This window comes from Chanodichthys erythropterus, chromosome 10 (genome assembly GCF_024489055.1).
Source record: "Chanodichthys erythropterus isolate Z2021 chromosome 10, ASM2448905v1, whole genome shotgun sequence".
Lineage (NCBI taxonomy): Eukaryota > Metazoa > Chordata > Actinopteri > Cypriniformes > Xenocyprididae > Chanodichthys > Chanodichthys erythropterus.
The window spans coordinates 35,721,688-35,793,776 of NC_090230.1; the positions used below are offsets into that span (position 1 = coordinate 35,721,688).

General features: G+C 36.4%; 4 protein-coding genes across 4 annotated transcripts; 1 reads left to right on the forward strand and 3 right to left on the reverse strand.

Annotated features, from left to right (window-relative positions):
- Window positions 1–13,337: 13,337 nt before the first annotated feature.
- On the reverse strand, window positions 13,338–19,927 carry kctd9b (potassium channel tetramerization domain containing 9b). The gene is made up of 12 exons (XM_067399065.1): window positions 19,786–19,927; window positions 19,571–19,692; window positions 19,133–19,176; window positions 18,949–19,048; window positions 18,491–18,546; window positions 18,271–18,399; window positions 16,189–16,256; window positions 16,006–16,101; window positions 15,768–15,917; window positions 14,424–14,529; window positions 14,207–14,340; window positions 13,338–14,128 (listed from the first exon to the last, which is right to left on the reverse strand). The coding sequence occupies exons 1-12, from the start codon at window positions 19,831–19,833 to the stop codon at window positions 14,012–14,014; spliced, it is 1,170 nt and encodes a 389-aa protein (XP_067255166.1). The 5' UTR covers window positions 19,834–19,927; the 3' UTR covers window positions 13,338–14,011.
- Window positions 19,928–20,919: 992 nt separating this feature from the next.
- actr1b (actin related protein 1B) lies at window positions 20,920–29,673 on the reverse strand. The gene is made up of 11 exons (XM_067397546.1): window positions 29,495–29,673; window positions 28,563–28,627; window positions 27,710–27,785; window positions 26,777–26,902; window positions 26,024–26,148; window positions 25,722–25,938; window positions 25,515–25,607; window positions 24,773–24,947; window positions 24,626–24,687; window positions 24,511–24,551; window positions 20,920–22,519 (listed from the first exon to the last, which is right to left on the reverse strand). Exons 1-11 carry the CDS (start codon window positions 29,540–29,542, stop codon window positions 22,417–22,419), a joined length of 1,131 nt encoding a protein of 376 aa, XP_067253647.1. The 5' UTR covers window positions 29,543–29,673; the 3' UTR covers window positions 20,920–22,416.
- Window positions 29,674–30,101: 428 nt separating this feature from the next.
- Window positions 30,102–35,721, forward strand: marchf5l (membrane-associated ring finger (C3HC4) 5, like). The gene is made up of 7 exons (XM_067399066.1): window positions 30,102–30,228; window positions 30,720–30,816; window positions 30,902–31,104; window positions 32,323–32,453; window positions 32,531–32,714; window positions 34,685–34,851; window positions 34,938–35,721. Exons 2-7 carry the CDS (start codon window positions 30,791–30,793, stop codon window positions 35,097–35,099), a joined length of 873 nt encoding a protein of 290 aa, XP_067255167.1. The 5' UTR covers window positions 30,102–30,228; window positions 30,720–30,790; the 3' UTR covers window positions 35,100–35,721.
- A 12,207-nt stretch (window positions 35,722–47,928) lies between these two features.
- On the reverse strand, window positions 47,929–49,065 carry npy8ar (neuropeptide Y receptor Y8a). Its single transcript, XM_067399067.1, has one exon. The coding sequence runs from the start codon at window positions 49,063–49,065 to the stop codon at window positions 47,929–47,931; it is 1,137 nt and encodes a 378-aa protein (XP_067255168.1).
- Window positions 49,066–72,089: the final 23,024 nt, after the last annotated feature.

Consider the following 72,089-nt stretch of genomic DNA (forward strand, 5'->3'; position numbering starts at 1 on the left):
CAGAGCAGATCTGTGGAAGTCATCTTGGCATACAGATGTGTGAGTGATTTACACATGGCCAAAATGCTGATTCGCATTCACAATCAATCAGAATCAGAATTAGAGTAGAGTTTAATAAAAAACCCCAAAATAAATTTGTTTTTAATCAGGCACAATGTGCATCACACATGTTAGCAGTGCTGGCCAGAGAAAGAAGTGTTGGTGGTATTGCATGAAACTGATCAAAGACTTTATCACCTGTGAATGATTAGCGCTTGGAGACTTAGAGCTTTATGTTGTTCTTTGCAAACAAAATGTATTTTTGAAAGTTCAGCAACCATTTCATGCTCACCGCTAGACCATCAGGTTCTTCTAAACTTTTCTTTCTTTATGGAGGAAACATGGTTTTGGAAGCTACTGCGACGTTCCTTTCGCAACATGACATCCAAATTCCAAGGTTTGTGGTGTCTGTTAGCTGTTTTATTCTTTTGTATTTTGAACGAATCTGGATGTTCTGAAGAGAAGAGAACTGTATAAATGTGTCTGGTTTAGTCCTTTCAGCATTTAGGAAGTGTTAGCCCAGCGTTAGGCCACAGTGGCAGTGAAGGATGCCGAGGAAAGCAAAATGCGGTTTTGCCGGGCCGAGCATCACCACACCCAGATCGCCACAAGGAGCAATTCGGCAAAGAGTTGCGAGACACCGGCAATTCCAACGGAAAGCACAGAATGGTGCAAGATGCTATTATTTACAGTAAACCAATCTGCATGAAGATTAATGTAGATGCATGATCACTGCAAACATTTGAGGTCACAGTGTGCGCTGCCACACAGCTAGAAATGCAGTAATGGTGAGGTCATGTGGTAAACGGTTGCCACTTCTGTCAGGATTGTCCATTAAATGGGAAATGCATCCAGTATTTTCAGTATCTGAGAGCCTGTCATTACTTGCAAAGTTCACAAGGGTTGCAGATTTTCTGAAAATTACATGCTTGCGTGGTTTAGCATCATTGCATATTCACAACCCTCTGTGGTGCACCAACAAATGAAACGAGGACCTTAAAGAACAAAGGGAGAGCGAATACCTAGGTTTGCGGTCGCACTGTGAATTCAGCACAGACGAGACACGGTTCGACCAAAACCAGCCTGTTTTGGTACTTTCTGACCATGGCCAAAGTGTGGCTTTGTGCTGTCTATGGTTTAGGTTGCCCAGTTCTTTCTCTGACCTTGCATTCAGTCATGCTGAGAGATTCACAGGAGTCTAAAAATACAAGTGGTACTCACTTCAGAGCTAAATGATGTCCAGCCCCTCTGTGCACCTAATGGGTGGAGCTTGACCTAATTGGGTAATGGGTAGGGTTAGGGTGTGGCTGGACCTTCAAGCTCCACCTATTACGTCCATAGAGGGGGAGCTGGACTTGAAGCTCCATGTACTGGCTCTGCAGTGTATAAACTTGTATATACTTAAAACAAGCTAAACAATTATACCAGTGTAGTGAGACAAAATGCATGAAAAGCCTTAAATGTGCCCTAGAACGTTTTTTTCACAAGATGTAATATAAGTCAAGTAAGGTGTCCCCTGAATGTGTCTGTGAAGTTTCAGTTCAAAATACCCCATAGTTTTTTTTTAATTAATCTTTTTAACTGACTATTTTGGGGCATCATTAAAAATGCGCCGATTCAGGCTGCTGCCCCTTTAATTGCTCGCGCTCCCCGCCCCCGAGCTCCCGACTCTATATATATTGCATAAACAACGTTCACACAGCTAATATAACCCTCAAAATGGATCTTTACAAAGTGTTCATCATGCATGCTGCATGCATACATCGGATCATGTGAGTATAGTATTTATTTGGATGTTTACATTTGATTCTGAATGAGTTTGAGGCTGTGCTCCGTGGCTAACGGCTAATGCTACACTGTTGGAGAGATTTATAAAGAATGAAGTTGTGTTTATGAATTATACAGACTGCAAGTGTTTAAAAATGAAAATAGCGACGGCTCTCTTGTCTCCGTGAATACAGTAATAAACGATGGTAACTTTAACCACATTTAACAGTACATTAGCAACATGCTAACGAAACATTTAGAAAGAAAATTTACAAATATCACAAAAAATATCATGATATCATGGATCATGTCAGTTATTATTGCTCCATCTGCCATTTTTCGCTGTTGTCCTTGCTTGCTTACTGATGATTCAGCTGATGCCGATGATTCAGCACAGATCCAGACATTAATACTGGCTGCCCTTGTGTAATGCCTTGAACATGGGCTGGCATATGCAAATATTGGGGGCGTACATATTAATGATCCCGACTGTTACGTAACAGTCAGTGTTATGTTGAGATTCGCCTGTTCTTCTGAGGTCTTTTAAACAAATGAGATTTATATAAGAAGGAGGAAACAATGGAGTTTGAGACTTACTGTATGTCATTTCCATGTCCTGAACTCTTGTTATTCAACTATGCCGAGGTCAGTTCAATTTTCCATTCTATGGCACCTTTAATATCTTATGCAGTGTTGCTTCACAAGTAAATTTACCCTGTTTCAAGAATTTTTAGATATCTTAACTGGAAAATTAAACCAACTTCTGTGCTTCCAATTTCTCCTGGCTATATTAGCAAATACACATTTTGACAGACAGACAGACAGACAGACAGATAGATAGATAGATAGATAGATAGATAGATAGATAGATAGATAGATAGATAGATAGATAGATAGATAGATAGATAGATAGATAGATAGATAGATAGATAGATAGATAGATAGATAGATAGATAGATAGATAAGAAAATTAGCCTCATTAGTTAAAAAAAAACTCAGTAACAGACATTTTTGCAGTGTTCATAGTTTATTATAAAAATAATAATAATTCATTACATTTCCATAGTGCTTTTCTGGGCACTCAAAGCGTTTTACATATGGAAGGGGAATCTCCTGAACCATCAACCACCAATGTTCCAGCATCCACCCGGATGATGCAACGGCAGTCATTTTGAGCCAGATCGCAAATAGTGATTAAGCACATAATTTTGGCTTACCCAGATTTAGGTTACATGAAGATCATGATATTTCTATAGCCATTCAGGAGTTCCTTGTGGTGTGAGTGAAGATTGCTGTAATCTGCCTCTATATTTTTCAGCTCCCAGTCATTTTTGATCATGAGATGGATGGTAACAGGCAGACAGGAGTTGCTGTGAATAACACAGGCCGGTCGGGGGGTGTTTCTGGGCTGCCGCTGGAGTTCGTGGCGGGGTCTGGGGCTGAGGTTTGGAGACGCTGCTGTGCTGGGAGAGCAGCTGGCGTGCGGGCTGCTTGCTGTCCGCATTTCCGTATTTTTAACCTTGCCCCATTCTGTGGCGAGTGCCATCGGTCACATCCTGAGGCTGCTGTGCACTGCACACATGAGCTCAACCGCTGCTGATGGAGTGGAAAATCTGTCAAAGAAGTGTAGATTAGTTAAAGAAAGCCTGAAAACATGGTTTTTAGTGGGATTTGAGCTGAAGAAGTGAAAGTTGAGATTAGTTAAAGAAAAGAAAGCATGACTCATTCTGAAAATTCCCAGAGGAAAATATTATTGTATAGAGGTTGCTTTCAATGCTCAGGAGACTAAAAGTTCTCAGTTGTGTTTTATTTAAAGGGCCATGATACCCTAAAACAGTTTTTTTTTTAGATGTTAACAGATATAAACAGGTTGCACATCAATGAAAACTGTAATAGCACTGGTTAATTTGATTAACAAGTGGAAACTATTTTGTGTTTTTGCAGTCTTTACCCAGTTGGTGTTCCCCAGTCAAACATTGCCAGCCTATTATCACCAAATATTGGATTCAATCTTCTCACCAAACAAACTGACATGCATAAGTTCAGATCCATGGGGCCTATGAGCAATCACTTCAAAAAAGAAATACAAAACCTGTCCTAATTGAAAGAAAACAAGGTGATAAAAAGATTTAATCCAATATTTGGCAATAACATATAGCAAAACGAAAGCAATTTAAAAGCAATTGTTTGTAGACCAGTCATTTTTGACACCACAAGTGTAATAAGGTCAAAAATAACCCCCCCAAAAAACACAAAAATTTGTGTTGTTATACCTGGCGCGAGCAAAATCAGTAAGTTTTATTCAAATGCGATAACATCTTGCACTTTCGGGGGGAAAAGAAAATCCCCTCCAGGTCAGAATGACCGGAATGCAGCCAGAGGGTTAAATATCAACTTTACTGCAGATGTTGATGTGGATAGGTCAGATAGTTTCCCCTTGAAGACATTTTTTGAGATCATATTAAAATGTCTCACTTTTGATTGCATTTTTTTTTTTTTTCATTTCTTTCCTATCTTTCCTAAAAACAACAACAACAACAAAAACATTCTTCATGCAAATCACATATTTTTTGCTGTCGGTTAATTGTTTATTTTTTATTAATGCAGTTTGAAAGCAACACAACTATATACACACAGTATATATTACAGGGCATCCTGTTTTAAACACTAAGGCTCGCTGATCAAATAAATCCATTATGTGGGTGTTTTCTCCACTGTGGGACGCCCCATATGATTCATCTGTGTGCAAACAGGTCTTAACGGCGCCTGTGATCACCCGACACAAATCAAGCTCCGTTCACATCCAGTTTGATGTTACGACGTGTGTGTATATGAAGTCCTAACCGAGAGTATTTACACTTACGGTCTCTGTGGCACAGGCAGGGCCCCGGGGATACATGGGTAAACCGCCGGGCACCTCTAAATCACCGGAGTTCGGAGAAGCAGGGGCCAGTGCCTTCGTCAGCAATCAACAATGTTTATTGTTCAAGGAGTGAGCGAATGCTCTGCGGGATCCTGGAGCAAACAAATACGCCGCAGGGCATAAACACTGGCAGCCCCCCTCGCCCTCCACACAGGAAGCAGCTCTCCCTCTGCTGATGGGACAGCTGAAAACACACATGCCACGCAACGTCAACACTCACAGCCACATATATGTGTCAAATTCAGGATATCCGAAGTGGTGGACTTCATTTCCTCAACATGCACATTTGCCAGTCATACATAAATGAAACAAACCAGTAAGATTTCTGCACATTTAACCCTTAAATGTATACCTTGGGTCTTTTGTGACCCGGGATGTCATTCACAACCCTCCTAATTCATTTTTTAAATTTAGACATCAACCTTCCTCATTCAATTCATTATAAACAATATAAAAAGAAAAAAAAATGTAATTATAAAACAATTCCTGTTTTCCCTTTTATTTTTTGTAAAAAAAAGTATAGGGTCGCAAACGGCCCGAGGTGTGTAACAGTGTAAGTATATTTTTTCTGCACAACAATAATTGAATCTTTGATGACTAAGTGCAATTCACTTTTATTCCACAAGGTGGCAATGTCTGATTCACAATGATGAAGTGGCGTTTCACTCATAGTTACCGCAGGCAGAAAACATAAAAATAGGAAGTATCATTAGCAAAACTTGAAATGGCTCAGCGATTTATTGCAGAACAAATACCAAACACAATCAAATATTAGTGTCACTGTCACTAGATGGTGAAGAAGCTGGCAGCAATCAAAATATTCTTTGAAGATGTTGAAAATTATAGTTTTGAGAAAATATGTACTGAGAAATGAGCTCTGACGAGGACAGTGATGATGATATAAAACATCTACCTAAACTGAACCCTTCCAAGCTCCAAAAAGTAACAAAATATGCTTTATTTTATCCTTCCGTAATTGTTACTCTAATATCAGGAGAGTTTTATATGATCGTGACAGGTAGAGATCCATCCATGTTAGATCCGGGTCTCTAAAGACCCAAATATGTAATAATGATTGCCGAAACATTCATGCATTTAAAGGATTAGTTCACTTTAAAATGAAAATTACCCCAAGCTTTACTCAGCCTCAAGCCATCCTAGGAGTATATTAATTTCTTCTTTCAGATGATCACAATTGGAGTTATATTAATAAATATCCTGACGCATCTAAGCTTTATAATAACAGTGAACAGGACCAATGAGTATAAAGCTCAGGAAAGTGCATCCATCCAAAGCAAAACATACTCCACATGGCTCTGGGGGTTAATAAAGGCCTTCTGAAGCGAATCGGTGCATTTGTGTAAGAAAAATATCCACATGTAACAAGTTATAAAGTAAAATATCTAGCTTCCACCAGTCCGCCTTCCATATTCAACTTACGAAGAAACATTTTAGTTAATGTCATACAGTCATAAACACGATTATAGCCAGAAGGACAGTCAAAATTCATTTTTAGCGCTAGAAATGCCAAGGCAATTTCCATGGAAAATATGAATTGATAAAATGTATACCTTGAATACAAAGAAAGTCACTTTGGATAAAAGCATCTGACAAATGTATTCATGTAAAATGTGATCTTGATAATGTAATGTATAAGGTGGGGCAACCCTATACCAACTCACATGACATCACGGCAATAGCAAACCACAGCCATCCAATCAATTCCCCATGGACAAAATCAAGTCCCGTCGCACATTTTTTCTTATTTGAGAAGCCATTTCACTTACATCAGAATAGGGAAGAAAATACTATCACAACTTGCGTTTCTTTCTTTATTCAAATAGATATGAGCTGTACTTGTATGCCTAGAAAACAGATTGTCACCAAGATTGCTGGTGAGTGAAGACTTGCTTAGTAATTTTGGTTGTACTAAAGTAGATGCCAAGCACTGCACATTATTTAAAAGATAGTTCAATGGCACATAAATGACTTTCCCTGGGCCATGAAATTAAAACTTTAGCATAATATTCATGCTGTTTTTCAATGAAAGTGGCTATCAAACAAAACAAGGACAAAACTGCATCATAAAAGTGGTCCATAAGACTTTTGTGCCATATTCAAAGTTATATACTGTCATTTACTAACTGTTAGAACACACTTGGTCATGACTGTATAAGAATAAACAAAAGCATCCATATAGCCACTCCATATGCCATATTCATCCATGATCTTAATTCCTGATAATAAGAGATGCCATAAAGCCCCTTTGAGACTGTGATGAGGTTTTCCAGTAAAGGTCTGGCATCAATCAGGCTGTTGCTCTGCAAAAGAATTGCATGTTAAATTCAGCATTGTCTGAATTAATCAGAGATGATTTATGAATGTTTCTTTAATAAAAGCATGTTTCAGAAGCCCTGCCCTCTCATCTCGTCTCTGAGGCCCAATGTGGCGCCGGCTGCCATGAGCTCCAGATGTGTTTCTTTCTTTTCTCCTCACTGTACCCCCACGACCACACGTCTGGATGGGCTCCAGGTGCCAACAAAAGGACTGCCGGCGTTCCACCACGCCTCTTTATCTGAAAAGATACACGTGTGCGGTTTCCTCAGCAAGATTGATCAGTCTCACCCATTAAAGTGAACACACACACATACAACTCTCTACATGGTTTTTCAGCTCTGATGTGTGAGATTCACAATCGGTGCTAGGGGTAGTGCATTACAAGCAACGTGCATTACATAATCAGATTACTTTTTCATGTATTACTTTATAAAGCTACTAGTGCTGTCAAATTTAACACAGTTTAACGCATTAAAAATATTTAACACAGCATCCATTTTGTTCGTCATCCTTTAGCTAGCGTAACATCATATGATTTCTGTGATAGTCAAGTCAAGTCACCTTTATTTATATAGCGCTTTTTACAATGCAGATTGTCAAAGCAGCTTTACATTGATAACTGGTATATAATTTTGGCTGCACAGCAGCTCTTAAAGAATAGTGTCAATGCAGGCAGATCAAAGCACTGTTGAATATCAAATGTCAAGTGTCCCCAACTAAGCAAGCCAAAGGCGACAGCCGCAAGGAACCCAAACTCCAACAGGTGACATCAGGTGGCAAACAAGTGGCAAATAGGTGTTAAAATGGAGAAGAAAAAAAAACCTTGGGAGAAACCAGGCTTAGTCGGGGGGCCAGTTCTCCTCTGACGAACAGTGCTTTGTTACGATTCAGGTTGCTATCATAAGTCCGATAGGATTGCAACATTCAAAGTATTTATTTCAGTTCCATCCAGTTGAGGATCGTATTCATCACGCTGGGATGGACGGTTTGTTGAAGAGCTGCTGTGATACCTACTAACACCAGCCGCATTGAGTTCTCTTTCAAGCTTGAACAGCCAAAAACACACCTCTCCATGTCAAGTCGTCATTTTGCGCCTGCATGCTTCTACAGTAGACCTAAACGGACAAACTGCTCTACAGAGCGCGTTTAGTCACTATGTTGTTCTTCTTCTAAATCATTCATGTTTTAGAGGCAGCTTGCATCATCAGCACATTGAATACGCACTTAGTAGTAGTAGTAGTTGTCTGGTTTATTAGAAGCAGAGACCACTCTTTGTTAAAAGTAAGAAGAAACCTCATTGCTTGTAATCTCTGCTGTCTCAACCGACGACATCTTTGACTTGTGTTAGCCAGACGGCCACCGTAGCTTCTCCGAAAGCGAGGGGTGAGCTCCGTTGGTTTGCAACCTCACCGCTTGATGCCGCTAAAATGTCCACATTGCACCTTTAATGTGTTAAACCAGAGGTTCCCAAACCTGTTCTGAAGGACCCCCAGCACTGCACATTTTGTATGTCGCCCTTATTTGACACACCTACTTCAGGTCTAGCAGTGTCCACAAATGAGCTGATGAGTTGAATCACGTGTGTTAGATGAGAGAGACATCCAAAATGTGCAGTGCTGGAGGTCCTCCAGGACAGGTTTGGGAACCACTGTGTTAAACACTTGCAAAGAAGAAGTTGTTCTCAGTAAAAAACCTGCAAGGCCTGGAAGAGAGTGAAACCAAAGTTTTGCAAAAGCATTACTTTCCATTAAAAGTAACTATGTAATGTAATTAGTTACATGATTAGGGAGCAACGCAATATTGTAAGGCACTAAATTTAACCGTAACTTTCTCCAGCACTTTTCATAATACCCGAAAGAAAGTATATGAAAAAGTATCTTAATATCTTGCCATAAATTTATTTAGTCAGAGTATACAGTTACATTTGTCTGGCTATAACCATTTAAAATTGAACATTGGTCTGGGGAGTTTGCTATGTATTTCCTACTGCACAAGAGGCGTGATCAACGAGCATTATTCACGCAATTGGATAGTCTTTCAACCAATCAGATCAACGATCCGGGTGATCATGCAAAAACTCCAGACAGGTTGAGTTTGTATTGGTTTGTAGCATTGATCAGCGGTTTGCAGAAGCAGCAATGGCATCGAGCGATTTTTGCAGGTTGTGCAAAAAAACATGAAAGCGAGTGGTATTTACACCCAGTCGAGCGATTTGTTTGCTAAACTAAAGAAGTCATTTAGCATCGTTGAGAGGTTAAAAGGAATTGGATTGACGGTCGTGCGAGAGACGTCATCGTGTTATACCCGCCCAGAGCCATAGAAAGAGCTCTGTACCCGCCAATAGCGAGCAAGGTGGATAAGCCAGTCTGTGATTTGTTCCCGCAAAAGTGTAACAGATGCAGCAGAAATGAATGTATGGGTTTCCAGACTGAGTTGCCGGGTGAAATCAAATTGCCGGCAGATCAGGCTGGGTTACCAAGTCTACAGCTACATTTGAATGGATGCCAATAGAGAAAGATGCTTTTTGGTCCGGATGATGTAGTTACAGCATACACCAGCAGGGCCTAACTGGCCAGTTTTTCTAGTGTAGAATCTTTTTAAACCACCAAACAACAGAAAGAAGGAGTATATTTAGCAAATTATGCAACTGTGGCCACAGTTAGAGAAACAATGGGTGGGTTTATGATGTTCTTTTATTAAACCAAGGATTGTGTAATTTTGCCCAATGGCACATCGCGGGCCTCGTGCTGGTGAGAGTGTGTGGGTGAATCTCATGAAACCCAAAAACATGTCAAGGTCGTATGTCAATCAAAAGAAAAAAATGAAATTGAAATTTTTTGCATAAAGAAAATCAAGCCCCCCTTTTTTAGGAACAATAAATAATTTGCACAGCAACATTTCCTGACACAGGACATTTTACTCTCCAAGTTATCATTATGATAAAGCAAAATCACATAAAATGTTATTATTGTAATAATAAATTGCAATAATAAATTATTAAAATAATTAATTAATAAAATATTAATATAACACAAAATTGTACATTTAAATGGTTAAGTATTAATGCTTGCACATTATTTTTATAAATAAAACAATCATTATTTATAAAATATTTTTTATTTTTCAATTTTTTATCATTAAAGGAAAAACAAAGTTTTTATAGCTGCAAAACTGTAAAAAAAATTGCTGTCAGTAATATTTTTTTAAATTGAGCAAATCAGCATATCAATGATTTCTGAAGGATCATGTGACACTGAAGACTGGAGTAATGATGCTAAAAATTCAGATTTGATCACAGGAAAAAAATACATTTTAAAATATATAAATAATTAAAAAAAAACAGTTGTATTAAACTTGTATTACTACTATTACTGTTTTTACTGTATTTTTGATCAAATAAATGCGTGACATCCTTCAAAAACATTTTTTTAACTTTTGAACAGTATGGTGTAAACTGGGTAAATTGTGACCTAGACATGATTTGGGGAGTTAGTTTTACACAGAAGGGCAGTGGATGTAGAGCAAGGTTTTCTTGTGCTACTAAATAGGCACCTTTACTTCTGTATTAACATAACCAAACATCACAACCACAAGTATGAACTGACCTGCGTTTAATTCCCGCTGGCGTTTCACACATTTTCTAATTCTTTGATACCACAGAAAGCCCAACTGTACATGGATGATAAATGAAGTGTTGTTGCATCATTCTGGGGTTTGTGAAAATGCTCCCTGGTGACTTAAAAACAGAAACAGTGGTAGGTCTTTTCTGCAGCCAACATACAACACAGGCCGTCTTTAATGGAACCCAGATGGCCATTAGGCCTAATAACTCTGCGGTCGTCCCCGCTGGGGCTCACAGGAAAAGGAGTGGGGAGCTCTCGGCCAGAACGTCCCTGGGCCGGACGCTGGCGGGCCTGTGGGTAGAGGAAGTGGGCGGGAGGAAAGGCCACATGTGTGTGTGGGCGAGTGTGGGACGCTACTGCAGCCAGTCGTGAGGACCGTCCATGTGAGGAGGACAAACACACACTCATACCTTCACACACACGACACTGAGGGAATGGAAGAGAGGAGGTCAACGTGTGGGCGCTTTTTAAAACAGGAACGGCTGGCCATGCACAATTTCTGAGGTCGCAACTTTAGTCGGAAAGCCAAAGAAAATATTTAAACAGCAAGTGAGTCTTCAAGAATCAAGAGCTTTTCTCTTTCACAAGTGCAATGTGACAGGATATGCAAGTTTACTTTGCTTATTGAACATGCCTTGTACTTTACTAAGAGATGCACTGTAAAAACGATTTAACTGCAAAATGCAGGATATTCCTTTCACCTCTTGGAAGTTACTTGGAAATATGGCGCTAAAATAACTTGAAAACATACAAACCCAAAATTCAAACCACCATATCGTCTTATCTTGTCCAAACCAAGCAAGTTAACCAAAAGTCCAGCACCTGCTGTAATAATAGCAGTGCTGACTGAATGATTACCATATTCATATACCATGGTGTGCAGCAGCAGCGATGATGTATTTTTCCAGGACAACCCGTTCGCATCACCCTGGTTTCCTTGACAAAACATAACAGGATTTTTCCATTGGCTTTCGGAATATTGCCGGAAAATAATCTCTGTGACCAACAAAAATTCATGATTCTTACACGTTTTGTTCATCATGACAATTTTCACAAACAAAACTTTTATGAATTTTAAGGCATAATTCAATGGCCAGAAGTAAAAAAAAAAAACTACAAATCTGTCACATGACTTCAACATCACCACCTTTACACTTCAGTCAACTCTTTCAGTCTTTATTTAAAAAACTTTCCCTGAAAGTTTGAGCAAAAATAGACTGCAAGAGCGCGATTATAAACACAATGAGGCTGTAAAACCAACTAGTGAGTAGATGAGGTGTGATGATGTTTAATGTCGCAGACAACCTCTGTAGTCCCATTTAGCCTCTTGTTAGCACGCCTTATGAAAAAAATAGCATAATGCTGCTTAGGTATGTTTTGAAGCATGGAAGCTGGTTCGATACCGGTTCTAAGCAACTAGCTCAGCTCAGGACCAGCTTAGGAGGACCAGCACTTGACCAGCATTAACCAGCTTCAAAACATACCTAACCAGCATATACTGTTTTTTTTTTTTTTTTGTTTGTTTTTTCAACAGGGACCTTTTTCAAGACAAATAAAAGCTTTTAAAAAATCCCAAGGAGGTACTACTGATGTCACATGTGAAGAAACCTCAAGCTTTATTTCAGATGTTTAAACAAAAATGGAACCAGAATAGCTCAAATGCTAACTCGTTTCCAGGTTTTTGGGCCTACAAAAATACATAATTCCTGCACTCTATTAACAGGGTACTTGAATACAGAATTAGCAAATATCTGATAAACCTAACCAAAATGTTGTTTTGATAATATCAAGGTTAAAATAGTAGGCCGATTTATTTAACGTTGTATGACCACAGAATAGCATACAAGTTAGCTAGTATGTTTTTAGTCCTTTTGGAATTGACAGTAAATTACAGAATGTTTATTTTTGGGTGAACCGTTTCTTTAAGTGGTGTTGTTAGATACTATATGCTATCATAAGCATATATTGATTTTAAAAACAGCAGCAACAGCAAAAATACTTTTGATTTATGAACATTTATGAGCACTAATAATCACAATAAACAATTCTTCCGCCAAATAATCAGGGGTTTTTTTAGGGTTGCGGTGCACTTTGGCGGATTAATATGGAACTCGAAGTGATTTGGTTTGTCCATCCGGAACTATTTACATTTTTCCGAAAACTTTAAAATGTTTAAAACCAAATATTTGTAAAAATGGCACCTGTCACAGTGTTGTACATGTGTACATAATATTTATACCCAAGTGCTGGGCAGATGTTCATTACAACTGGGACTCATGTGCTCCTGTAGATGGTTTTCCCACACACTCAGGTCCAATCAATCACTCTGGCAGTGAATCCTGGTGAACAGATTTCACGCTCTGCTCATCTGCACTCATCTGTTGGGATGAGCTACTGACCGTCATGGCTGAGCTGAGGCTCTTCCCAGAAGGTGTAGCTGACAACACACGACCCATCAACCAACTTTCTAGGTGTTGTAGAGACACTGCTGCCCCTGCTGGCCGCTTGATGCTCTGCCAGGATATTTTTTTGTTTAAATCAGCATAAAGGCATCACAAAAATACCATTATATTGGTTTTAAAAATTAAATATAAATATAATTTTTATTTCACATTACAGAAATGAGACTGAAATGTCTGTGCTCGCCATAAAAATAATGTAAAAAACAATCTATAACAAAATGTTCTAGTATTTCAGCTGCACAGCATCTGCTAATCTTACAGCTAATAATCCTATATAATGAAAATTATTTTTCTCTTGCAATAAACAAAGTGTCTGTAAGAGTTAGCAAAAACTAACAAGCCAAACTTCTCTTTGAATCTCCAGTGTTTGACTTTATTGGATCATGACAGGGCTGGTGACATCAATCTAGCAGGTTTCTGGCTGATGTTTACGTTTTTTGCATGCAGACACAGTCCAGAAAAAGCCACGTAAACAGTGAAACAAGCAAAACAATGTAAAACCAGCAAGTATGAAAAGGTATAAAATTGCACATTCACAGAAAAGCCACATTCCTAAATCTGAATCAAAAGCAGTAACACGAATTTCCGGTGTTCAGTTCACAGACCAGCGGTGACACACATAGAAGCTTTGGACAAATGTAATGCATAAAGTCTCAAGATGAAAAAAAATCTTGCATTGAGAAAAAGAGCAAACACCATCAATAATAATGCAAAATAAATGTTTTTGAGGCAACACATGACCAAATAATATCAACAGGCTTAAGGTCACATGACAGTCATTAGGTTTGCAGGTAGGTTTTTAATTAAAGCTGCTCCGTGAAGAGGCTGCAGTCTTACTGAAGGAGGACATCAGCGGCTGGCTATCTGACACTCTGGGACATGTGCAGTGGCGTCAACATCTCCTCAAAAATGGCCCCCTTCACGTTGGAGCCCCGCAGGTTCGCCTCCTGAAGGTCACAGCCGGACAGGTCACAGTTCTGTGTGACAAAAACATCAAAGTGAAAAACACATCGTGCCAAACTACAGAATGATTCTGAAACCTAATGGTTTTTCACCTCCAGGTCGGTTCCTGCCAAAGTGGCGCCCCGCAAGTTACAGTTCTTGAGTTTGGCGTTCTTCAGCGTGGCCACGCGGAGGTTTATACCCGTCATTTGACTGCCCTCCATATCCACCCCCTTTAGATTGGCACCTGTGAGGAAATGACAGACATTACATACTAGGAATATGAGATCCCAGAGAAGCCGTTCAGAAGTCAAGTGTGCTCATTTTAACCTTCTAGATTTGCTTTGAGTCCTGCGGGATCTTCAAAATTACAGCCTTTAAGAGACGCCCCTTCTGCATTGGTGCAAAGCATTTTCACGCCCTGTAAATTGGCACCCTGGAAGAATGCATGCAAAAAAGACCAAATCAGGGTCACTGATAGACATGGCAAGATGAATGCTACAGCGAAAGGAGAGAGAGTGAGAGTGGCTGAATGGCACAAAAACATCAAAAATACATACATTAAAATAAACAATATTTTGTATCAATAAAAAGGCTATACTGAACAATTGTGAAATTAAGCGCATTTTCATTCAAAATTCTCATTACACTAATGCATTCGGACACTTTCATGGTTAATAGTTCCCATTATTCTCTGTGATGATTATCAATAGTTTATATACATTTGATTTGATTCTCAGCACTGTAATATAGTAAAAGATTTAAGTTATCATAATTAAAGGCATGACAAGAAATAGCAAGATAAATACACTACTGTTCAAAAGTTTGGGGTGAGTATTATTTTTTTTTAATTAATACTTCTATTCAGCATGAATGCATTAAATTGATTAAACATGACAGTAAATTAATTTATAATGTTACAAATGTTACTTTAAATGATACTTTTGATCCTGAAAAATATGAAGCAGCACAACTGTTTTCAACATTGATAATAAGAAACGTTTGAGCAACAAATCAGCATATTAGAATGATTTCTGAAGGATCATGTGACACTGAAGACTGGAGAAATGATGCTGAAAATTCAGCTTTGATATCACACAGGATTAAATTATATTTTAATAATATAATAAACTGTATAGAATACTAAGAAAACAATAGAATGGTAGTATAAATACTTTAAAATATTAAATATATTATTTAAAAATCTAATTTAAATAATACGTCTTTTATTTCAGTTATTACAGTCTAAATTGTCATTAAAATAATGCAAAAAATCTTAATATTCCAAATAATAGGCCTCATTTTCTTCAAACAAAATATATTTTTGTATTCGAGAGCAATATATAGAAAACAGTAAATTGTAATAATATTTCATTATTGTTTTTATGTATTTTTGATCAGATAAATGCAGCCTTGGTGAATTTTAAAGAGACTTCTTTTAAAAACATTTAAAAAATCTTTCCAACCCCAAACATGAACAGTAGTGTAAAAATTTTAAATAAAAAAATCGAATTTAAACAATGTAACTTTTATTTCAGTTATTACAGTAATGAATCTGTCCTAAATTTTCATTAAATTAATGCAAAAAATGGTTCAAAATATAAAATATAGGCCTCATTTTCTTTTTTCTTTTGATTTTGGAGTGAAGTATGTCCCTGACAGGTAGATCCTTACATCTAGATTGGCGTTGGAGAGGTCTGCCCTCTCCAGGTTGGTACCACAGAGGTTGGCGTGTGTGAGGTTACAGCGGCTGAGGTTGGCCATCTTGAAGTTGATGTAACGTAGGTCAAGACGAGAGAGATCCGCCCCACTGAAATTCAGACCCTAGGAGAAACAGTTCACACATCTGAGCAATTGAAATAATGCACAAAATAAAAATATAAACCAGTGCAAATATTCAGTGGCTTCCTACCTGACATCGAAGCTCTGATTTAGTTGGAGTGGCAAGCAGAAATCGCACAAACTCTTTGCGGGAGATGGGCGAGTGATCGTCAGGAGGCTGGGAATTCTAAAGCAGGAGGAAAGTTATGTGTTATTTAAGTCAGCTTAACTTTATGTACTTTCTTTAGCATTTCTCTTTCTTTTTTTTTTTTACCTTAATAACTCCTTCAAGCTGCTCCGCAAGACGTTCGATTCCAAAGAAACGAGCTTCTTCAAGCACACCTGTATAAAAATAGTGTTCTCATTTAACATGCAAAGAGGCTAGCCAATCATAACGGAGCTCATTTACATCTTATAATGTCACATAACGTTTACATAAAATCTTAAAGGTACAGTAGCAAAAACAGTCTGGTTATACAGTACAGTCCAAAAGTTTGGAACCACTAAGATTTTTAATGTTTTTAAAAGAAGTTTCGTCTGCTCACCAAGGCTACATTTATTTAATTAAAAATACAGTAAAAACAGTAATATTGTGAAATATTATTACAATTTAAAATAACTGTTTTCTATTTAAATATATTTGACAAAGTAATTTATTCCTGTGATGGCAAAGCTGAATTTTCAGCATCATTACTCCAGTCTTCAGTGTCACATGATCCTTCAGAAATCATTCTAATATGCTGATCTGCTGCTCAAGAAACATTTAATGTGTACAATTGTACAAAATATCTGTGTACAATATTTTTTTTCAGGATTATTTGATGAATAGAAAGTTTAAAAGAACAGTGTTTATCTGAAATCTAATCTTTTGTAACATTATAAATGTCTTTACTGCCACTTTTGATTGATTTAATGCATCCTTGCTGAATAAAAGTATTCATTTCTTTCATTTCTTTTCAAAAAAATGAAAATAAAAATTCTTACAGACCCCAAACTTTTGAACGGTAGTGTATAATGCTACAGAAGCTTTGTATTTCAGATAAATGCTGTTCTTTTGAACTTTCTATTCATCAAGGAATCCTGAAAAAAAAAGTACACAACTGTTTTCAACATTGAAAATAATCATAAATGTTTCTTGAGCAGCAGATCAGCATATTAGAATGATTTCTGAAGGATCATGTGACACTGAAGACTGGAGTAACGATGCTGAAAATTCAGCTTTGCATCACAGGAATAAATTACTTTGTCAAATATATTTAAATAGTACACAGTTATTTTAAATTGTAATCATATTTCACAATATTACTGTTTTTACTGTATTTTTAATTAAATAAATGTAGCCTTGGTGAGCAGACGAAACTTCTTTTAAAAACATTAAAAATCTTAGTGGTTCCAAACTTTTGGACTGTACTGTATATAACGCTGTGTCCAAAATCGCATATTATGTGAGAAGATGCTACATTTGAATTTGAATTTACTTTGCGAACATTAAAAAAGTATGTTCTATATTGTATGAATGTGTGTAGTATTAATGCAATTCAGACATACTAAGTCCACCATGTTGTTACTGTCATATGACCTCCCAGCATCAGAACAACCACCATTCACAAATTCTCTCATGGGATAGTAAAGCATCCATCAAATAAGCACATATTGGCATAAGTAATAGAAGTAAGCTTTCGCCTACTATTATTGGAGAATCTTATTTATCCTTTGAAGAATAACAGAAGTAGTAGTTTGAAAAACTTAAAATAAAAAAAAAAAACAGGTCTGCTGCTTGGAAAAATACCCAAAAGACATACATTTGATGTATGGGAATTAAACAGATGCTGGAAAGTACCAAAAAATATCATTATATAAAGTTTATTTATTTATTTATTTTTAAATAATACAGTTGGGGACTTTCCACTAATAAAAAGAAGACATAAGGATTTATATCTAAATGTGGCTGAACTATAAAGTGGAGCTAAAAGAAAAAGATAGCTGGGAGATTCCCCATTGGATGTATAGAGATAAGAAATGGAATTCTGCATCAAATGAGTCAGATGAACAGCTGGCATCTCACTTTGTTGCTTTTCAATGAAGTTTTATCTTCTGAGATCTGGAACTTCAACTCTGAGAGCTTTCTTTGACACCAGAACTGAAGGAACGCTGAGACATCGAATTTGCCACGACATTATATACGAGTATTCGATAACGGACGCAGTGTAAAGGTCAGAAAGAGGGTGGAAAAAGCTCATGGAAAACGAAATTATGTTGTTTGCCACTAAAAACCTTGCCTTACATTATAAGTGGACATCAGGAAACGCATAAAAAGGGTGGAGAATGTTTCTTCTTTCATTTTCCCGCCTCTTACCCAGCAGATTGATGCCGTCATTGATAATCAGCTGTCCGTGCCTCAGGTAATTTAATATGGGTTCAAAGTAGTCTGGACTCCGATCGATGAGATACGCCCCTTGCTCATCCTGTTTGTTTCCCCAAACATCTGCCAGGAAACGAAAAAACTGCAGTATGAATAAATGAGATTGAATGTTAGAAAACATAGAAGAAGAAAAAAAACATCAGTCCTTCCTTACCCTTGTCTCTGAACATGTGAGCCAACATGCTCTCCGGTTCTTTGACCAAAGTGCTCCTAACAACCAAAGAAAAGTGTAAAAGTGTTCAATTCATTATTAAACTCTCATTACTGTAATGCATTCAGACATTTTGCTTTTTTTTTTTTTTTTTAAATGATAATAATAATTTCCATTATTCTCAGTGATGATTATAAGCAGTTATGCTCAACGCTGTAATAAAGTTAAAAGACAATTACTTTTTATTTAAATCAGAATAATTAACTTTATATTATTTATAGCTATTAATTAAAAAATAGTAATATTATTTTCAATACTTTCAATATATTTTATTTCACATTACTGTAACAAGAATGAAATGCTTGTTAATTGTCATGAAAAAATGCAAAAAAGATGGATTTGGATTATGGATTACAGTTAATGAGATCATTAGTGTGATCTGTTTTGTAGAGTGACATCACCGTGTGGTTGTGAACCGCCGGCCTCCCACATTGAGGGTGATCCAATCTGTGTGCGCCCAGGAATGAAACTCATGTGGACTGTCTGGGTTATTTGGTGGATCTGTAGGACATGATTAAATGAAGACGGGTTAAAGCAATTGCAAACAGATCTAAGACCAAAACAATGTTATATTTGAAAACTCACCAACAAAAGAGTCTCCCTCTGATATATACAAGACATCATCATCTCTGTTAACAGATGAAACACCAAATGTTTTATGTTTATGAAAATGTACACATGTAAATATCAGTGCTGTCAATTCGATTAATCGTGATTAATCATATTTAATATAAAAGTTTGTAAATGGCTCATTGACAAATAAAGCTTCAAAAAAGGTCATGAACAATGTGTTTAAACAAGTTTCAGTTGTTAACATTTTTAAGTGTTTAAATTCATTTTTTGAGTTTTTATGCAAATAGTTGAATATGTATATATTGTAGTTGTACCACCTGACATGGAAAGTGTACCAACCCACCCATTGCAGTTTTTACCAGTATTTGATCATGTTTACTGAATATGTATGTATATATACATATATATAATTTGTGTTGGGTGGTATAGAGAACTGGTTGTTGTTCTTACCTGATGAGAGCTATATCATCAATAAGTCCTCCTTTCCCATTGTAAATATTTGCAGCTTTTATTCCAAATTTTGTGCTTGCAACTGACAGTAGATCAGCTAGAGATCCATAAACGGCTACCACCTGATAAAAGCCATGAATGGAGCAACACCATGCTATTCAGCAATGTATTTTATTATATATTTGAAAGGACAATAGATAACAGAGCATACACACCTTCCCATTGTGTGAGGTTCCATTTACAAACAGCGTGACTCTTCTCATAACTGAATTTGTAATGTGACTCTTCAGTGTCTATTTATATTGTTTAAACTCCACGTTACTTTAAAACATAAAGCATTTCCGACTATTGCAGAAGACTATTTACTTCCGTAATGAATGCAGCCAATCAGAGACTTAAAAACGGACCGCAGTAGGGCAGGGCAGTCATAGACGTATATACATAGAAAGCACAGTAGCAACTGTTTCTTTGCGCACTACGTAAGCCGTCCGCCATATTGGAACGGTCAAAGCTGGTCCGTAGCAGAGTTTAGAACCAATATAGTTATGGTATATTCTTTGTCCGTGGTTAGACTTGTGTATGAATATCTATCTGCAATAGACAGCAGATGATATTGCTAAAGTAACACAAGATGAAGACGTTACCATAGTAAAATTAAAAACATTAAAAAATTAAACAATTAAAAACCTGTAATATTGAGTTAATACTTATAAAAACACAAACCAACACATACTCACCTGTGCAAGGTTATTCAATTTATTCGGGAACTTAAACCTCGGCGGTTTCACAACCAGAAGCTGCGCAATGTTGTGGCATCACTGACCGTTCAAAGATGGCGGCCGCTCCGACGTGACTGGAGCGGCTGCATTTAGAATCCACGTATACATATCTATGTAGGCGTGGTTAGAGGGCCGAACGTCGTCTCTGATTGGCCAGGTACGATGTCTAAACATTTGTTTCACACTGTAAATTCAGATTTCAGTGACTACTTACCTTTCTCTTGTACGATTATTCAAGAAAAACATATTGTCAAGGCTGCTGATGAAGCAACACTTGGATGTGATAATTACACCTTTATAAAACATGTTAAATTCAGTGTCTTTCACAATATTTGACTATAAATAACAGCAACTAACTCCAAAATGTCATGTTATATACTTTTAGACTTGTAGATTTAGGGACCTCAAGAAAGATGAGTTTTGGGTGCATTAAAAATGTCATACGAAGTCAAACCACTCAAATGTGACAAAATTCAGCAGTCTTGAAAACCACTGTTAACAACATCAGCAACAATGCACAAGCGGAAAAGCGTGTGGTTTCATTTACAGAACGGAGAGAAGCTCGTTTCAGACATCATTAATTTATTTATCATACTGAATTTACAAAATTAAAAGAAAAAGCAACAATTGAAGAAACAGGTTTGTACATTTTAGTCCTTTTTATCATTTATTTTTTTGTTTTTTTTTTAACAGTTTTGAATAGCAATCCACTGTACACAAGGCTTATGATGATATTTCTAAATCTTTAAAAAGAAAAACAACCAAGATGCTCTGACTTCCCAATGATGACACTGGAGTAAGGCGAATCTTAGGTTGGACAAACTGGACTTAAACGCAACCCTGCTACCCATCATCCCAATAGAGAGCAGCTCTCTTTCAACAAACACTACAGAAATACTAGTGCCAGAAGAGCTTCTAAATCCATTCGGCCACCCTCTGCCTTCTAGATCCACGTCAATGAGATTTACAATGAAATAACACACAATCTCAATCGTCCTGTTGAATTCATGCACTAATCTGGAATTCGGGGAGAGTCTGAATTTACATCGAAATCGTGCCACAATGATGAGACGTCTTATGGCAACATTAAACTTACTGGACGACTTCATTAAAGCTTCAGTCAACAGCTCTGGAGTTAACAATATGAGAATCACGGAAAATGGAAAAACTCAACTCGAAAGGGGCTAATGCTCGCATCAAGTCAAGTTCTGTGCGGAGACAATTATGCTCTACAACTTAAAGCTGAAAAACATAATTCTGAGAGCAAAACAACAAAAAGACAGTAAACAACTCAAAAAGGTTCTTTACAGCCGCCCCTTTTCATAAACCGATGATTCCACATTAAAATGCGCTGTATACTAATTATAACACTTGTCGACATTTCAAGCAGCGATAAACTTAGCTACCTACCGTTTACATGTATTTCAGTATACATTATTTAGTTCCCTTGAGTGGTTTCAGCCTTGAGACGGTCAAGGGGAGGGACACAGACAGGAAACACAGTAGTGTCCATTACAGTGAATTCTTGTAGTGGTGAGCGATGCCTTTTCTATCGTATACATTTCGCCGCAAAACAGTCAAATGAATAAGAATAAAAATACTAATGTTGACTTTGTGACAACTTCGACCTCTTCTGTTCTGGAATGAAATTCTTACAACAGAGTAAAACATTCACCTTCATGTTTCATTAGAATAGATATGACAATATCATACAGGGCAGGGTAAATAGTGTAATAAATATCTAAGCGCGGGACTGAAGCATTGGCTTTAAATGAAACAATAGTTAACAGTATTGACTGATGCCCTGAAAAGCCTGGGTGTTTGATGGGTGCAGAACGGGCAAGGGATGCCCGGTCGCATCCTGCCCCAGTCCAGCTTGTCGGGTGTCCCGAACAAGAGCTGTGGGCAGGGGACACGGAAGGCATGCCTTAGCTGCAGATGGGAGGCCCGGCAGGTTCCCTGTCGGGACGGGTGGGTAGGGAGGGAGGGTAACAGAGGGAGGCCAAGCGAGAGAGGAGAGGGATGTGAAACCGCAGAGATGAGGGAGGCTAGTGGCCTTAAACCCCATTAAAAAGTCTTCCGGTGGATGGCACGGGCGCGATCTTCCTCGTATTCTTTCTTGGAGACCCACATCTTCTTAAAGGTGTCGAGTGAAGCCAGGATAGACCCCCTATACAAAGCATGAAGGGAAAACACCATAAAATACAAAAAAAAAAAAAAAAAAAAATTAAAAAATACAAACTGTCATTCAAAAGTTTGGGGTTGGTAAGATTTTTTTAATGCTTTTGACAGAAATCTCCTATACGGAAGAGGATTAGGGCCAAGCAATAATAAAAAAAATAAAACCATCTCGAGATTAAAGTTGTTAAATTTCGGGAAAAAAGTCAAATTACGAGAACAAATTCGTTAATTTACGAATTTGTTCTCATAATTAAACTACTTTTTTCTCGTAATTTAATGAGTTTATTCTCAAGATTTTATCTCGACTTTTTTCCTTGAAATTTAACAAAATTTTTCTTATAATTTAACGAATTTGTTCTCGTAATTTACCAACATTTTTCTTATAATTTAACGTATTTGTTCTCGTAATTTAATGACTTTATTCTAAACATTTGATCTCAACTTTTTTCTTGAAATTTAACGAGTTTTTTTTCATAATTTAATGACTTTATTCAACATTTTATTTAGACTTTTTTCTTGAAATTTAACAACTTTAATCTCGATATGGTTTTATTTTTTTATTATTGCTTGGCCCTAATCCTCTTCCGTACTTCTATGCTCACCAAGGGTGTATTTGTTTGATCAAAAGTACAGTAAAAACAGTAATATTGTGAAATATTATTACAATTTAATAAATTTTAAAATAGGGCTGCACGATAATGACAAAAATCAGAATTATTAAACAACTATTCCCTTGAAACTGTAATTGTGATTATTAATTACGATTATCACAGTTACATTGAATAATGTTTTGAATAGCTTTATACCACTGTTTGAAGCAACTGCATAGCATATTTTTCTGTAAAAATAAAAAACAAGCTGAAAACACTCCTTCCTGATTTTTTTTTTTTTATTGCTTTTCTATTGCGTTAAACCTTAAATGTCAACTATACACTGGTTTGGATTCTTCTTTAAATAAAAAAAGTAAACATGCATATAATAATAATAGCACCATGTTGTTCTAGGAACTTAGTTATAGGAACTAGCCACCAGGGTGGTTCCCTGAGAACTAATGTTCCCCTAGGGGCCATTTCTCTGGAGTAATGTAAACTGACTTTTATTTTGACGGCACACAGTGCTCACATTCTCTGTCTTCATTAGTTTACGAAATGTTTAACAGCCCTGTCTAATAAGTAGACAGTATATGAGCAAGTATTAGCTTTTGACATGTGGTTGAGGCACAATGTCACTAGCTGAGCAGAAATACATAATCATGTTTCATTTGGTTGCTCAGTCGGTTTTCTTCTTAGCGTAAAGTTGAGAGGTCCATCTCTCACTGTTTTCCATGATTGTAGATTTAGTTTGTGTAGTAAAGATATAGGCTGTGTCCACGGCGGGTGTTGGTGTTTTGTGTTCGTTTGACCAATCAGCGTACACTTACATCACTGGTAGTTCCTTTTGTGCCGAGTTAGACCTTTTATATTCTGAAGTAGTCATGATTCGCCTCTCACAACGTAACATGCTCTAAACACACCTCTTAAACACACAGAATAATGTAAATGGATATTTTTTGCTGTAATTGCGCCTTTGAACAATTACGAAATTTGCAATCATAATCGCCATTAAAAATGCGATTAATTGTGCAGCCCTATTTTAAAATATAATTTATTCCTGTGATGCAAAGCTGAATTTTCAGTATCATTACTCTAGTCTTCAGTGTCACATGACCCTTCAGAAATCATTCTATTATGCTGATTTACTGCATTTTTTTTTATTATCAATGTTAACAACAGTTGAGCCGCTAATATTTTGGTGGAAACCGATATCCTTTTTTCATGATTCTTTGATGAACAAAGTTCAAAAGAACAGCATTTATTCACAATATAAATATTTTGTAACATTATACAAGTCTTTACTGTCACTTTTGATAAATTTAATGCATCCTTACTGAAATTTTACTGACCCCAAAATTTTCAACAGTAATACATTCTTTGTTCTTACCCTATCCATGTAGAATAAAGTCTCTCCTGTGGTGCGGATATCTGAAAAAAGAAGAAAAATTATTAAGCGACAGTTCTCACACCAAGCTAACATTTCTTAGATGCGGCAGAGTCACCTTAATTTTAACATCTTTGGGCGCAAGTTTCTTTACTTCGCTTAACAACCGGTCTCCAAAACCTGCGAGGAACAAAAAGTCAAGAGTTTCAGTTTTGTCACTGTACGGAGAACTGAAAGAATCTCTCGACTGATATGTTTGCTCTACCTTTGAGGAGTGTTGAGCCGCCAGACAGCACTATGTTTGAGAAGAGGGTGCGTCGCAGATCCATATCTGACTTCTGAATGGCGAAGGCCAGCACTTCATGAATACCCTCGCTCTCATCTCCAATCAGATCAGGCCTGAAGAGAAGCTCTGGAGCCCTGAACCGCGCTGGGCCAATCTGTGAGAGACAAACAGCTTTGAGCAACACCAATTGGTTTACATAAATACTAGTCAAAGTCAATATGAAATTAAAACTGATGCTATTTACGTTCTTAATACTAGGGTTGTCAAAAGTACTGACTTCAGTAGCAAATCTGTACTTACATTTTAAAAATAATACGATACCAGCAGTTCCCCCTAGCATTTTGAGTGCTGTTGAGCGGATTCTTAAACCCTCTGATTGGCCATTGCATTCACGTGCTCAACAAATATGTCTGTGATTGGCTACAACGATCAACGTTTCGAAAACATGTTGTAAATAGACATCTTTGACGCTCTTCACAGAGTGCTTACACAGAAACACACGGGAGCGTTTAAAAGATGTTTTTGAAGCGTTGATCATTGTAGCCAATCACAGACTTCTGTTGAGCATGTGAACCACATTAATGGAAGGTTATGAACACCATTTAATTTTGACTTCAACCTGAACTGAACCTTCACTTAATTTCAATAAAACTAGGATATGATATATAATATTATGACTATCTTAACATACACTAACATCTACAAGTAATTTCATTCTTACATCTAGAGTGCTTCCGTCGGGTAGGGTGTATTGTGCTTTTTCAGTTTCTAGAGTTTCATCCTTCTGGGGGTTGAGGGAAAGGTAGCAGGCTCTCTGGAAAACAAATAAAACAGCATTTTCTCATAGTTTCTTTAACATCTAGATTATAATTGTTAAGAAGGAACCACAAAGAACATGTCAAATAAATCCAGATGTGGAGTCTCGTACCTCCTTGATAGTGCGAACGACCTCAAACTCTGCAGAAGTGTGGAAATCGTAGCCTTCCTTGCGCAGCAGGAGGCGGAGGTATCGGGAGACGTCACGTCCGGCGATGTCCACACGCATGATGGAATGTGGAATGGCGAATCCCTCGTATATGGGGACAGCGTGTGTCACACCATCACCAGCATCCAGGACCACACCTGTGGTTCGGCCTGTGGCGTATCTGTCAGGCAGGAAATGTGTTTGCATGAGAGAGGGAATATGAGGCGTGATATCAGGAAGAAGGACATTGAAAGCTCTGAACTCACAAACTGAGCACCGCCTGCATGGAAATGAACAGCGCAGGCACGTTGAAGGTCTCGAAGAAAACCTCTGCCGCCCGTTCACGGTTTTTACTGGGGTTCAGAGGTGCTTCGGTCAACAGTACAGGATGCTGAAAGATACATAAAAAATATAAATGTCTGAAAAATATAGCGCAAGACAGTGTCGATAACTAAAACTAAAACTATAAAAATTGTAATTGTAAATTGTTATAAAAAACTAGAAAATATAGCTGAGATAAAAATATAAATATTAGATGAAAAAGCTAAGCATAAAAAAATGAAAATAAACCAGCAATTTAAAAAATTTAGACCAAAAAAATAAAACTTAATTGGAAAATAAAGCTGAGATTAAAAAAAAAGTAAAAAGTTAAAACTTAAAAATTAGAGAAAAAAAGCTGATATAAAATAATATAAAAAATAGATTAAAGATGATTTTTTTTAAATAATTATTAATTATCCAAACCTAATTATTTTATCAAAAGGTTTAAGATGTTTCCTTTATAATTAAACTAACATAAAATAAGTTGTTTAAAATCACTAAAACTGAAATAAAAATACATTAAAGCTAAATAGAAATATTTCTAATAAGCAAAAACTAATAAATTTGAAAAAATTACTAGAACTAAAATTTATATGATAACTGAAATATAAAATAAAACCTCAGAGAATTAATAAATACTAAAAAAATAATTCTGGTGAAGATTAATACAATAAAATAAAGATAAATTCAATCCACACCTCCTCAGAGAAGGTTTGCAGTTGTTCCTTCGAGTACACGTACTGCCAGATGCGCTCCATGTCATTCCAGTCTTTCACGATACCATGTTCCATAGGATAGCGCACAGACAGCAGCCCCCTGTGCTCCTGCATATGCCACAGATATAAACAACACATTATATTTATACATTATTAAAAAGCAACTTAAAAAATAACATGAAATCAAAACTGCCCCTTTAAGGGCCCGTCCACACGGAGACGAGTTTAGCTGTTTACGCAAACATTTTGTATCGTATAGGCATTTCGTCCAGACAGACCCAGCATTTTCAGAAGGTGAAACCTCTATTTTTTTAAACCAGGTCCCAGAGTGGATAAATCTGAAAATGACGGCCTTGCGTTTTTGTTCGACAGCCAATCCGTGTATTTTGTGAAACGATGATGTCATCACCCTGTTGTCGACCCTAGTCAGATACCGCTAACAGCACAAAACAGCAACAACAACAACAATAGCAGACTACATGCTTGTTTTCGTGCTGTAGAAGGTACCGAGCCTATTAGCTTTACTAAAATAAACCTTTATTTCTAAGCTTTACTAAAGTTTGTATACAGCGCGCAGGTTTATGCGCATCCAAGTCTTGTTCTCCGTTTTGAGTCAGTTTCAGTGGTTTCATGTGCACGCAGATATTTCTTCAGACGAGGAAAAAAAGGGTTGGATAAGGAAACCTCTGGCTTCATGCTTGTAGCCTAGTTTGCACGATATAATAACTTTTCTCTTCTGATGACATGGACAAAAATTATTAACCAGCAGCATCACAGATTAAATCAAGACCCGCCCCATATAACATTTACTGAATACTGTTGCACACATTACAGAAGTTGAATGTAAAATGAACATCAAGATAAAATACCTTTTTGAATAAAGACATATACTTCAAATAAAATAAAAAGTTTTACCTCAGCTTTGGGTCCAATAAAGAGATCACCCTCAAGGGCACCAGCCATCACCCGAACATGCTTGGGTCGCCCCACACTAGAAGTAAACCGTTCTGGTTAATACAACATCACATTCACAACACATTACATTATTAAAAGCTTTATAAAAAATAATAATAATAAGGGATTTTTAATGACCAGTGGCAATATCTATAGCAGGATGGCCAATGACATAATGCAGATAAATATATTTATATTATAATATACACACACACTCTCTCATACACACAAACAGCAGTTTAAAAGTTTAGGGTCAGCAAGATTTTTTAAATGCTTTTAAGAAGTCTCTGTTCTTGCTCACCAAGGCTGCAGTTAGTTGATCATAAATCCAGTTAAAATAGCAATATTTTGAAATATTCTTACAATATAAAATAATTTGTATTATAAGTATAAGTATAAATATAAGTATTTGAATATTTTTTAAATGTACATTTTTTCCTGTAATGTCAAAGCTGAATTTTCAGCATCATTACTCCAGTCGTCAGTGTCACATGATCCTTCAGAAATCATTCTAATATGATGATTTGATGCTCAAGAAACATTTATTATCATTATCAGTGTTGAAAACAGTTATGCTGCTTCATATTTTGTGGAAACACTGATACATTTATTTCCATGATTCTTTAATGAATAGAAAGTTCAAAAGAACAGCATTTATTCGAAATAGAACTCTTTATAAATGTCTTTACTGTCACATTTGATCAATTTAACACAACTTTGCTGAATAAAATTAATTTCTTTAATAAATAAAAAATACTGACCCCAAAAACTTTGAAGGTTATTTCAATGTAGTAATACCAATAAAATTACTCACTAATTTGGGAAACAGTATTTAGGGATCTGATCTCCAGCAAAGCCAGCCTTAATAACTCCAGACCCCTGTAAGAGAAGAAGAAAAAAAAATGAAAAAGAAACTACAATATGAACTACAATTTTACAGGGATGTGGTTCAACATAAACTTGAACTATAAAAGCTCAAACAGTGGATGTGTTGTAAAATGAATCATCTAATGTACTGAACCCTCCTTGTTTGATCTTTAGTCATGAGACAGAGCTGGAGGGAGCAACAAGAAACTCAACCAGCAAAGAGTCACACTGTGAGAAAACATCCCTTAAATATCACTGACATTTACCAACTTTTCATAATTTTAGCGAGCTGTCAAAGTGACATACATTCAGGCTTTGATGTTACAGAACTCCCACCTTAATTATGATTAAAAGCTGAAGCTTAATAGTTCTCCATCTTTTGCTTCACTCGTTTGGCTTTTGCTATAATCAATTTTGTAATTTATATAAAACAGTTCAAACTATGAAATGTGGCTGTAAATACAAGGCGGGGTCGCAGACAGCCATCTTGGCAACAATAACAACTCTAGCTAAAATATAGTTTTTTATCTGATTGATACTATTTGACAACCATGCATCTTGCAATAGTTAGTTAAAATAAAAAACCTGGAATCATTTATGAAACATTTGAGAGATTAATTCAAAGCACCATTCAAATCAGCTTTATACCGATGCATCATACAGAGCAGCGAATGCTTCAGGATAACGCAATGAAGACAGATACACTGTTATGATTTACATGATAAAGTGTTAAGACGTGATTCAGACTGTGCACAATAAATAAAATCGTAAACACATCTCATTTAGCATTGGCCGGCTAGCGCAGGCTTCGGCACAATGGCATTAGCTTTAGCCTCTTAGCACAGACTGGGTGTGGAGGGCTGCTGACATCATACTCACATTATCAATCACAACCGGCTGGTTGGCTATAATATCATACGACTCCATGTTCAGCCTGCGCTTGTGTGCGTTTTTCGGTTAACTCTTTCGCAAGAAGCACCGTTTACGATTTTCTGTTCATGTAAATAAAAAATAACCGTCGCTGCTTGGCAGTAAAACCACAGGCTGAGCAGTGATGCGTCAACCGAACCTCAGTGTGGAGGGAGCCAATCAAACACACGTAACTAGGATATGACTGACAGGGAATTCAGCCAATAGTCATTCTGTTCGAAGCCGAAGGCGCTGCCTCCTAGACGTACACAAAAATAAAAAATTATAATGTCTATATTTTTTTTGAAAGTATGTGTTTTTAGAAATGTATTTATATATTATGCTCATATGTAATTGGAAATACATTGTCTTTAATTTATTTATTTAGGTGCAAAATAATGGAGAGGACTAACCGACACGAAGCTATTTTAAAACCATGATAAATATTGAATTAGCATATTTCATTTTGAACAATCATACATATTTGAAAGCATTCTCTTACAGTAAGTAAGACTATAAATAAACATCAAACGGATATTTTAGCACGTTTGGGACTTTTATTTTGACAAACGGAAGTGGCTTATCCGGAAGTTGTTCTTCATAAGGTTGTTATTCTGTCCTCCGAGAAATTGAAAGTGTCAAATCAGCCTGAGATCCAAACTAAACGCCTATTAGAAAAGATTAAATCTACAAAACATCTTCAGGTGAGGATCTGCATTTGAATTCAGTTAGCAATGTTGGCTGAATGACCAGTTTTGGTATGTTTATAGCTGTACAAACTAATGTTGAGGTATGGTTGGTTTACAGTGTGTCATTACTAATAAAAAATGTGTTGAATTTAAAAAAGACCACTGACCTTACATTCATACGTGATTTAGGCCTTATTAACACAAATAAGAATGATAATGTAATAACAAAAATATTTACAGCGCATCTTTCATACGAAGACAGACGTTAGAAGAATAAATATAATATAATAATTATCATGGCTGTATCGTCCCATATCCTATACTGTATTTTTATTGAATTATTTTGTCATTTCTGTAATATAAATGGTGCTGACCACCCTAATATAAGATCAATCATATAATGCATTTAGCTCCATCTATTTTTAATTAAAAGTATTATTGAATAAAAATGCAAATATTCTCGTATTAGAAGTATTGCATTAAAGTCTAATGACCTCTATTGACAGGTGTTGTACACTGAGCCTGCTCTGGCTCACTCATGGTTGAGCTGGAGACCGTGGATCAAACCTGACACAAGATGGCCTGTGATGAACCTCCAGAGAAGTGAGTTTCTCCTTTTGTTGTCAATCACAGCACCGGTTAGTGGTACTCTTAGTTATGCGCTCACTAACATGTCGTCCAACGACAGGCATTGCTGGGTGTGTTTTGCCACGGAGAAGGAGGATCGAGCTGCAGAATGGGTCAGTCCGTGCCGCTGTAAGGGCTGCACTAAGTGGATCCATCAGTCTTGCTTACAGCGATGGCTCGACGAAAAACAGAAGGGAAACAGTGGTGGAGCCGTCAGTTGCCCGCAATGTGGCACTGAATATCATATAGTTTTCCCCAAAATGGGTAAGTATTTGCACTTCACCTATTTTGAAGCGAGGCTTACTGATACCCTTTTCCTCTTTGGTGTATGAATATTCCTCACATTTTTGATGAATATCCTTAATGCACCAAATCAGTGCACGTTTATTAAATATTATATATACAATTTTCTCCTGATAGTGTAGTACTGTCAGCTTTGTTTTGCACCAGTGTTATTAATTAAAACTAAACTATTTAAAATTAATTTTTGTAAACTGAAAGAAAATGAATTAAAATAAAAATGTTAGATGAAAAACAAACTCAAAAAATGGAAATTGAAATACTGTAATAAGTGTATAAGTTGAAGTACAAAAATGTACTAAGACTAAAACACAAATAAACATTGAAATAAAGCTGAGATAAATTTATAATATTAGATGAAAAACTTAAAGTTAAAAAAATGTAAATGAAAATTGAATCACTGAAATAAAAAAGTGTCAATTGAAACACCAAAATTACTAAAACTCAAATAAACATAAATTAAAACTAAACTATTACAAATAATGTTTAACTGGAAAAAAAGCTGAGATAAATTAAAATATAAATATAAGATGATAAACTTAAACTTAAATGAAAATTTAAATATGAAATAAAATAAGTGTTGAAGTACTTAATTTACTTTAACTCAAATAAAAATAAATTAAAACTAGACTATTAAAAATAATTACAAATAATTTTTAACTGAAATAAAACGCATTTAAATGAAAATACTGAATATAAAATAAATGTAAGTTGAAATACTAAAATTACTAAAAGTAAAAAAAAACTAAAAAGAATAAATAAAAAAACAAACAAACATATAAATGGCACAAGCACATAACAAAATTATTAAATGTTTGGCATAATATTAGCAAGCTGAATTTAAAACTGAAACTGTCAAAATAAATTATATATTAAATTACTCTTAAAAGTGACGTGACGTGAAGGCCAAGTATGATAACCCACACTCTGAATTTGTGCTCTGCATTTAAATAGTATATAAATAATACTAAATACTGTTTTAGAACAGTTTTGCACTCATTTACACTTACCATTTAAGTACTTTTTCATGTATTTAATTTACAAATTAGCTCAGAGAGTGTGACAATAGTGCACAGATGCTGTGTGGGCTTACTAATGACTAATAATCCGACATTCTGTTTGGCCGTTATTTTGGCGATTTAATAGGGAAGTGTTAAATGTGTGGTTTTGTCTCTCTTCCAGGGCCTCTAGTGTACTTCCTCCAGCAGGTGGATCGAGCTCTGTCCAGGGCCAGTCCGTTCGCTGCGGCTGGAGTCGTAGTGGGAACCGTTTATTGGTCAGCAGTGACCTATGGTGCCGTCACCGTTATGCAGGTGCGTTAAAGACGGAAGGAAGAGAGGAGCTTGGCTCTTATTGGCTCTTTTGAACACATTTTCTCCTCTTTTTTTAGGTGGTGGGGCATAAGAAGGGTCTGGATGTGATGGAGCGTGCGGATCCTCTCTTCTTGCTCATGGGTTTACCCACCATCCCCGTCATGCTGGTGCTGGGGAAGATGATTCGCTGGGAGGATTACGTGGTGCGGCTCTGGCAGCGACACTCTTCCAAGCTTCAGATCTTCAGCGGACTTGTACCTGGTATGTGGAAGATGGGGTTAAACTGGGCAATACTTCATTAAAAATCATTAAAACTATTAAAATAAAACTATTAAAAATCATTTTCATTAATTGAAATTTAAAGCTAAATTTAACTTAAAAAAAAAAAAAGACAAAAGCACATAACAAAATGAATAAACTTAAAGTACAATTAAAAGTAAAGCTTTTATTTTTATGTTTTATAAAAATTATATTTAGCTTTAATTTTTTATATTTTCAGTTAATTCCTTGAAGTACTAAAAAAAACATAAAATGACTAAAACATAAGCTAAAATTAAAATGAAAGATTTAATTTTTATGTTTTCATTTTGGTTTTAGTTATGTTTTAGTCAATTTTAAATTTGCTTTTGTCATTATTTTAAAAAACAATTATATTTATCTTTAATTTATTTTATATTTTCAATTAATTTGAAGTACTTAACTTACTCAAAAATGAAATTATATAAATTAAAGCTAAATATAATTGTTTTTTAAAAAACAAAATGACTAAAATTGATAGAAAGCTTTTTATATTGTCAGTTTTCATTTATTTTAGTTGGTCACTTTTTTTGCTTTATTTTTTTTTAAACTATAGTATTTTGCTTTTTTAGGTTTAGTATTTTTAGTACTTCAACAAATTCGTTTTTATTTTTAGATTTGTCAGTTAATTCATTGAATTAATCAAATTCAAAGTAATATAAAAATAAATTAAAGCTAAATATAATTGTTTAATTTGAACAAAATGACCATAACATTAACTAAAATTAAAATGAAAGCTATTTTTATACTGTCAGTTTTTATTTGCTTTATATATATATATATATATATATATATATATATATATATATATATATATATACGTGTATGTATATATATATACGTGTATGTATATATATATACGTGTATGTATATATATATACGTGTATGTATATATATATACGTGTATGTATATATATATACGTGTATGTATATATATATACGTGTATGTATATATATATACGTGTATGTATATATATATACGTGTATGTATATATATATACGTGTATGTATATAGATATAGGTGTCTGTCTATATCTATACGTTTATGTATATATATATATATACGTGTATGTATATATATATATATACGTGTATGTATATATATATATATACGTGTATGTATATATATATATATACGTGTATGTATATATATATATATACGTGTATGTATATATATATATATACGTGTATGTATATATATATATATACGTGTATGTATATATATATATATACGTGTATGTATATATATATATATACGTGTATGTATATATACGTGTATGTGTATATATATATACGTGTATATATATATACGTGTATGTGTATATATATATACGTGTATATATATATATATATACGTGTATATATATATATATATAGGAGTATCTATATATATAGATACGTGTATGTATATATATATATATATACGTGTATGTATATATATATATATATAAATACAGCTATGGAAAAAAATAAGAGACCACTCCAAGTTCAGAAATCAATGTTATGTGGTCTCTTAATTTTTTCCATAGCTGTATATATATATATCAGTTATATTTAGCTTTATTTTATATTAGTTTTAGTTATTTTGGTACTTCACCAATTTCACTTTTAAGTTTTATATTTTCAGTTAATTCGTTGAAGAACTAAAATGACTTAAACTGAAATAAAAAATGCTAAGTATAATTTTGTTTTAAATAAAAGCTAATTCAAAATATTGATAAATACCATAATAGTACATACATAATAGTAAATTAATGTCCAGAAATGTACATTTTGACATTATTTACTCACCCTGTCATGTGGTGGATAGCTAATTTTTGGGTGAAATGTTCCTTTAAAGCATCTTAGAATGTATGATTTAATGTCATACTCATACCAAAGCTTTAATAATAATAAACCATTTTTGAATCCTAAAATTTCATTTGTTTGCACAGGGATGGGCCGTTCTCTGCCCCGCGTCCCAGCAGAAGGCAGTTACGGAGGAGACCATCTCTCTGTGTCTCGCACCCTGTGCGGTGCCCTCATCTTCCCCTCCATCGCCAGCCTGGTGGGTCGTCTCCTGTTCCGCAGAGTCACGTCAAACCTGCAGCGCACCATCCTGGTGAGAGTCGAGAGGGCTGAGCGCCTACCACACGACCTGGAATTACATTAGCATGTGCGAAGCCTAACCGTGTTTTCCTCTTCCAGGGTGGCATTGCCTTCGTGGTGATCAAGGGAGTGCTGAAAGTGTATTTCAAACAGCAGCAGTACCTCATCCAGGCCAACAGACACATCCTGAATTACCCTGAGGCTGAGGGACGAGCAGACGGCGCTGTTGAGGACGGTGACAGTGACGGTGGCAATGAATGAAGATGACGCACTTGAGGAAATCAACAAATGCACTGTAGGATAGGATTCACAGAATAAAAAATACATATTTACGGATGTTTAAAGACATAATTTTTCAGCTTCACATGGCTCTAATTCAGCACAAACACGTTTGCTATGTGTTATTATAATGCAATGATGGCTGAAATTCTTTCATCTGTGAGAAAGTCTTGCTGGGGTGTTAAAGTGCTTGTAATAGCAAAATACACCTGTGGATGGCGCCAAATGCAAAGCTGGTAACTGCACTGTGCACTGATGTCTGTGAAGAGAGACATTGTAATTTATGCTGCAAATGTACCAGCAGAATCATGTAATGAGAATGTGTTGATTGATTCTAATTGAAGGCAATACGCACTTGCTCTTTAAAGGTAATTACAAATAAAGGACAATAAACCCAGAAACTTTGACTTTGATGCATTACTGTAATTGGTTTCAATAAAGTTGGTACAACCTGGAGGAAAAAAAAATCAATTTGCCTATCTGGGCAAATCTTGATAGTATAATATTTGACCCCAAAATCAAAAGAGATTTTATATTTGTTTTATATTATGCATGTATTTTGCATGAGGAAAATAAAACCTATTTTAGGACCATTAAGATTGATTGTGTTGTTACATTATTTCCAGGAGGTACAACATGGAAAGAAACATCTGGCTTATTTCACGTCAAAAATGAAAGAAATAATAAGAAATTATATTCTGATGTGAAAATAATATAATGTTAAAAAAAATATATATTCTGCGTAAAGAGGGCTATTGCTATTTTTTTCCCTTTGCATTGGTTATGTGGCATTGTTTTCATGACAAATAAATGTATTTTCAGCCTGAATTCAAATGAGCAGTAGTGCTCTTGGATTTTATTACTATTACTATTATTATTATATTTTGTAATTGTCGTTTTCAGTGTTTCTCATTCTGTTAATACAAAAGCCATTTTATTTAAAGGTGCCATAGAATGGAAAATTGAATTTATCTTGGCATAGTTGAATAACAAGAGTTCAGTGCATGGAAATGACATACAGTGAGTCTCAAACTCCATTGTTTCCTCTTTCTTATATAAATCTCATTTGTTTAAAATACCTCTGAAGAACAGGCGAATCTCAACATAATACTGATGATAACATGATATTTTTAGTGATATTTGTAAATTGTCTTTCTTAATGTTTCGTTAGCATGTTGCTAATGTACTGTTAAATGTGGTTAAAGTTACCATTGTTTCTTACTGTATTCACGGAGACAAGAGCCGTCGCTATTTTCATTTTTAAACACTTGCAGTCTGTATAATTCATAAACATCTTCAATTTTTAGAAATCTCTCTAACAGTGTGTAATGTTAGCTTTAGCCATGAAGTACAGCCTCAAACTCATTCAGAATCAAATGTAAACATTCAAATAAATACAATACTCACATGATCTGATGTATGCCTGCAGCATGCATGACGAACACTTTGTAAAGATCCATTTTGAGGGTTATATTAGCTGTGTGAACCTTCTTTATGCTGTTTAAGGCAGCCACAAGCTTGGGGGCATGGAGCACGAGCAATTAAAGGGGCCGCAGCCTGAATCGGTGCATTTAGAATTATGCCCCAAAATAGGCAGTTAAAAAATGAATTAAAAAAAATCTATGGGGTATTTTGAGCTGAAACTTCATAGACACATTCAGGGGACACCTTAGACTTATATTACATCTTTTAAAAAAAAACGTTCTGGGGCAAATTAAATAAAAGACAATATTAAATTTTTTGCAATATAAATAAAACTGTCGTAAAAAAAGATGTATACAAGATGATGTAGCCTATACAATATTAAATCAGAAATAAATTTCAAACAGTTTACCATTACGGTAGTGAAAATGAGAATTTGTCAGTGGAAAAATGAAAACAATGTTACAATGCAACCAATCTTAATGGTCCTAAAAAAAATGGTTTTATTTTCTTTATGCAAAATACATGCACTCTAAAAAATAACTCAAATTTACACAGTAAAATACTGTTTTCCATTGAAACAGTAATATACCGTAAAACAATGCATTCTGGGTAGTATTTGTCGATAATATTAATATTATCTGTTATCTGTAATATTATTTGTTATTTTCGAGAAAGTAGCCTATAGCAAAGACTATAGAATAACACAAGACATGTCACTTGTATTATTATGAATGGGAGAAAGTGCAACGCGCAATATGGTGGAATAAGTCCCGCCTTCTAAATAAGAGCCAATCGCCGACTGGTAAAATCACGCGCCACTGCAGTGGCCGTTAGAAGCTCCGGTTCCTATAGAAACAGTCAGACAAGCACTTCCTATAGAGACGCGCCCTTAGGACTGCGCATGGCATTAGCTTGATCCAGCCTAAATAAATACAGTTTTTTGTCATGAAATTTTTTGAGTGAAATGACTTGTGTTAAAGGGACTTTGCCTATAGGCCTCTATTCTTAAAACGACACACATTACCCAGATTGCATAGTTTTCATGGTATATTACTGCTTTAATGTAAAGCTGTATTTTACGGAGTCAATTTGTTTACATTTTTTACAGTCATTTTTTAGAGTGTGCACAATATAAAACAAATATAAAATCTCTTTTTATATTCAAGAAGTATGACCTCTGCTTTTGGACATGAGCGCATAAGATTTGCATGAAAACTGCTTTTAAAATAAGATAAAAACAGAGAGTTGAACTTTCCATTGAAACAGTACTATACCGTAAAAACAATGCACTGAAAGTAGCATATAAGTAGCTATATTATTAGTCGTTAGGCTAATTTCTTGAAAATGACAAATATTACCCAGAATGCATTGTTTTTACAGTATATTACTTCTTTATATTACAACGCATTCTAGGTAATATTATTTGTTGTTTTCGAGAAAGTAGCCTATAGGCCATAGACAGTAAAAGAAATGGACACAGCGACCCCATTGGAACTCAATTGAGACAAGTGAAGCCCATTTTTAGAGATTTTTAGCACTTCCGTTTCTGACGCGCAGACTCACACTAAGCTTGATGACGTCAGCAACCTGTCTGACAGATGTAAATCTTCTAGTAGCTGTGTGTGCAAACTGCCATCGTTAATCTTGCAGAGACGGCGAGCTTGAGCGGGGAGTTCTTCGGCGTGAGTGAGCAGGAGTAAGTATTCTAATAATTATTTTGTATAGTATTTTAAAATGTAACGCCAGTAGGCTTCTCTCTTGACATCTCCCCGATTGCCTGCGAGCTTCTATTCCTGTCTGTACGGTAATTCCTCTACTGTGCGACAGAGAGTCGAGTGGTTATGACGCAATCGTTAGCCTATTTTTACAAAAACTGTTTCTACGGGCCATAATGTAACATAGAAGGTAATGGAGCCCTTTATACATTGTCGTGTATCTTTAGAAATAAATAATGGACAAATGGAGTCTTTAAACGCCTCAGATGTAAAGTTATTCGCTGTCAAAGTGACGCCAAAATGAATGGGAGTCAATGGGATGCTAACGCAAGTGAAGTTCTGCTACAAGATGGCGGCACGCGGCCGACTTCAACTTCCAGTCGACTTCCTTCCCGCTTGCTATAGGCTTCTTAAAACAAAAAATACTACCCAGAACGCATTGGGGTTTTTTTATATAGTATATGACTGTTTCAACGGAAAACTGTATTTTACTGTGTCAATGTTTTGTTTCAGTTTTTTACAGTAATTTTTAAAAACATGCACAATAAACCAAATATAAAATCTCTTAATTTGGTGGTCAAGAAGTATGACCTCTAATCTTGGACATGAGCTCATAAGATTCGCATGAAAACTGCTTTTGAAATAAAAAGAAAATACAGAGTTGATCTAATAAATGCGTGTGTATTTTAAGGAACGCAGAATAATGATGCTTATCTTAAACAGGAGTCTTAATTATCTAGTCGTGGGGGGCGAGGTGATGTGCGGATTTTTTTCCCACTCCCCGGCGCTCTGTTTGGCGGGCAGAGCCCTTCACGCTGAGAGCGAGTGGCGTCGCATCCTGTGTGCACTCCGGCAGCCCTTTTGAAGGAATGGGTGAAGACAAGGCTGAGGAAAGGCACCCCATAAATATTCTGGTCTGGTCTTCGGATCTCTTATTTCTTTATTTCGAGAACGGGGGAGAAAAAAGCTATGAATAATGCAAAAGTTTGCAGATGGTAAACGGCTGGCTGGGAGAAAAGACAGCAGAGGGAGCGCAATCGGCTCACCCAAGATGACTTCATTTGGGTTTAAAAATACTCCCCTGCTCAAAGCTGTAGAACTGGAGCAGCGCACGGCATCTAAAACAGTCCCCTGGGATTGTTTTCGCCCACTTTTAAACATCTCTGCCAAGTATTACTACGGCAGACAGGCTTTGTTATAGCTGCCAAAATACAGTCAGTGGAACGTAAACGTTCATGACGCAGGAAAGCTTAAATCCCACAATGCATCTGTCACGGGCCATAAACATGAGCTACAATGTTATACTATGAAAAACTTTTCAATTATTATTTCAATTATTCAATTATTCATTACATAAAGCTGTAAAAAAATGCCTTAATTTTAAGATATTTTTGCCAAATATGAAATCAAAGTATTTGGATGGCTAAAGATGCAGAACAATAAGGCTAAATTACATTAGAAATTCATGTCATAGCCTTGACGCAGAACCCAATTTATTTTGTGATATATTTTAGTGGTTTATCTTCATGCTCCAGATGAAGAGAAATGTACTTTGAGCAATAATGAAAAGTGAGAAAATGAACATAAAAATGAGCAAAAGAACATAAAAAGAGACACTCCATTTGTAAGAATGGCATAAAATAGTGCTGCAATATCCAGCGGCTACATTAAAAAAAGATAAAAGACAATTTTTGTGAAATACATTATGTGGCTGTGTCTTTAGATTTAGATCTTTAAAAAAACAAAACTAGAATCATATAAATATAGGCATATGTTACTTTATAAAATAGTAGTCTATGGGAATGGAGAACCAGAGCAAAAAAGTGTATTATCAAACAACGGCTCATTATAACTCATAAGTGGGTCATTTTTGTTCTGCAGTAGCCTACCTTTTGTAATCTAACTTTCAAAGCATATTCCTGTGTTGTATTTTAAGTAAGCATTTCTATAAAATAGTATATATAGGCTTCTTTCAGAAATAGGCTCTGGTCACTTAAACGTTATGAATTTTATGGCTGGGTATTTTACACAATTGCTAGAATAACAGAATGGAAATAATCTAAAGTCAAGTCAATGATAACTAAGCTATAACGATAATTTTATACTTTTAAAAATCATGACGTGTTTTTGTAGGCCAACTCGGAAGTTAGCGGCGCACGGGTTCCCTCGATCGAAAGCCAATGCATTTTTCCCACAGACTTTTGGAAAATCGAAAAAAAAAAAAAAGCTCTGTGTTTAACAAAGGGTTATGACACACACATTTTGTCTATCAAGATAATCTTTAAAAGTTAACACAACATTTATACATTTTGAAGCCTAAATAAAGTCGTCAGATATAACAATATATCGTTCCTTGCCGCTGTCACCTTTGGTTTGCTTAGTTGGGGACACTTAACATTTGATAATCAACAGTGCTTTGATCTGCCTGCATTGACACTGTTCTTTAAGAGCTGCTGTGCGGCCAAAATTATATACCAGTTATCAATTTAAAGCTGCTTTGACACAATTTGCATTGTAAAAGCGCTATATAAATAAAAGTGATATATGATGATATAAAAAGCTAACAGTAGACTATAAACGGACTACAGCACACCATGGTCGCGGATCAAAATCACCACCACCAAGCTTCCTCAAACTTTATTTAAAAACATGCTCGCCGATTATGATGGTATGAATACTTATCCACTTTTTCATGAGAAATGCATTCCAAATGTCCTGTCACGATGATGCCAAAGGAAGTAGTCCCTTTTAGCAACTTGTTAGCAACCGCCATTTTTAAGACACAATAATAGTTATTGAATAAAAAAATCACAAGCAGGTTATAACTGGTGTGTTTTATGTCATAGATCAAAACGTGAAAATATTTAGAGGCTTTGTTAACCACAGACTTATTTCAGGTGATTTAGCAAAAACCCATTCAAAAAACCCATAGACTTTAGGGCGATGGAACCGGAAGTCCTTAAATGCTAACTCGTTTTGCCTACAAAAACACGTCATCCCTGAGGTACTCTATGTAATTAGCATATCTTTATGGTTATCAATCCTGTTGTGAATGGGCATTTATCCAGCCAATGCTCAGGGATTGAGAGCTGTTGCATAAGGATTTGATATTATAACATAGGCCTACATTTTCATCGCAGATTGCTAATAGACGAATTTGGAGCAGACGTCACAGTTATGTCACTCACAGCTTTGCGCGTGGTGGCAGAAAAATAGCGGTAACAAGTGAGGGGAAAATGGGCAAAATCCACAGAATAAGAGAAAAATGTTTTGTTGTGCTTTTGGATGTCAGAATCGGAATGCAAAAAATGTCTTTATGTTTAAGACGCCCTTTGAAACTAAACGCAGAAGTTTATATTGCAAGTCACTGATGAAACCTGCAATGATTAGTCTACTATTGAAGCATGAATTTGATGTAAACAGTAAGTAGGCTATACGTAATATTCACATTTGCAGTTGGACATACACATAGTTAACACAGTTAAAGCATGAAATAATATTTTACATAGATAACTTTTAAATATAACATTTTAATCTCACAATTCTGACTTTTTTTCTTGCATTTGCATATTTATATCTAGCAGTTATGACTTAATAACTTGGAATTGTGAGTTTATATCACAATTCTGAGGGGAAAAAATTCAGAATTGTGAGACATAAACTCAAAATTAACCTTTTTTATACTTTTATTCCATGGCTTCCACAGATTGCTACTGCACAACTGTCATTTTCTGCCACCAGGTTGGCTCCAGCCAGGCTTGTTCGAGATGCATCACTCTTGCGGTACTTCACCCATCATCCAAGTGGATGCTGCACACTGGTGGTGGATGAGGAGAGACCCCTGATATGATTGTAAAGCGCTTTGGGTGTACAGTAGTACATATGAAAGCGCTATATAAATGCCTCATTCATTCATTCATTCATTCATTCATTCATTCATTCATTCATTCATTCATGTCACTTCTTGAAGGATGATGTCATTGAGTAATTGTTTTTTTTAGTTATTACAATATGTTTACCTAACTCTGATAATATGATAAAAAAAAAAAAAAGTTAATAGGATTTCCATGTTAAAAAAATGGTACTTTTATTTTAATATTTTAACCAATAAACAACAAGAAAGTGTGCTTTAGAGCTGGAGCAATGCCCTCAAACATCAAAGACTATCAAAATGTGCTGCATTAGCAAGTAAATCTGATTGCAGAAAGGCTATAGGGGAGATTCTGTCATATCAAGCAGTACACATCAAAGCTGCTGGGCTTCCTTAGGTGGCGTATGAATAAATATAACACAAGAGGGGTTCATTTTCGATTAGAGTATTGCAGATAACCCACGGCGAGCTAATAAACTGTGGTGAGAATTATAAAATAGAGGAGATGCAAGTGACAGTCCCTCTGGACAAGTGATGATTATCTGTTTTCTATAAGCTTTCTTTAGCCTGTGCGTCCCCTGAGGCTTAGGCCTACACATCCTACACAAACCAATGTAGGATTGTCTTCAAACACTTCACTTTCGGATATTGTTAGTGACGTGCTGGAAATCAATGGCAATTTAAAATAAGTGCATCTTATCAAGAAAGAGAAAACAAGGTTAGCCAAAAAGCTTTTATCTGTGTTCCACACGTTTCATCTCCTCTAATAGGAAAGCGCGGCAGCAGTGAAACAGAAATGGGACACGTGAGACAACAAATCAAGTGACCTGAGATTAGTAACACCTTTAAACAGGACTCCTTGACCTGGACACCGTTCACGGAAGAATGGCTGTGATTTTATCACCTGGGATGTCATGTCACGGACAGCATATTGAAGAGCGGCATGATTTGGCATAAATTGAACTCTCTATGACAAAATGCAAGATGTTGTTTTGACCAATGAACTTCTAAGACATTTATATGTTTTTTACAGCTGTATATGATTGCAAAAAAATATTTTGTGCATGAAGTAGCATGAAGATCTTAAGGTTACATTTCACCTAAAAAAAAAAAATCAAAAGTAAAAAAAAACAAGCAAAATTAAATATATATATAGTAGGGGTGCTTGTAACCGTACATGCATTTGTCCCGATGGAATGGACATCACAGTTCAGTTGATTCACAATCCAGAAGGGCGGTAATGCAATGCTGTTTGCTAACCTACACAACAGGAAAAGAAGAACAGATGTTCTAGATATGCATGTAATCTCTCAACCAGTGTTTCATCTGTAGAAAGACATCAATAAAACAGCTTGAGAATAATATCTCACATAGCATTACATTTATCTCAGGCAAGTCATTCAGTATCCACAGCATGTTAGTTCACAAGAGAAATGAACTCTGGAGGGAGGCGTTTCACTTAATATATGCACTATATTAGCTTATACACTCACCTAAAGGATTATTAGGAACACCATACTAATACTGTGTTTGACCCCCTTTTGCCTTCAGAACTGCCTTAATTCTACGTGGCATTGATTCAACAAGGTGCTGAAAGCATTCTTTAGAAATGTTGGCCCATATTGATAGGATAGCATCTTGCAGGTGATGGAGATTTGTGGGATGCACATCCAGGGCACGAAGCTCCCATTCCACCACATCCCAAAGATGCTCTATTGGGTTGAGATCTGTTGACCGTGGGTGCCATTTTAGTACAGTGAACTCATTGTAATGTTCAAGAAATCAATTTGAAATGATTCAAGCTTTTTGACATGGTGCATTATCCTGCTGGAAGTAGCCATCAGAGGATGGGTACATGGTGGTCATAAAGGGATGGACATGGTCAGAAACAATGCTCAGGTAGGCCGTGGCATTTAAACGATGCCCAATTGGCACTAAGGGGCCTCAAGTGTGCCAAGAAAACATCCCCCACACCATTATACCACCACCACCAGCCTGCACAAGGCATGATGGATCCATGTTCTCATTCTGTTTACGCCAAATTCTGACTCTACCATCTGAATGTCTCCACAGAAATCGAGACTCATCAGACCAGGCAACATTTTTCCAGTCTTCAACTGTCCAATTTTGGTGAGCTCGTGCAAATTGTAGCCTCTTTTTCCTGTTTGTAGTGGAGATGAGTGGTACCCGGTGGGGTCTTCTGCTGTTGTAGCCCATCCGCCTCAAGGTTGTGCATGTTGTGGCTTCACAAATGCTTTGCTGCATACCTCGGTTGTAACGAGTGGTTATTTCAGTCAAAGTTGCTCTTCTATCAGCTTGAATCAGTCGGCCCATTATCCTCTGACCTCTAGCATCAACAAGGCATTTTCGCCCACAGTACTGCTGCATACTGGATGTTTTTCCCTTTTCACACCATTCTTTGTAAACCCTAGAAATGGTTGTGCGTGAAAATCCCAGTAACTGAGCAGATTGTGAAATACTCAGACCAGCCCGTCTGGCGCCAACAACCATGCCATGCTCAAAATTGCTTAAATCACCTTTCTTTCCCATTCTGACATTCAGTTTGGAGTTCAGGAGGTTGTCTTGACCATGACCACACCCCTAAATGGATTGAAGCAACTGACATGTGATTGGTTGATTAGATAATTGCATTAATGAGAAATTGAACAGGTGTTCCTAATCCTTTAGGTGAGCGCATATTTATAATATTTACTTTACCTGTTAGTAATGTTTTAATTATTTAATGTTTAAATAAATTTGTCATAAAAAAAAGTTATGACAGTAACTGTGTAAATGATTATATTTCAAAAATGAATTGGAGTAATAATTTTATAATTAGATTTAGAAGTTAAGGCAAAACCTGTCTTATGTGCAATTTACTTTTTTTATTTGAGTGTTAATTATTATTTCTACAAATAAATAGCAACTGAATTTAATTGTTTGGGCTCTGTTGTTAATTGTAACCTTTATTATTATTATAGTAATGTGTAAGAAAGGGCTCCCTATATATAGTTTACAGCATTAGCTGAGATAGATTTTTTTCCTTAAGAAAATGATCATTGTAATTGGATTTATTTAAAGAGAGAGACACAATTCGTTCAATAAACCACTGTTTAATAAAAAAGAATGAAAAAATAAGCAATTTTATGTTTAGTTTTCTCCCCCCTGCTGTACCAAACCTGTACCAAAACTTCAAAACTGAGGTACCTACCAAACCACCATTGTGTACCGTTACAAACCTAAAATATACAATATTGAAATAATAAGACTTTAATGAGAATCATTGAGAATAAATTAAAAATCAACCATCTGAATTCAAAACACTTTTAAACTGGAAAATGTCTCCAATAAGACAAAATAAGTTTTTGAATGTGACTCCTTGAGGAAGACCAGTTTTTCTCAATTTTGTGTGACTTCCTCATACATAACAGTTATTAGATAGTAAATATATACAGTACAGTCCAAAAGTTTGGAACCACTAAGATTTGTAATGTTTTTAAAAGAAGTTTCGTCTGCTCACCAAGGCTACATTTATTTAATTAAAAATACAGTAAAAACAGTAATATTGTGAAATATTTTTACAATTTAAAATAACTGTGTACTATTTAAATATATTTGACAAATTAATTTATTCCTGTGATGCAAAGCTGAATTTTCAGCATCGTTACTCCAGTCTTCAGTGTCACATGATCCTTCAGAAATCATTCTAATATGCTGATTTGCTGCTCAAGAAACATTTATGATTATTTTCAATGTTGAAAACAGTTGTGTACTTTTTTTTTCAGGATTCCTTGATGAATAGAAAGTTTAAAAAAAACAGCTTTTATCTGAAATACAAAGCTTCTGTAGCATTAGTCACTACCGTTCAAAAGTTTGGGGTCAGTAAGAATTTTTATTTTTATTTTTTTGAAAAGAAATTAAAGAAATGAATACTTTTATTCAGCAAGGATGCATTAAATCAATCAAAAGTGGCAGTAAAGACATTTATAATGTTACAAAAGATTAGATTTCAGATAAACACTGTTCTTTTGAACTTTCTATTCATCAAATAATCCTGAAAAAAAATATTGTACACAAATATTTTGTACAATTGTAAACATTAAATGTTTCTTGAGCAGCAGATCAGCATATTAGAATGATTTCTGAAGGATCATGTGACACTGAAGACTGGAGTAATGATGCTGAAAATTCAGCTTTGCCTTCACATTAATAAATTAATTTGTTAAATATATTCAAATAGAAAACAGTTATTTTAAATTGTAATAATATTTCACAATATTACTGTTTTTACTGTATTTTTAATTAAATAAATGTAGCCTTGGTGAGCAGACGAAACTTCTTTTAAAAACATTAAAAATCTTAGTGGTTCCAAACTTTTGGACTGTACTGTACCACCAAATTGAATATCCACTATGAAAATTTTGATTACATTTCCATGCCTTTTAAGACATTTAAGCATTTCTGTGAACTTCATAGAAAAGCATACGTGTAGCTTGAACAGAGCATGGCACTAGCAATGCTAAAATCATGGGTTTGTTTCCCAGGGAATGGATGAGGTGATAAAAGCTATACCTTGAATGCAATGTCACTAAAGTATCTGTAAAATGAAAATCATAAAATTTAATATTCCCCATATTTTTTCATCACCACAGGAATGCTATAAAACGTTTACTCTTGTATCTGTGATGAAACTGCTGTTATGTTGTTGCCATTTTTAAACTACAAGCCAGGCAAATTGCTTCTCACATGGCAATCTGTTTCCAAAGAGGCAAACTCGACTAGTACTTTGACAGGCATCAAAAGGACGATGCCTGAGGTGGAATGTTATAAAAGATGTATTACTGTAAATGTGCACTTAGTGGCTCATGCATTGGAAATACAGACACAGCTGCTATATATGCAAATGATTTCATCTTCAGTAATGAGCAGAAGAATAAGCATTCAATGAAATTACCGGCAAAGAGAAACAACAAGTGACAGAAGAGAACTACATGGATGTCATGTTTCCAAATTTATTTGCACTTTCAGAACTAGCATTTATAAGGCAACAAGAACGTCAACACCAAACACTTTTGTTTGCTTTGATCATCAAGAAAATGTGTAATACCAAACTGGCATTGGCACAGTCATGTTTCTATTGTAGCAGAAGATGGGTGTGTTGTTAACACTGATGCTCAAACTTTTCCCAACATTACAGAGGCACAATTCATAGTTCAAATGCAGCGTAAGCGATCTCACCAAAGCAACACAATAAATAGTAATAGTTACACTTTATTAAACAACAACTACAACAACAAAACCGGACATGAACAGAATAAATACTTTGGTGAGGGCACCAACTCACTGCTACAGTGATTTTTAACAAAGAAAGAATCGTACATGAAAAGTAATTTCATTATAGCAATAACAACTTCCTGTTTGATGTGAAACGTCTGGCGCGCAATGAGCGCTAAAACAATTCAGCCTCATAAATCAGTCCTTCCTCTCATAACACGACAGCTTGAAAGCATCATCAGAGGAATAATCACATTCTTGATGGAATATTCATCCCATATAACTCATATACAAGGACAGGAATGACACTCTGACTACCCTAGCTGTCCTTAACAAAACATCACGCCTCGTTCCTCGTAGGAACACGCAGACCTGGACCACGGCAACAGTGGGTAGAGGTTGTTTTTAGATCTCTTGGGTATGAACTGATGTAGAAACCCACATAGCAATTCCACATCTCCATGGAAACAGTGCCAGCTCATCCTCAACCCCTTCCCTTGTTCTCTTCTCAGTTCCTGCAGTCTCTTTAGCAGTGAGCGCACTGTTCCGATCTGATCAGAGAGCCCTGCTGCATGGACGAAACCTTGGTGACATCGGTGGCCACCGTGGAAAGCGGGAAGCTCTCATAGGCCTCCGGAACTCCCCAGCCACAATGGCAGCGCTGAAGCGTCGCCTTCAGCTCCTTCTGGAAGTTGGTGTTGAGGAAGCCGTACACCACCGGGTTCACGCAGGTAGACGCCATGGCCGTCAGGTGGCAGGCGGAGAAGATGACGTCATGCTGGCAAGAAGGAAGCACCTGGTGGTACCAGTCGAAGATGGTGTTGAAGACATTGAGCGGGAGCCAGCAGAGAGCGAAAGCAACTACGATTACGACCAACATGGCATTGATGCGCTGAGCACTCCGCGCCTTTCTCTGCCGGGCCTCGGTGGCCTGCTCCACCATGTCCTTCCGCCTGCGCAGACGCAGGAATATGCGCAAGTAACAGACCAAAATGAGAAGCAAGGGTAGGCAGTACTGGAAAAGCAGAAGCGAGGTGGTGTACGCCAAACGGTTGCGTTCGGACGGCCAGAGCTCCATGCAAATGACGTGGTCGCTGAACGGGTTGAACGGCAGGCTGAGGTTCTGGAACGGGACGTTAGTTAGGATATTAAAGGACAGGAAGGGTAGGGAAATGAAGCAGGCCACCATCCAGGTGACGGCCACGGCCAGGTACGAATGGCCAGGGGCGGGCGTCCAGCCGGTGGGGTGGATGATGAGTTGATGCCGCTCCAACGCGATGAGGACCAACGAGAAGATGGAGACCGTGACAGACATACACTGCACAAATGGCGTGACCTTGCACAACGTCTCACCCAAGATCCAGCGGTCCATGAGCGTGTAGATGACCGTCACAGGGAGGCACACCACGCACATGAGGATGTCAGAGCAGGAGAGGTTGGCGATGAGGATGTTGGTGACGTTTCTCATCTCTTTTTGTCTGGATATGATGAAGACCAGACAAGTGTTGCCCACCAAGCCCACCGCCATAACAGTGCTGTAGGCCACGATCAGAAGGGTCGTGCCACTCACAGAGGGAGGGCACACATTGGAATCCACCCATGTTCTCTGGCCTAACCCAGTTGAGGTGTTGCTGATGTTGTACGAGGTCGGAGAGGCCTCCATAAGTTTCAAAGTTGGTTGAGGAGCAGCTAGGAGTTCACAAAAGCGTCCACTCTTCAAACACCATAAGAAAGTCGACTCATTGTTTAGATCCTTGCATGTATTCGTAGCCAATTGGTTGACCTGGAGGAAAAGGAGCATGTAAAGAGAGTTAGCTGGCATTAAAATGGTCAATATGTTGAGAGGGATTTAATGGGGAAGGATTTAACTCAACAAGTGAATCTCTGGGAAAGGTTAAGCCCCCTTAATCCAACAGATGTTTGCGGACTTGAAATCTGGGGACAAATATCTTGTTTAGGGAGAAAACACTGCAAATCTCTCTAAAGTATTTTCACCTTATCATTTCATAAATTAGTTCATGCATATGTACACCAAAACACATGATTCGTTCTGCTCTAATAATGGCATAAGCTCAACTAATACTCTTTGCAAAAACTCCCTCGGGATGTTGACAGGTCATCCTGTCTGTTAAGCTGACAGATGGAGGTCTCTCTCAGGAGAATTCTCTCTTTATCCCTTTTATCTGCAAGTTCTCTTTTCTTTGGCCTCATATTGCTTTTATGTGATGAAGCGATAAAAATAATCATATCACAAACTACCGATTTAGAAGCTGCCGATGTATTAGCACATTTTTACACAGTATTTGTCAGGTTTACCTTGTCAACCTCAGTGAATCTGAAGGGTTGGAATAATAGAATCTTAGTCGATGAAATACTAGAACCGAATATTTATGTGTCTGTGCTATGCTACTGAATCTACAGAGCCAGAGCAAAAGAAATTAAGCTTTAGTTAGCAGTCTGAATTGAACATGAGACAGAAAGACTGGACACTGTCAAATTATACAGACATAAATAAAAAAATACACCTTTCTATTGCATTGTCCTAGCTGTTTGCACACACCAAAAAGGTTTGTTTTTATAAATGGTACTTAATTTACAATATTTTACCTAAGTTTTTGTTAAATATGTTTGCATTGTACATATTAGGGATGCTTCCTCAAAAGCACTAAACAAAAATTTCTGCCCTTCCCTCCTTCATTCTATAACTCCACATACTTGAATAAGTACTGCATCTAACTTGACTTCTGTAATGCACAGATTGGTATCAATTGCATCAAATATTTTACTCCCAAAGTCACTTTAGCTAATTTATTCCTTGCGCCGGCCACTCTGAGTTTCTGGATTGAGTAAGTGTTGTAATTAAGCTGCTGCTAATATCCTCTCTCTCCTCCAAACCAACTGTCAGGAGTTTCACACCAGCTTATTACGTCATTCATCTCACATGGAGTGGGAAGCTGATTCAGGGAATGCCTTACTGAGATTATCTACTCCAGAGTTTCAATCCTTCACAGCTCTAAAGAGCATAATTCATCACACATAATCTTTAGAAGTACTCTAAAATTTGCATTTCATGAATGAAATACCAATGCTTTTAAGGCAGCAAAAGAGTGCTTAAATTTTGGGAAAAACTTTTCAATTTTGAAAAATAAATGAGTGGTACCCATAAAAACCAACCAACACAAGACTAGGGCAAGGCTGTATCCATGTCTTGAACATTGGGGGGACCAAAGTGTTTTTTGTTTGTTTGTTTTTTTTGCATAGGGGAGGGGTGTTATATTGGTCTTTTTATTCAAAGGAATTAAATAATTAAAGGATTAAAAGGGATTTAAGGGAATAAAGAAAAGTAAATAAGAATGGTAAAAGGTTCAGGTCTATTGAATTTATGAAGTAATCAATTGAAGCTATTTGCAAATAATATATATTTTTAAAATAACCTTAATGATCTTATTCGTATGTCTAATAGCCTACACTCTAAAAAATGCTGGGTTAAAAACAACCCAAGTTGGGTTGAAAATGTACAAACCCAGCGATTGGGTTGTTTCAACCCAACTGTTGGGTTAAATGTTTGCCCAATCTGCTGGGTAAGTTGGGTTGAAAATGGACAAACCCAGCGATTGGGTTGTTTTAACCCAGCAGTTGGGTTAAATGTTTGCCCAACCTGCTGGGTAGTTTTATTTAACCCAACTATTGTTTGAAAATGACTATATGGCTGACTTAAAATGAATCTAAAATGAAATCAAAATGTTCATTTATTAAACACATTAATAAATGTTAATTTTCAAGATATTTTGGGTTCATTTTAAGTAAGCAATACTGTAATTTTTAAACAACAGTTGAGTTAAGTAAAACTACCCAGCAGGTTGGGCAAACATTTAACCCAACAGTTGGGTTAAAACAACCCAATCGCTGGGTTTGTCCATTTTCAACCCAACTTGGTTTGTTTTTAACCCAGCATTTTTTAGAGTGTATGTAAAAAACGCAAAAACTTTCTTGTCTCAACACATTCAGTTACATGAATCATAAATGGTGAACGAATGGCTGTCGGTCGCTGAACATTTCTATCGTAAAACAGTCATCAAATATTAGCCTACATGATTAGCTAATTGCATCTCACCACGCACTCTTTCACTACTAAAACTAAAGTGTTGCGTTGTAATTCTCACTGGTCCTCTGTGAACAGTAAGCCCCGGCCTTGATGTGATTGGTCATCTCAGTCATTCTGACATTGACGAGTGCTGTTAGACCGCTGAGGCAGACCAGCCTAAAAATTTAACATTTAAAACTTTTTGCAATCCTAACAAGAAACAGAGCGAGTGCATCAGAGCAGCATCAAGAATATCAAATACTGAGAGGGACAATTAGGCTATTTCTAATTATTGGGGGGTAGCTAAAGAGTCCTGAGTGGTTGCTTGGGTGTTGTTATGTGGCTTCTAGATATTTTGGGTGCTTGCCTGGTGGTTACTAGTGTGGGTTGACAGGGCATTGCTATGTGGTTGCTAAAGTCTTCACAGTGGTTGCTCTAAAAAGTGGTTAGTCTAAAAAGTCTCTATTCTGTTCTGTATATCTGAGATCTATCCTTCAATGCAAGTCTATAGAGTGCATTAGAGCCTGCCCACTTTTTCAGCGGCATTGGTTCCAGAAGTATTTTTCCATTCATTTCTCCCAAAGAGATTTGATAAAAGCAGGAGTGTCCAATCCTGCTTCTGGAGGGCCACTGTCCTCCAGAGTTTAGCTTCAACCCCAGTTAAACACACCTGAACCAGCTAATCAAGGTTTTTAGGCATACTAGAAAGTTCCAGATAGGTGTGTTGTGATAAGTTAGAGCTAAACTCTGCAGGACAGTGGCCCTCCAGGACCGAGTTTGGACACCCTTACTTTATAAACCATGAACCACACCAACTAGCTACGAGGTGAATCCCAATATTACAAACTTTGATCTGAGAGCAAGAAAGTATTTGAAAATCAGTACGGACTTGAAAGAGTCCCATGAAGCACTGCGAACAGCTTAATCAAATTAAAAATGATGGAAAAATATAAAACTACTCACTTAAAAATGTTGATTATATATATAAAAACAATGTTTTAAGTTTATTGCAAAATATGCATATATATCCAAATATTTAAAATTTTCTGAGCGTGTAGGGAGATCGACTCGATTATGTCATTTGTAGTGCTTCATGGGAGTGGGCGGAACTCTCTGATTGGTGGAATTTTCTGTACAGCATCATGGGTAATGTAGTTTTCACCACAAATTCTGCTGTTAAACAAGAATATTTTCAAATGAAGTTGAAATAATGCCTGCTAACGGCTTTAACGGAAGCAAATATACTGTTTATTAACAACCTCGTAGCTCACAGTAGGGCTGTCATTAAAAATCTGTTTGCCTATGGAGAAACTGAATGTCTGAGTTTTTTACTTCCGGAACATGATTGTTGCACTCTATGGGACTGATACTCCTCAGTAATGTTCCACGTTAATAAACCATCACAATTCATTAACCAAATACTGAAATACAGTGTATGAAAATGAAGTCACTAAAGCAGAAAAGCACTGCATTCTAAGACGGAAGTCAGATATGACAATATCATTTATCTGATATGTGATATGATACCCTTGATAGATGTGTCCTTCACAGGGTACAAAGTATTGTCTTTCCACAGCACTGACATGCTGTCTATCTGAAATATAATGGCATATATCAGAGGCAACAGCATCGGAGGTTTGTGTGTGTGGAGAGAGTGACTCAAGAATTTTAGGGAGTGTGTGAAATTATATAAGGCAGAACTAAATTAATCATCTAATTTTCATATCACACAGACAAGTCTGAGCGGCATGCTTTCATAACCGCTCACAGAGATTCGCTACTTGCGCAAATCAAATTCTCATTGTCGTTTGAGATGAAAAAGAATTGAAGAAATGAATAAACCAAAAAGACAAAAGTAAATGCAAATTAGTAGACATCTAAATCAAGCTGAGGTCAAAAATAACACTTTAAAGAGAATAATTCACCCAAAAAAGATTTTGTCATTATTTATTCACCCTCATGTCTTTTCCAAACCGGTATGACTTTCTTTCTTTTGTTAAACACAAAAGGAGATATTTATAGCAGAATGACAAAGCTGCTTTATACAATGAAAGTAAATGGTGATCACCACTGCTAAACAAGAAGACCTGAATTATTGCATAAAAGTCATATGAAGCACTATTATGTTGATATATATTTTTAATATATATATATATATTAGCTTGATAGCCCCTGCCCATCTGCTGTCACTATATTAAAGGATTAGTTAACTTCAGAATTAAAATAACATCCTGATAATTTACTCTCCCCCATGGTTTTTGAGGAAAACAAGATTTTACCAAACGGGTTGAGGGTCCAGATTGCAGTTTCAGTGCAGCTTCAAAGGGCCGATCGTTTCGCTAGACAAGACCCTTATTCCTCATCTGGGATCGTCTGGGAGTCCTTTGAAGCTGCACTGAAACTGCAATTTTGACCTTCAACCCATTGGTTACTGTTGAAGTCCACTACAACAGTCGGGATCATTAATATGTACGCCCCCAATATTTGCATATGCCAGCCCGTGTTCAAGCATTAGACAAGGGCAGGACGTCTGGATCTGTGCACAGCTGAATCATCAGACTAGGTAAGCAAGCAAGAACAATAGTGAAAAATGGCAGATGGAGCGATAATAACTGACTTGATACATGATATCATGATATTTTTAGTGATATTTGTAAATTGTCTTTCTAAATGTTTCGTTAGCATGTTGCTAATGTGCTGTTAAATGTGGTTAAAGTTACCATCGTTTATTACTGTATTCACGGAGACAAGACTCATTATTTTCATTTTTTAAACACTTGCAGTCTGTATAATTCATAAACACAACTTCATTCTTTATAAATCTCTCCAACAGTGTGTAATGTTAGCTTTAGCCACAGAGCACTATCAGACTCATTCAGAATCAAATGTAAACATCCAAATAAATACCATACTTTCGCGATTAGACATGCTGCATGACGAACACTTTGTAAAGATGCATTTTGAGGGTTATATTAGCTGTGTGAACTTTGTTCATGCTGTTAAAGGTAAGTGTGAGCTCCGTGGGCGGGGAGCGTGAGATTTAAAGGGGCCGCAGCCTAAATCGGCTCATATTTAATGATGCCCCCAAATAGGCAGTTATTAATAAAAAAAATCTATGGGGTATTTTGAGCTGAAACTTCACAGACACATTCAGGGGACACCTTAGACTTACATCTTTTCAAAAGACGTTCTACAGCACCTTTAATTTCTTTTTGACTGAAGAAAGAAAGACATAAACATCTAGGATGACATGGGGGGGAAGTAAATTATAAGGACATTTTAATTCTCAAGTGAACTAATCCTTTAAAGGCAACAAAATCTCCTTTTGTGTTCCAAGAAAAAAAGCCAAACAATATGAGAAAATGATGAATTGTCCCTTTAACTAAAGCTTATGTAAAACTCTTCTCACAGGAAGCCAAAACACAACAGGACATTTATCACTATTTGTGAGCTGCTGACTGTCCACAAGGTCAGATCCAATAGATTCAGTCAGAAAACAAAAGAGTGAATTTTGCCAAAGTGCTTTCTGCTTCCATTAACCTTGAAGAGTTCGACTATTTTGACAGATGCTCTACAGGGGTGTCCAATCCTGTTCCTAAACATCTACCTTCCTGTAAAATTCAGCTCCAACCCTGATCAAATGCAATTGAACCATGCAGCTAATTAAGACACTTGATAATTACAGACAGGTGTGTTGAATTAGGGTTGGATCTGAATTCTGCAGGAAGGCAGAGCTCCAGGAAAAGAATTGGACACCCCTGCTCTAGTAGTTCATTAGACCATTCCTCGTGATTTGAATCCTGTCATTTTCACCAGAGCTGCAAGTTTCTTGTCATTTTCTTGAAGGGCAGCTAATAAGCTTAACAACAACTACCACTATCAAACACTTTAGTCAGACAACTAGCATTACCTTCACTTCCAGCATGACCGACTCCAGTGCATTAATGTTGTTTCGCCAACCTTTATTGGTACTTTATTGTGCTCTCGGCATCAAAAAGATATTTGACTCATATTAGCAGCTGTGAGTCACTTGGGAAATTGACAGCTTTATAATGACCTTGAGTTATGCCAGGCTTATCACAACCTCTGATTAAACAGACTCTTGATGAAACTGTTGAATCAACAAATTGTAATGGGAGTGATCAAACATAATCAAACCATTCCCTCAGTCTAAAATTTTTCTCAGATAAAATACTTTCTCCTCCTATCAAATCTTAAAGGAGTATGTCACCAAAAATGAATATTCTGTCTATGTTGTTCCAAACCAGCTATTATTTTTTTACCCGTGCAATGTCAGTGATGTCAAACGACTTTGAAAATATCTTCTTCTGTGTTTCACAGAAAAAGAAAAAAATCAGATAGGTTTGGAATGACATGGCCAAAAAACATAAGTAAACCATTTAGGTTGATTCACTCAAATAGCATAGAAAAATATTGAAAAAATATTTTTTTTGTTTGATGACAGCTACATTGTGCTATTGCTTCTAAATTATCTGAGAATTTGTTTTCAGTGTTCACATGTGGGATATATATGAACAAAATTCATAGATTTGCATTCAAGGAGAGACCATATCCATTATATCTAGAGACATATAGACATAATTATACACACACACACACACACACACACACATATATATATATATATATATATATATATTTTTTTTTTTTTTTTTTTTTTTTTTCAACTAATCTTTGCAGAAACCTTAAAAAAAAAAGTCTGTCGGGGATGGAATCACATCTTGATTGAAAAGTGTATCCCTGAGCTATTCTGATAACCATACAAACACATTACGTTCTTTACACAGATGGCAATTACACATTTCAACAACCTTGGAGAGCAGGATATTATCTCTTTCTTTGGAATGAGCTCTCTCGACCTTCAGCAAAAGGACAATGACATGTCACATATGGCAGCTGAAAAACAGTGTTATAGATGTGGGTTCATGGCCACAGAAGCCCTTAGCAGCCCTCAGCATCTCTGATTGAAGAGGAAGAGCCTGGCTCTCTGCTGTAGTGGATTTACATCAGTTCTGAGGAACACTGCTGAGTTTCCATAAATATGAGTCTCCCTATAGGATGGTGGAAGGGCAATTTACTCCATAGGACGCACACTGAAGGCAATAACCCTACTGAAATACCTCACAGTGGCCCGAGGCAATGTGGTTTCAATCCATCTGGGCAGGCCAACTACACAGAGACAAGTCAATTTATCGGAAAATCAGGGTTGTAGAACAGCAGCTCTACAGCTCCAGCGTAATCTATTATGTGGGAGGACATGAAAATAGCAGGATATAAAGTATAAAGCTAAGTGGGGGGGACAAAATTCCTTAAAAAGGAACAGTTCCAGTTCACCCAAAGAAAATTTACTCACACTTAAACCTGGTCACTATTCTCTTTCAATATATCCACAAAACATGTGTATATATGCATATTATGTACATGCATACACACAAACACTACCATTCATAAGTTTGGGATCAGTACGATTTTTTTTAACCCTCTGGTGGTCTTCGCGTGGCGGTCAAAAATTACCTTTTGTTTTGTTTTTCAATGAAATGAATGTACAATATTTTTGTTCGATAATGTTTTTTTATTTTAATATTTTGTATTTTTAGGGGATTTTATGGTGCTAAATTATATTTAGGCTATAGTTATAATCCACGTACTCACTTTTTGAGCACGGACCTGAAAATTACATTTCCAACTTAAATGGTCGTAAATCTTGAATGCTTTAGAGCACAGACTTCAAGCGGAACTCAGTAAGATTTGCGAAGCTCCCCCTACAGGTTCCTTCAGTGAATCACACTGTCGTAAATACTCCAAGCGCAGCTCTGGACTACAACGCTCACCAGCGCAGTAGTTTTGCAAATACAGTACAAGAAATCTCGATGGAGGTGGTTAATTTTCGAAATTGTCTTATAAAATCATAATTTGTTTTTGAATTACCGTAAAGCATTTTGTCACTCTCGCCAGATTGTGTCGGGTCGGTGCAGCTCAACTTGCAAGTGCTGTTTTCTGGCGTAGACGTGCCAGAGGGGGTTAGTGCACGCCTCAAACACACACCACTACAAGTCAATTAACCATCGTAAGGACTTAGAAAACTATTTATGAAGGTCAAAAAGTTATTTAGTTCTGCTTTAAAGGGATAGTTCACACAAAAATTTAAATTATTCCATGATTTACTCACCCTCAAGCCATCCTAGGTGTATATGACTATCTTTTGTTAGTCCTCCAAGGTTTATAATGGTTGTGAATGGCTGCCCAAATTCTGAAGACAAAAAAAAAATGTAAATAAATCATGGAATAATTTTCATTTTTGGGTGAACTATCCCTTTAATTTTGATCTCTTTTCAAGGATGACACTTGGCAGATTATTGCTGAAGTGCAAATTTTTTTAAAAAGTTAACTTAAAAAAGTTACAGAATTATACATTTATTGTTATGGAAAATGCACAAAAATACTATTTTCAATTTTTATATGAAATACATATTTTCAAAACCATGTTTTACTGCAAGAAAATCAAAGCCATAAATCTAAACAAGCTGTGTTACAAATATGAGTTTGATATCTCAAAAAATGAGCTTTTAGTAAGATTTTGTTTGGCCGCAGTACCAAAAGTTTTCACTCGATGAAATTCGTCTCTCATTCATTTCCAATGTGGTCATTTTTGACTATTGTGACTATTTTTTTTTTTCAGGACAATTTAACCTTTTCGAATCATGTTCATGATTTTTTTTGTGTGTGTGTGTGTGTGTGGGCGTGTGTTCACATACCAAGTGCCAAAACGTTTGTACCATTCCAATGAAGTAAAAAATAGTTTTTTGGTCAAAAAAGACCGAACAGCACCAGTTAAAGAAGTGAATACTTTTATTCAAGGAAGAATACATTAAATTGAAGTAACAGTAAATATATTTACAATGTTACAAAAAATATGTTTCTTATAAATGCCATTATTTATTAAGCAGCACAACTGTTTTCAACATTGATAATAACAAGAAATGTTTCTTGAGCAGCAAATCGGCATATTAGAATGATTTCTGAAGGATCATGTGACACTGAAGACTGGAGTAATGATGCTGAAAATTCAGCTTTGATCACAGGAATAAATTACATTTTAAAATTTGTTAAAATAGAAAACAATTCTTTTAAATTGTAAAAAAATATTTAATATTGTGAGTTTACATTTTACAATATTACTGTATTTACTGTATTTTTGATCAGTCTTTCAAAAACATGAAAAAATTTTACTGACCCCAAACTTTTGAACAGTAGTATATATATATATATATATATATATATATATATATATATATATGCACACGCACACATAAATATTCCATTATATTCCAGATTTTAAACAACACGAGGAAGAGTAAATAATTGGACGTTCATTTTTGACTGAACCTTTACATTTTGAAATGCATTTTAGACAAAAATTTATGACAAGTATTTCTTAAAATGTCAGATTTTGTGCCACGGGCTGTGGTAAAAACTCAGGCCACCCACCATCTCAAACTTCACCCCATCCACTAATTGCCGCAGGGTGTCCTTTAAAGAATTTCCTGGTGTCACCTTGGTTCTTGAGAGACGGGTGTTGAAAATGCACCAGGGGACGGCTTAAGCATAACACAAGTGTCATAAAAGAGTAGTGTTTTCTAGACACTTCATCTTCATTTGACTGATGAAGTTTGACAATCCATCAAAATGTATTACATCCATTCACTGACCTTTAATATTTTCATCAGCACCTTTTTAGGTTGGGAAAGCTTCCCCTCACTAGCTAATGTGGTTTCACATCTGACAAACATATGTATGATCTCTTCCCATTGTGAAAACCCTCAATACAGCGCATGTAAAGACTTTTTATTCTCAACTGGTTTTGCTGAAGGATGCAGATTTTACATTGGACATAAACAAGGTCGTAACCATGTCTTGAACACTAGGGGAAACTATTTTTTTTTATAAAGCATAAATAAAGTAGAAGAGTGAAGGAAATTCTAAGTGAGAAATAATCATTTTGAACTATTTGCAAATAATATTTGCATTAAAATATGCACACATGCACTTATCTGTATGCCTAATATGTCAAAAATGTAAAATGTTTCTCGTAACACTCAGTTACGAATTCAATTAAATTCAAAACAGCCATATTTGAGAAAAAAGTCGAGTATTGCATCACTGGATGTTACTGACGGTCGTTTAACATTTCTATCGTTTGCCATTTACATCTTACCTCACTCTTTCAATGTTAAACGCAGGAATTCACGCTCTGCTTCTGTAAACAGTAAACCTACTTTTGATTTGATTGGCCATTACAATCATTTTGACGTTGACGAGCGCTGTTAGACCACAGAGGCAGACCACACTAAAAATGTTTTAAACTTTTAAGTAATTCTAACAACAAATAGAATTTTAAATATTAGGGGGGACAATTTGGCCATTTCTAATTATGGGGGGGGGGACTTGTCCCCCTTAATGTCTATGGTCGTTACGGCCCTGGACATCAAGTATGAACCAAACCCAGAATCACTTCTTTCACCACATGTATTTTACTCTACTATGTTATATTTTCTTAATTACCTTTAACATAAACCAAATGACACAAATTTGAGCCTTTGAGCAAAAGATATTTGCGGCATTTCTTCTCCCTTTTAAAAGTTGACATGTCTATTTATTTTGCTACCCCAAAAACACGATTATACTGTTAGATGCATTTTATTTTTTGAGATTAGCATTATTTTCCCCCCATTTCCATGTCAACCCATCAAATGAGGGTTCCTTTTTAAGCTGCATGGACTAAAACTGCTATGACCATCTGTTATTGTTTCTATCTGTGCAGATTTTTATTCAAAAAGAGATTAAAATAATGTTCTACCATTACCATTCTTCCATCTTGTGCATATAATCTACAAATTGCAGTTAAATGTGAAGTGTTGCTCATATGCAATGACATCTAAGATTACTAGCAGAACAATCCCGATGGTCAAGTACAAACCCTTGAACTCCGGATAATGCAAGGGGTGGTGCCGCTGAAAACTAATCTCATGACTTATTGCTCACAGCTGCTCCACACAATGTCTTGACTGAAAGGTCTGTCTAAATCATGATATTGTCTTGAGAATATCTCAAGGAAAAAGGTAATGATCTATTTTAAGAGAAAGGGACACTGTAATAACCATTACCTTGAGATCCTTCCACACCTGTCGATCAAACCGCCATGAGGGAGACACCATAATAAACACTCCACAAGGGCGGGAAGCAATCTTAGTCTATATTAAGTACAATAACATATCTCTCATCCTCACATTGATCTTACATCTCTCAAGCTGCATAACCATGTCTAGTCTTAACAACAACAACAACGAAAAAAAACATTATTTTCTGAGATTATAGATTTTTAATGCACCCTGACAAGCACATACCAGATATTATATTTTAAATCCCACTTGTGGAAATCTCTAGTATGGTTGTGTGATTATTCTTTCCCAGAATTACTATTTGCTCCAACTGTTTCCCCATCACGTTCAGCTGTCAACCAGATCATTCTATCAAATTCCAACTTGATGGAAAAGGTGAAAACGCTCTCACCCCCTTTCAGTTACAATTTCCATCAAACGATATCAGCATTTCACACAATGCTTCCTGAATTGAGATTATGCTCATACTTGAGCAAATTGCTCACTAGATTATTGGACACTTACATTCTTAATGACTTAAGTAGAAGTTTCTTTAAAATACCTCAAGGATCATTGATGGATTCTGATAAATTCACGGCTTATTTTTTTACCTAAAAGTCAAAAACCACACATTTCATATCACATGCCAAGATTCAGATGATGAAAATCAGTTGCATAACTACTCAGCAGAGAAATGCGAGGAATCGTAAAAATTCCAGACGTTTTTCAACTGTGTCCATGTCGCAAATCTGCTCAGATGTACACACATCATACATAAAACAGAGTTTTTGTTATTTCTAAACCTCTACAGCACGACATCTCCACGACATACAAAGCAATCTTACCAGTAATGCTGTATTTTCTCCTGCGCTGATACCCACAGTGCGGCGGAGAGCCCGAACTCGACTACTGACGGAGGAGGAGGAGGATGCTGAAACTCCCTGTAACAGCATCAGCAGCTGTCTGATTCTCTGAACGAGACTTAAGGCGTACAGATGGGCAGAAAGTGTTGAGATGAAATGCTGGGAAACTTTGCGTGGATGTGAATTTGGTGTCATCCTCCCCCTCGCGCGCAGATTTCACGGGCACCTTTGGCTCGTCACTCGATTGGTTGTTGTTTGAAGATCTCGCAAACAGACTTGATCGCGCTGCATGCTGTAAGAAAGGTTCATTAATAAGATGGTTAATTGGGCTAACTGATAGACTATAAGCCATTGCTGTAATGGCACTGTGTTGTTATTAATTATTGATTGAAATTAAATGTCTCGTCATTTAAATTATTTTTTCATCATCGATATTATGAACTTTTCATGGTTGTATTAAGAACTAAGGGTGTCATTTAAATCAAATAATTGATTTTAATGACGCTAAAAATCTCAAATGGTGTTTAACTATCAAGCAGGTAGGCTAAAATTGTCAAAGTAGCTACACAAAGTAATATTTTTCTAAAAACCGTAAGTTAGAACGCTAGAGCATCACGAAAGACTCTGGGTTATTCCGTTTGACCTGAACAAAACGCACCAGATAAAATGTCGAAATAATTCAACTTTCTTCTAGTCAAGTCAAGTCACTTTTATTTATATAGCGCTTTTTAAAATGTAGATTGTGTCAAAGCAGCTTTACAGTGATAATTGGTACATCATTTTCAAGTCAAATATCAAGTGTCCCCAACCAAGCAAGTCAAAGGCGACAGCGGCAAGGAACCCAAACTCCAACAGATGACATCTGGTAGCAAATAGGTGTTAAGAAGGAGAAAAAAACATTGGGAGAAACCAGGCTAAAGGCCCCGGTATACTTCAAACGAAGTTCTTTTTCGTTCTTCGTTTAGGGGTAAAACGAAGTTCGAAATGCGTGGCCAGCGATATACTGTAAACGAACATCTGACGCCGCCCACACTGCTGAGATCGACGGTTATATGAATATGTAAATATGTGCCATGCACATTCTTCTCAGTAACAAAATAAACACAACAAAAATGAGAAAACAGCAAGCATTTATTATAGAAATAGTAAGAAAAGCATCTGATCATAACAGCATGGGAATGTTAGCACGAGCTCTGCAAATTAGCACTCCAGTCACGTCACGTTTATTTATATAGCACTTTATTCAATAGATTGCTTAAAATCAAAAGCTTTACAGTATCAAACATGAAAAACATTTTTTTACAAGCAAAACTTCATTTTGTACTATAAAGTGGCTATCCAGTGTGTTCATGTTTTCACCCGCGGAGCTCTTACCTCGACAAACTCAAACACACGAAATTAATCAAAGACGCGTCCCACGCAAGTGAAGGCGGAGCCTCGGCGCACACCTCCTGTTACGTTATTGTCACTGACCAATGGTTGTACAAAGGTGTTTTGCAGCTGGAGCGAACTTTTCCTGAACGTTCGCTTTGGGAAGTCGTTTCGAACTTCCAAAAAGAACACCAAACGAACTTCGTTTTGGCCTGATTTTGTTCGAAATTATGTCACATCAGTTCGTTCTTCGATTTCGTTTGAAGTATACCGGGGGCCTTTAGTTGGGGGGCAGTTCTCCTCTGGCGAACAGTGCTTTGTTATGATTCAGGCAGCTATCATAAGTCCGATAGGATTGCAGCATTCAAAGTATTTACTTCAGTAACATCCAGGTGAGGATCGTATTCATCACGCCGGTATGGACGGTTTGTTGAGGATCTGTGCCACTGGTTGTCGTGTTGATGAGGCCTTCACAGTGGATGATCTAGTTAAGTCAATCTCTGCTGATACTTCAGGGTTGCGTTGTGGTCGTGTCAAGGCAGGTCCTCAGCCTCACTTGGATACGGCCCGGATCCGGTTGACTACGGTAAACCTGGGGATAAACAGAAAGACTAATATTAGCGTAGATGCTAAGAATTGTTGTTCTCATGACAACAATGGCTTCCTGCGTGTTGGTTACACCCAACTGACTGAACATTTTTAGATATAATTTAGTTTTTAATCTACTTAAGGCGACATTGATTTTATTCAAGAATTTAACATTTTATTGTATTTAATTTCATTCGTTCTTTTTTCTTTTTTTTAGCAATCTCTGGGTAGTTGGCTATAAAAATGATTTTTATGGACCCTTTTCACGGACTGTGATTAGCATCTTAAATCTTGCAAAGTTTTTTATATTTTCATTTAAAAAAAAAAAGTATATAGCCTACATTTACAACACTATACCTAGTACCCTAACCTTTTCATCAAATTACAATAGTTAAAATCCCCCTGAAATCAAAATTTAAGGATCTTAAGGATATATAAGGTTTCAAAACTTACAGTCTCTCACTTTTGCTAAAATGGATCACGGATATTCAATGACATCACATCGCACTTTAGTTTCTCGTCAAATCTTCGGTCCAATCAAATGCTTTCTAGAATCTGAAGTCCCGCCTCCTCCTACACTCTTACAGACGCTGAAGCCTCGGCTGAAATCGGTCATTTGTTCACACATTTACTATTTTTTACATGGTGAATGGCACATAGTGCACTATATAGAGAATATAGGGAATGATTCTGACAGTGTAAATATACTTTCCTTTGATGCAAATGAAGTCCGTTTTCGCGTTGTCACATGAACCGCCGCAACGCAAGCAGTCTTGCTCCGGTTCAAGACACAAGAGCACAGAGCGGATCATATACGCAAGTCGACTCTCACTCATCCACAGAAGGTATCGGACCCATTTGAATTCTGCACAGAATTCTGTATATAAGCAATATAAAGGATATTATGAGGCAAGCTGTAACATAAACAAAACGCTATTGGCTATTTAAAAAAAGGGGCGGGGCTGTTCAATATATCACCCTGTCTTCATTTCAGTTGAAATTGCATCAACACATTGAATAATGCCGCACGTTCCAACACTCTTCAGTGGGCCTTTAACGCTGCTGTGAGGGTGTTTCTAATACAGCGGCTATGGGAGTGACAAGTAAAGTTGACATCTTTCTCTCTTCTGACTGCCATTATCAATCAATCACTCTTTTTTTCATCTTTTTGAAAGTTGTGAAAACACTGTTTTTGAATTTTTCTTTTGCTATTTGAGAACATGGGAACACACACACACACAAAAAAAATATTTAATGAAGTCTCTCATTCACCGCCATAGAATTTTTCCGAACTCTGACGACTTCCGCTTCTGAGAAACCCTGAAATGTGAAAAGGGTCTATTCAAGAACTGGAAAATGTCATGACAAATCTTAGTAGAGGTGTGCTCATGTTTGTATGAATTGCATTTTTGATTGTATGTGTTTTAATAACTTAAAGCTGCAGTCCGTGATTTTTCCTCTTTCCTCAAATTATTATTACTGTTATATTGTTCTCAAATTGTTGTTGTTAACAACATCAGCATTGCGTGACTGTGTATTTAGTGTGTATTAGTGTTACCTGTAGATTTCAATTTCTGTATCCACTCCACAGTCCAAAGTCTTTTGCTTTTTGACTACAAGTGAATCTCCAGTTGTCATTGATGATTGTCATCCGGATCTTTCTGGATTACAATCCGCCATCAAAATGATAAGTTTAATTATTTCAGCTGCTGTGAGAACAGGCTATAAATGTGTTGCTACCGGCAGCATCCTCCCGTGATAAAACCGATTAGCCTGAACTCCTTCCTTTGTTTACGGACGTGACGTAATGACGCACAGACGAACTGCTGCATGCTCAAATTTCCCGCGGAAATCCGCCATGTCGCTCTTATTATAAAACATTATTGCAAGCTTACTGTTGTGAATCGAGACAAGATAATTAGATAGTTTTGAACACTGTCTGGTTATGTACTTGTTCAAAAGTTGATTTTGGATAATTTTTAACCAAAAAAAGTTGCGGACTGCAGCTTTAACAGATTTAGAAAAAAATGCATTCACCACTGCCAGCATTGCACTGGCATCTCAATTATATGAAGTCATAAATTATGTATATATAGGTCTATAATGATTATAGAAAAACTGAGGGGGGATTATTACATGTCAGTCCACAGGATACCGCTGAAATTGCATGAAATGTCATGTCAGTTATTCCATTAAACACATCTTGTGTTAAAATAAAAATGGATTTAATAAATTAAAAATATTTAATATGATTGAATCATTAACATTAAGTTACAACAACAAAAGTTTTTTAGATTGGGTTAAAAAAAAAAGCTCATTATGGTAACATCTGCAGTTTTGTCATTTTAACAGTGCACATGATTGAATTAGGGATGTTTTTCTGCAATTCTCCAACAAAACGTTTATCATAAAATATTCTTTTATGTATGCGGTTATTTTCCAATTATGATTTATCTCAACAATATTATATCTCATTCGACTATGAGAACTGCAGTTACCATAAAGAAAGTTTTGAAAAAAAGAGGTTGAGGAGATGAAAAGTAGTTTTAGTACACCGAATACTCAATGTCGTAACCGTCCATACAAGCTTCACCAGCCAGCAGCTGGAACTATACCACAAAGTATATCCTTCAAAGATTAGATAGTAAAACAGATGTACTATGCAGACTATGTTATTACTTTTTTCTGGCATTTTGTTTCTTGACACAAATAAGCGTTAAGATTAAATCCTCAGGCTCCATTTGAACATGACAGAATGATTTAAGAACAAATGAAATCCAAGAAATCTCCACTGGGGTGCATTGTTGTGAACTGGTAATCACATCAATTTGTGTGAATAATGAGTTTTCAGGCCCTGAGAAAAGGATTGCAGACAGAAGATAATAAAAGAAGCAGATCACACAAGACATCGAAGGCAGGCTGGAGAAGAAACTGTCATTATGAATATCGCTCTTTCATCTCAGGAAAAATAGAAACGAAATCACACCGAGCAGGCTGTCTGCTGCCTACCCGAATGTTTGATTAGATGTGCGGTGGGAGTTTGAGTTACTTCGGTCGCAGGTGATGGCTAGACCTTGACGTGTGAACCGAGCGAGGAAAATATTAACCTCACCTCGCTGGTTCTATATGATTTACTGCACAGGATGATGCTATTTTGGGCTTATTTGTGATGTAAAGCAGATCTTATACAGGAAACCTTGCGGGGAGACAAAACTTAGTTTTTGGTCTTTAAGATACAAAACCCATCCTATTGAAATGCAAATGTTCTTCTCAGTACCACTTTCAGAGGTACTTCAGGAGCCAAAGGCTTTGAAGTGCAGAACTTGAGCAGTCTGCAGTTTTCAGCAAAGGATGTTCAAGGTGTTGTTTTCTTTTCTTCTTTAAAAAGAGAGATTTAATCTAGTCAAGTAAATCACCTTTATTTGTATAGTGCTTTATAGAACACAGCTTGTTTCAAAGCAGCTTTACAGTGATAAACAGGAAAAAAATGATCAGTGATTCAAAAAGAGTTCAATTCTGCTGTAAAGCAGCTCTAAAAAAGACAATATCAATGTCATTCAGACAGTTCAGTGTTGATTCAGTTCAGTTCAATAACTAAAGTTTATGAAATTAGTTCTACGTGTCATTATTCACTTTGATTCAACTCAATGTTAAAGGTGCTAAAGAGGATGTTTTGTTTTATACATTTTTGCAATATTACTTGAAACTGTCTTTACTAACTGATAAAAGACTATTTATAAGGTGCACTGAAAGGAATAATATTTATATACATCATCTGTGCACGAGGTAGGGCCTTAAAAACATCAGCCAATGATCGCGTAAAAGATTGGCCCTCGGCTTGTCAATCACTGCCATGATGTTCCTTGTGAGAGATGTGCGCGGCTGCGCGCTCCAGTAACTTCCCACACTCCACAGGTGCCGCATGCAATGTTTTTGTCAGGAGACAGGAGTAACAACTGCAGATTATGAGTTACCTGCGGTGAGTCCGACATAATTTATCCACTAACACGACACAGAGAATGACGGTGGTAAACACTCGTGTTCCAATACTCGTGCACGAGTTTTAGGAGGCGTTCCTTTGAAATGAGCTGTGAAGGAGGGGGGTTGTTCTTACACATGTGCCCATTTCAAAAACTCACTAACAGTCTTTGGTTTCTCAGTCGACGATAAGATCCTCTTTATCACCTTTAATTCAGTTTAGCTCAATAACTGTGTCAATCTTGCAAAATTAATCAATTATGAAATAAAGATGATTCAGATAAAGCAGCTCTACAAAAGTGTTGTCATTATCCAGCTCAGTTCATTTCAAGATTTGTTCTCATCCAAAAGTGTCAGCGCAGTCAAATGAATAATTTTACTGAATATTAAGTGAATAACTCTTAAAGGAATAATATGTAATTTTTCGCCGCTAGAGATCGTTTATTCAAAACAAAGGCATAGCTTGATGACGCTTTGATTTTGCGGAATAGTGTTGTCTTCACATCTACAGCCGGTAGAAAGAATCCGAGGCACAAATCATATTCATGGATCAGCTAATGTATTAAAGATTTATTAACATTACTATAATATGAAGCAGGGTGTGGAGCGGAATGAGGCCGTTGGAGCAATTGCTAATGAGAGATGAGCGCGACACATGGTTCGAGAGCAGTGGAGCTTTTATTATGCCGCAGATTTCGCTTCTTCTTTCGCTTCTTCCGGTCATGAGTATGTGAGGTAACGCAGCGCTGTTTTATCATATTAGATACATTTGTGTGTTGAAAGTTGTTATAATGCTACTCTGCATTTGCTCGGCGGCTACTATGAGACACTGCAGTAAGCTAGATTGATATTAGGCATAGTAAAACATGGTGCTCCTGGTAAATCAAGAAATCGAGGGTAACACAGGTATAATGTTATTGATAGGTGATGCACGGTCCGTGTCCTGTTTAAAATTGATTATTTCTCTGGATTTAGACATTCTTGGAAACATTTGGGATAATGTAAGTACACAAGTTAACAAATTATATAACATTGTTCTAGTGGTTATGGGATATTTTAATCCAAAAATCTTACATATTGTGCCTTTAATAGTACACCAGGCACAACATTATGACCACCTTCCTAATATTGTGTTGGTCCCCCTTTTGCTGCCAAAACAGCCCTGACCCGTCGAGGCATGGACTCCACTAGACCCCTGAAGGTGTGCTGTGGTATCTGACGCCAAGATGTTAGCAGCAGACCCTTTAAGTCCTGTAAGTTGCGAGGTGGAGCCTCCATGGATCGCACTTGTTTGTTCAGCACATCCCACAGATGCTCAATTGGATTGAGATCTGGGGAATTTGGAGGCCAAGTCAACACCTCAAACTTGTTGTTGTACTCCTCAAACCATTCCTGAACCATTTTTGCTTGGTGGCAGGAGCATTATCCTGCTGAAAGAGGGCACAGTCACCAGGGAATACCGTTTCCATGAAAGGGTGTACATGGTCTGCAACAATGCTTAGGTAGGTGGTGCGTGTCAAAGTAACCTCCACATGGATGGCAGGACCCAAGGTTTCCCAGCAGAACATTGCCCAAAGCATCACACTGCCTCTGCCGGCTTGCCTTCTTCCCATAATGCATTCTGTTGCCATGTGTTCCCCAGGTAAACAACGCACACGCACCCATCCACGTGATGTAAAAGAAACATGATTCATCAGACCAGGCCAGATTCTTCTATTGCTCCATGGTCCAGTTCTGATGCTCACTATTGGCTCTTTCGGCGGTGGACAGGGGTCAGCATGGGCACCCTGACTGATCTGCATCTATGCAGCTCCATACACATCAAACTGTGATGCACTGTGTATTCTGACACCTTTCTATCAGAACCAGCATTAACTCCTTGAGCAATTAACAGCTACTACAGTAGCTAGTCTGTTGGATCGGACATGCAAAATTTAAAATATTATCCTAATATTGTAATAATACTCTTATATTGTAATTATTACGAGTTGTAATTTCTGCCAAACATGTTCATTGTGTCTGCAACTGAAAAAAAAAAAAGTTAACTAACTACATAACTTGTATTACACTCTAAAAAATGCTGGGTTAAAAACAACCCAAGTTGGGTTGAAAATGGACAAACCCAGCAATTGGGTTGTTTTAACCCAGCGGTTGGGTTAAATGTTTGCCCAACCTGCTGGGTAGTTTTATTTAAACCAACTATTATTTAAAAATTGCTATATGGCTGACTTAAAATGAACCCAAAATAGTTGGGAAATTAAAAACCAGATGCAATTAGAGACAACAATAATAGACAAAAGGTGAATGTTTATTAATAAGCTTTAAAATTTTATTAATATAAATGTCATAGTTTATTAATATACATTTATTAATAAGCAATTCAATAAATGTTTATTGTTTAATAATTATTTATTGAACATTAATAAATGTTCATTTCCAACATACTTTGGGTTAATTTTAATTAAGCAATACAGTAATTTTTAAACAATAGTTGAGTTAAATAAAACTACCCAGCAGGTTGGGCAAACATTTAACCCTACCGCTGGGTTAAAACAACCCAATTGGGTTTGTCCATTTTCAACCCAACTTGGGTTGTTTTTAACCCAGCATTTTTTTTTTGTGTATATAATATCTGTTTATTACTTAAACTCATCTCTGGCTGATAACAGAATAAATTGTAACACTGCAACAAGCATTTTCTGTAAATTTGCTGTGAAACAATATGCATTGTGAAAGCGCTATAGAAAAAAAAAACTTGAACTGAATTTTGCTTGGCTACAAAAAAGCTATTAAGTAGTTGTCCTGTATAGCTAAAGCATTACGCTACCAACGCAAAAGTCATGGGTTCGATTCCCAGGGAAAGCAAGAACTGAAGTCGCTTTGGATAAAATTATGGATTTTCAAACTGTAAAATCACAGCATTTAAAACCTTTCATTAAAACATTTATGAAACTAGCCCTGGTTCTGTACAATTAACAATCACAATTAGTTTCATTGGGAAAGTTGTTATGTGATAAAGTGAAAGGATACTATTTCTGTAATGTCTTGAAGCTCAGTGCCTTCATTTGGCACTTGAGAAATTGAAAGCATCCCAATTCAGAGTCTTAAGTAGTGAAAAGCTTAAAAGCTATAAACGGTTTTGGGGAGATCCCTGGAAAATCTCTCTGCAGCGCTACTGAAATTAGTTCACTAAGCCTCTGATGTCATCCAGCGCTCGTTTCGTCATTTTAGCAATCATCCCTGAAAGATAAAACCAGAGCTTCTGCATTCAGAACACCTGTCAAAGGGGAGCATCTGTTTCTGGGTCTTTTGGTACTGTTTTTCTCTGCTGCATGTGTAAAAATAAAACATGTAAGAAAAGCTTCTTAAAAAATGCATAAATGTGACGTTTGCTGCTCTCTCTCTCTCTCTCTCTCTCTCTCAATGTGTTTTCAGTCCACTGAAAGCACATTTTGGTGAGTGAACCGATGTGTAAGCTTCTTATGCTTGTCTTGACCGCATGGTCAAAAAAATTGCTCTGCTAAACACTAAAACAAAATCATCCAGTCCTGCACATTGGATGAGCTCTGTAAGCAATACCAGACTAAATGATTTAAAATTTTCAGGTATGTGGAGACGTAATGTGTGATGACATTTCTTTTGAATATCCCTTTACGTCACCAAGCCTAGTATTGTGACCCGATGATAAATGCAGAGTGTCTCTGACATTTACATAATCCCTGTACGGCTCTCTCACTCATCCTCAATATTCACCTCACTGTTTGCAATACATTTAATTTGTTTGGGTGAGGAAATCATGAATGTTGGCAGTCTTAATAAGCTGTATTTTATTAGATTGTAAACATTCAGTAATGTTGTACAATGTGTTGATAATAATAAATTGCATTGTGCCACCTTAATCTAAAGGAGTAAATTTTAATATACATAGGCACAACTGTGCCTTAAAAAAGTTACAGGATTGACAACAGAGTTGAATTTAGTGCTGATATTTCTACAAATGACCAAATTTCAATGAACAGTTGATAACTATTTAATTTTAAGGTCACTGCCTACAGACAAACATTATCGACTGTTATCAAAAAAATTAAATATAAATAGATTCATTAAAAAGATGAGGCTTTAATTTGTAAATGATCTTCAAAGGATGATGTCATTATGTTTTTTTATGGAATATTTCATTATTTAAAAGGTGAAAATATGATAGTAACAGGCTTGATTTTAGTGTCTTTTTTAAATAAATCATTCAAACTATAATCTATATATATTCACAACATTATTGTTTTTACTGTATTTTTTATCAAATTGATCCATCTATTGCAAAACGTGGACTAGAAGGGATACTGACGTTATGATTAATTTTTTTAAATATATGGAATACTACTGTAACGAGGTTAGTAGATGGGGGAAGAAGGAGGCGGGAACCGGTGAACGTTGAACCAAACTTTAATATAAAATAAACAAAGAACAAAACGAAAGTAATGCCGGCAGACCCTCGCGGACGTCTGCCGGCCACACAAACACAATAAAACATAAAATAAAGTCCAGGCCTGGTCCTCTCTCGTCCTCCACGGTAGTCGCCCCTCCTTTTATGCTCCCGGAGCTCCTCCGTGAGGGACTCAAGGCC

Coding starts and splice junctions, on each gene's coding strand:
- kctd9b (XM_067399065.1), bottom strand. CDS start 19,833: ATGAGAAGAGTCACGCTGTTTGTAAATGGAACCTCACACAATGGGAAG. Junction 14,530..15,767: donor TCTCCAACGCCAATCTAGAT/GTAAGGATCTAC, acceptor GCATTCTTCCAG/GGTGCCAATTTACAGGGCGT. Junction 14,341..14,423: donor ACTCAAAGCAAATCTAGAAG/GTTAAAATGAGC, acceptor ATTTCCTCACAG/GTGCCAATCTAAAGGGGGTG.
- actr1b (XM_067397546.1), bottom strand. CDS start 29,542: ATGGAGTCGTATGATATTATAGCCAACCAGCCGGTTGTGATTGATAAT. Junction 26,149..26,776: donor TGCAAACCTTCTCTGAGGAG/GTGTGGATTGAA, acceptor TGTATCTTTCAG/CATCCTGTACTGTTGACCGA. Junction 24,552..24,625: donor CCAAAGATGTTAAAATTAAG/GTGACTCTGCCG, acceptor TTCTTTTTTCAG/ATATCCGCACCACAGGAGAG.
- marchf5l (XM_067399066.1), top strand. CDS start 30,791: ATGGCCTGTGATGAACCTCCAGAGAA. Junction 30,817..30,901: donor TGTGATGAACCTCCAGAGAA/GTGAGTTTCTCC, acceptor GTCCAACGACAG/GCATTGCTGGGTGTGTTTTG. Junction 32,454..32,530: donor GTGCCGTCACCGTTATGCAG/GTGCGTTAAAGA, acceptor CTCTTTTTTTAG/GTGGTGGGGCATAAGAAGGG.
- npy8ar (XM_067399067.1), bottom strand. CDS start 49,065: ATGGAGGCCTCTCCGACCTCGTACAACATCAGCAACACCTCAACTGGG.